The sequence below is a fragment of the Scophthalmus maximus genome, chromosome 12 (genome assembly GCF_022379125.1).
Source record: "Scophthalmus maximus strain ysfricsl-2021 chromosome 12, ASM2237912v1, whole genome shotgun sequence".
Classification (NCBI taxonomy): Eukaryota; Metazoa; Chordata; class Actinopteri; order Pleuronectiformes; family Scophthalmidae; genus Scophthalmus; species Scophthalmus maximus.
Genome location: NC_061526.1, coordinates 6,640,149 through 6,712,237, shown reverse-complemented (window position 1 = coordinate 6,712,237; position 72,089 = coordinate 6,640,149). Strand labels below are relative to the sequence as shown.

Here is a 72,089-nt window from a genome sequence, read left to right as displayed (position 1 = left end):
GATGAGCTTATTATAAAACATATATAAGTTTATTATACAGACGTTACAAAAACACGTCATGAATGTGTCTTTAAGCTCAGCCTGCGCCGAAGATTACTTGATCAGATTTCAGGTAAAAAAAATTAAAAAAGATCACCAGACACATTGACTCATCTTTTTCATGTTTTTGTTCCACTTCATTTGATATGATTTACACCTTTGTTTCCGTAAATACTATTCATTTGACATGTGTTACGTCTTTGTGTTGATTTGAATGTTGTAATTTTGAGTTACTCTGTTTTATTCTCTCTGTTGTTTGGGCGGTTGACCGAACGACGAGTGTGTGTTTCAGGATTGTGTTGGGCATCATCACAAAGAAGAATATATTAGAGCATCTGGAGGAGCTCAAGCAGCACACGGAGCCCCTGGTGACTAGCCCCACCCCCTTTTTCGCCCCCCACATGTGACCCCTCCTCCACTCTCACACCTGTCTCTTAGGCTCCGCCTGGTGTGAAAGGCTGGTGACAGTTCCTGGCTGAACGTTTGAAAAGCCCTCCCACTCCTCTTCCTTTCCTCTTGTTGTTCGTGGGTTGGGTAGAAAAGTGCTCTACTGTAGATCTGTACTGACGACCCTTACTGTGGCCGCGTCATGCTAGCAGCTTCAGAAGATGTTTTTATGTTCTTAATTTTCTCCTCTATAATAACTTAAACCCTAACTTTATTTGTCTTCCGGTAGAAGCGCTCTGATTAAATACTGTGTTTAACCAATCACACGTTAGTCCAGTAATAGATATACAGTAGTTTGTCTCGATGCCTGTTGTTTGTTTCCCCTCATCTTCCTGTCTTCACAACATTATGAAAATATTCACTCGTGCTCGGTTATGTTTTCATTAACGACTTGCTTTTTCCTCTTTTTTTTTTTAAACCCCTCCCACTCTCGGCCCCCTGGGGGTCTCCACAGACTGACGGCATGTGATCCCCCCCGTCGCCGTAACAACCACTTTGGCGAGTAGCTACTAGCCTGCTCTTGGGAGAGCGGACCACCGTTGTTTGTGATATTTTGAAAGGGGGGGTGGACTGTAGTGGATGTGTAGTGATCCCGATTCATCCCCCTTGTTTCCCCCCCTGGTTGTGTAGTGGCGGCGTGACGCTGTTGTGTTGATCAGTAGTGATGTGGTGAGATGACGTGACCTCGACGAAGTAGCTACTAACCCCCCTGATTTCACCTGTCGGTGTTTCCTCCGAGCCGGCGGTGTCGTGTCCAGTTTCAAAAGAGTGAGAAGAGATTTATGTATCTTTGTGTTACAACAGCCAAGGAACTGGTTCTGGGGTCAGGAAAACCTTCGCAGGGCGGGATTATCGTGACCGACAAGACAAACCAAAACTTTGCTGTGACTGCCATTTTTTGCAACCTGTTGTCTGCAGACAAGATTGAGAACCAAGGTCCGGGATGAGCCAGAGGGAGCTTCAAGGGCAACGTCTGCGTTCGAGCACCTGCGACAAGAGAGGGTGACGGCAGGACACGACGGGACTTGATAAGATAATAAACAAACTGAAAAAGGAGAATAGGGCTATGACAAAGGACCTTGTCCGCCGTTGCTGATGTTGCGATGGGAAGTGTTGCTAGGAAATACAAGACATAGGCTCTAAGGCGTCTCTGGCCCGGGGGGAAGAAAACTGCTTCTGGAAAAAGTTTTCAAGTTGAACCAACCTCCGAACCTTCACTTTAGCAGAAAAGGTGTTGGAAAAGACGACGGTTCTCTTCGGAGTCGAGGGCTCATGTTCCACTGGAGACAGGGAGGTTATTAGAGCAAAGCAATTGGCCGTAGGAAATGACGAGAAAGACGTTTTATCGTACGTTGTACCTTCGCAACTTTAAACTGTCAAAGGTTAAGTTTGTATTGGGAAACTGGTTTTAAATGTAGGTGTACAGTCGTTGACATTTAAAGAGGCTAGAGAACTAATTCAACGTTAAACTGGACCGGACGCCGCTGACTCGCGGGGAAACGCCGCCTTCAAGCTCCCCTGACCCCTTCATCTCCTGGCGCCCGCTGAGCCGCACCCCGGTGTCCCAAGTGACTGCGTTGGTTCGACTCGTCAGAAAAACGAGCCAGACGGTCGGCAGTTCTTGGGGAACCCGAGTCCGATCCGTCTCACCGCTGTTTTCATGCGTCCTCCTGCTGCTGCTCAGTAGCTGTAGCTCTAATCTCCCCCCCACCCCCCCCCCCCCAGAGGTGTCTGCTCAACTCCTCTCCCTCAGAACCTGTTTCCACTCATCTCTGCGCCAACCGACGGTTTTTAAAGACGTAACCGTTTGGACCCAGCTCTGCTCTCGACTCTCGTAGCTCTCTAGCAGCTGGACGCCTCCTTCCTCTTCTCGCTGCTTTCAGCTGTTGTTTTAAAAAAAGTCTTCACAGGCGTCTCTTCAGCCAACGTCAGGCTACGTTCACGAGAACCAGAACATTTGTGACGTATCAAAGCGGCGTCTGAGACGTGCTCCTGGATCAGACCCAGACTTAGTTTGTGTTCTTCAAAACATGAAGGAGAAGAGGAGGAAGCGGCTCCGTCCCTCGAGTCACAGCGCCCTCTGCTGGTCTTACGCTGTCAATAAGTTAGTTGGGTTTTTTTCCCTTTAATTTCGTACGTGAAACAAATTCACATCGGTTATTAAAACGTATGCCAAATATTTTCCTGTCGATAGATGAATTGATGAACCAATCGATGCTGACAAAACAGCCCCTGTGTATTAAGTTGAAAGACAAAATGTCTTTATGTCCTGGAAACCGACTCCTGTGACAGCGTCACGTCTCCTCCTCCTCTTCTAACTTCTCATCACGTCCTCTCCAGGATTCCTCGTCTTCCTCGTAGGGGTCCAGTTGTTTTTTCCCCTTTCTCTCTCCAGATTCTCTTTTTGTGGACTGATAACATTTGTTTAAAAACCCAATTACAAGACACCCTGGTCGTTGGGTGCCGTTTCCGACCTGCTGTCATCTCTCTCTCTCTCTCTCTCTCTCTCTCTCTCTCTCTCTCTCTCTCTCTCTCTCTCTCTCTCTCTCTCTCTCTGGCTTCCTCAGGGACTCGTGTTTTTGTTGGCGCCCAGACCTCGATTCACTAACTTGTATCCAGTAAAAACACAAATCAAAATTAAAGATCACGCCCCCATCTCCATTTGTTCCGGTCTGCCAACAAAAACATGAGGTTGTGTTTTCTCTCTCGCTCATTTCAAACCACCAGCTCCTCCTCACTGTTTCTCCTCTTCCCCTCCTCTCCCCTCTGCAGGCGGCTGCTTGGTATCGTCACAAAAAAAGACATCCTTCGTCACATGGCTCAAATGGCAAACCTGGATCCCGAGTCCATTATGTTCAACTGATCTGCTCCTTCCAGGGAGGCTTCGTGAACGACGACGGCGAAGACGAGGAGGAGGAGCAGCGTCTCCTGGACGACTGCGACCTCTGACATTTGCATCCTGTTTTTGTTTTTGTTGTTGTTCTTGTTTTTTTGAGCTCTGAACCTCGTGGCCCCCAGTGACTGACCAGAAAGACAATGATGAGAGAAGAGAAAAAAGACTTGTTATCGCTGCGGCTGCTGAGGTCACATGGAGGTCACAGATTGAAAGTGCGCATACACAACACACACACACACACACACACACACACACACGAAGAATGCACTTTTTTACACTCACACACATAAAAAAAACACACACTCTTGCACTTGCAGTCACCTCAAACATGCATGCTCTCTCTCCACACACTCCCTAACCTGTAAACAGATCACCCAGTTGCCCTCGTCGTGTGCCTCACCCTTGTCCCCGTCTCTGCTGAGGGGCGACGCCTGGCTGGGGTCAGAGGTCAGAATGAACCGCCGATTTGGGGGGGGGGGACGACGCGATGAGCGACCTTGAACAAACCTCCAGGCTTAAAAAAAAATCGCTATCCTCTCCTCACCCGTCCGTCCTCCAGAAAAAATAAATTGTTTACCTGTGAATTAAGTGTGTGTGAAAATATGTGTCCACTACATTCCAGTCAGGTTAAGGTGGTAGCTGAGATGAGGCTTTAATGAGCGTGAGTGTGAGTGTGAGGTAGATGGCTACTGTATTTGTGAGTGTTTTCATTTCTGAGCCAGCTTGAACTGTGTGTGTGTGTGTGTGTGTGTGTGTGTGTGTGTGTGTGTGTGTGTGTGTGTGTGTGTGTGTGTGTGTGTGTGTGTGTGTGTGTGTGTGTGTGTGTGTGTGTGTGTGTGTGTGTGTGTGGACAAGCGCGCGCTTGTCCCGTCCATTCATTCAAAGCGAGGCGGGGGGAGAAACATTGTCCAGGTTGGGTCGAGTTCTGGACTCTTGTAACAGGAATAAAAATACAAAAAGCAAAATTCCTTTCTTCGTCTCTCAGTATTTACTCTTGCTACGACTTTTAAACTATTGATCTATAATCAATTAACTTTCTATGACTTGAAGCAACAGTTCCACGTCTCGACTCCTTGTCCTTTTGTTTTGCTTTCCAGTTAGCGTTCGGTCGATATCATCGTCTCCTCTGAACGAGAGCCGGGCGTCTTCCCTTGGAGTGTGAGTTGAACTTCATGTGACAAAAACGAATAACCGCTTGCTTTAGCACACGTTGAAAGTCCACCTCACATTCTTCTCAATATTTGTCCACGAGGGAGGAAACGTGACCTCCTTTTCGGTTCGCGACGTTTTGAGTGTGTGCCGTGTCCACTTGATGACTTCAGATTTCCCTCACCGCAGGTTACATAGGAGTTGCGTTTCACTGCACCTCATGGACAAAGAGGGTAATATTACAAGCTCCGACGAGGGCGGAGAGTTGAAACGAACCTCTTTCCTGGTCAAAAGCTCTGGAATCTGTGAGGAAGTGGACCTTTATTCCAGATTTGGCTTTTTTGTCAGCTGCTGTTTCTGAGGTCAAGGACACGATTTGCTACGTTTGTAGTTTTAGTAATAGGATTTTCTCCGTCTCATCCTTTTAAAGATCAAACGAAAGCATCTGGCTGCTTTTGTGCCGCGGCAGGATGTGCTGAAGTCTCGCTCGTCCAAACGTCTGGCTGCATCTGGCTCCTCGCACCCGTCTCTTGTCCTGAAAGCTCAGAGGGAACGCCTGCTGCTCCCGCTGACCCCCCCCCCCCCGGTTTCCTCGGAGCATGCTGTGTGACCCTTACGAGGTGGCACCTTACCTGTAGAGTGGACGCGGTTGTGTGTGAAGTGTTGGTCTTTTCCGTTGCAGTGGCTGCTGTCCTGCTGACAGCAGAGCATCGTCCTTCTGCACCAGTGGTGATGCCTAGCACTGAATTTCACACTGATCTCGATGTTTTTTTTTTATTTATATGGGTGGTGTCGATGGAGTTGTGCATTATTATGAAGACTTTCAAGTATGATTACGTTGGTCGTTTGATTGTACATTGGAAAGAAAATATGTAAAGATTCAAATTTGTTTTAAATTAAAAGGAAAAACAAAGTGGTTCATGTTGTTTGGACTTGCGTGCGTCGTCCTTCGTGAAGTGTCTTTACACTCTGACTTCACACGTTTTCTTTATAACCTAAAAAGTTTTGGTTTTTTTCAACAAGTAACGACATAGTATGGCAAAAAAATGTGAAAAAGCGGCATAGTATATTATGGCATAAAAGCAGCATAAAATGACAGAGTATAGCAAGGCATGAGACGGCATAGTGTAGTAAGGCCTCAAAATAGAATAAAACGGCAAAGTATAGTGTGGCATGAAAAATGAAAGAAGCAGCACTGTTTATTATAGAATAAAAGCAGCATAAGACGACATGAGACGGCATAGTGTAGTAAGGCCTAGAACAGCATAAAACAAAGTATAGTATGGCAAGAAATAATTTATTATGGCATAAAAGCAACATAAAACGGCATAGTATGGTATGGCAAAAAATGTGAAGAAAAAAAACTTTATGCTGTATATAAATACAGCATAAAACGACACAATATAGCAAGGCATGGGACGGCATAGTGTAGTAAGGTCTAAAAACAGCATGAAACGGCATATTTTAGTATGGCATGTAAACTAAAAAAAACGGCATAGTATGTATGGCAAAAAAATTGAAAAAACCGCATAGTATATTATGGCACAAAAGCAGCATTATACGACATAGTATAGCAAGGCATGAGACAGCATAGTGTAGTAAGGCCTAAAAACAGCATGTATCGTTGGGCAAGACACTTAACCCTAACCTGCCTCTGATGGCTCTTCCGACAGTGTATGAATGTGACCAAAAAATGTGCGGTAAATAGCAGCGCTGTATGAATGTGTGTGAATGGGTGAATGTGACTTTCAGGTAAGGCCTGTAAAGCGCTTTGAGTGGTCGATATGACTAGAAAAGCGCTATATAAATAGTCCATTTACCATAGTATAGTATGGCATAAAAACTGCATAAAACGACATAGTATAGCATGGCATTAGACTGCATAGTGTATGTAGTAAGGCAGAAAAAATTGATATCTGAAATGAGGAGAGCAGGTGCAAATTATAGATAATAGGATGGATAGGAATGAAGGAGTGAAGGAAAGGAAGGGGGGCAGGTAGCGGAGGATGCAGAGAGAGTAGGGTGAGGATAGTAGGCAGTTGGGGAGAGAGTAGGGGGAAGTGGGGATGGGGTGTGTATATATCTATGTTTCCAACAAAAAACGGCATATTATAGTATGGCATGAAAACTAAAAAAAACAGCATAGTATAGTATGGCAAAAAATTTGAAAAAACTGCATAGTATATTATGGCATAAAATTTTCATCAAACGACATAGTATAGCAGGGCTACAGACGGCATAGTGTAGTAAGGCCTAAAACAGCATAAAATGGCATAGTATAGTATGGCATGAAAACTGAAAAAAACGACATAGTATTGTGTGGGAAAAGAGTGAAAAAACAGTATTGTATATTATGGCATAAAAGCAGCATAAAACGACATAGTATACAAGGCATGGGACGGCATAGTGTAGTAAGCTCTAAAACAGCATAAAACGACATGGTATAGTATGGCAAAAAATGTGAAAAAATGGCATTGTATATTATGGCATAAAAGCTTCATCAAACGACATAGTATAGCAAGGCATGAGACGACATAGTGTAGTAAGGCCAAAAAAAGCATAAAACGACATAGTATAGTATGGCAAAAAATGTGAAAAATCGGCATTGTATTTTATGGCATAAAAGCAGCATAAAATGACATAGTATAGCAAGGCATGAGACGGCATAGTGTAGTAAGGCAAAAAAAAGCATAAAACGACATAGTATAGTATGGCAAAAAGAGTGAAAAAACAGCATTGTATATTATGGCATAAAAGCAGCATAAAACAACATAGTATAGCAAGGCTACAGACGGCATAGTGTAGTAAGGCCTAAAACAGCATAAAACGACATAGTATAGTATGGCATGAAAATTGAAAGAAACGACATAGTATAGCAAGGCTACAGACGGCATAGTTTAGTAAGGCCTAAGACAGCATAAAACAACATAGTATAGTATGGCAAAAAATGTGAAAAAATGGCATTGTATATTATGGCATGAAAGCTTCATCAAACGACATAGTATAGCAAGGCATGAGACGGCATAGTGTAGTAAGGCCAAAAAAAGCATAAAACGACATAGTATAGTATGGCAAAAAATGTGAAAAATCGCCATTGTATATTATGGCATAAAAGCAGCATAAAACGACATAGTATAGCATGGCTACAGACGGCATAGTGTAGTAAGGCCTAAAACAGCATAAAACGACATAGTATAGTATGGCGAAAAATGTGAAAAAATGGCATTGTATATTATGGCATAAAAGCTTCATCAAACGACATAGTATAGCAGGGCTACAGACGGCATAGTGTAGTAAGGCCTAAAACAGCATAAAATGGCATAGTATAGTATGGCATGAAAACTGAAAAAAACGACATAGTATTGTATGGCAAAAAGAGTGAAAAAACAGCATTGTATATTATGGCATAAAAGCAGCAAAAAACGACATAGTATAGCAAGGCATGAGACGGCATAGTGTAGTAAGGCCAAAAAAAGCATAAAACGACATAGTATAGTATGGCATGAAAATTGAAAAAAACGACATAGTATTGTATGGCAAAAGAGTGAAAAAACAGCATTGTATATTATGGCATAAAAGCAGCATAAAACAACATTATATAGCAAGGCTACAGACGACATAGTGTAGGTAGGCCTTAAACAGCAAAAAACGACATAGTATAGTATGGCATGAAAATTGAAAAAAACGACATAGTATTGTATGGCAAAAGAGTGAAAAGACAGCATTGTATATTATGGCATAAAAGCAGCATAAAACGACATAGTATAGCAAGGCATGAGACGGCATAATGTAGTAAGGCCAAAAAAAGCATAAAACGACATAGTATAGTATGGCAAAAAATGTGAAAAATTGCCATTGTATATTATGGCATAAAAGCAGCATAAAACGACATAGTATAGCAAGGCATGAGACGGCATAGTATAGTATGGCATCAAAATTGAAAAAAACGACAGTATAGTATGGCAAAAAATTTGAAAAAATGGCATTCTATATTATGGCATAAAAGCAGCATAAAACGACATAGTATAGCATGGCTACAGACGGCATAGTGTAGTAAGGCCTAAAACAGCATAAAACAACATAGTATAGTATGGCATGAAAGCTGAAAAAAAACGACATAGAATAGTATGGCAAAAAATCGTTTACTATGGCATAAAAACAGCAGAGAATGACATAGTATACAAGGCATGGGACGGCATAGTGTAGTAAGGCCTAAAACAACATAAAACGACATAGTATAGTATGGCATGAAAATTGAAAAAAACGACATAGTATTGTATGGGAAAAGAGTGAAAAAACAGTATTGTATATTATGGCATATAAGCAGCATAAATCGACATAGTATACAAGGCATGGGACGGCATAGTGTAGTAAGGCCTTAAACAGCATAAACCGACATAGTATAGTATGGCATGAAAACTGAAAAAAACGACATAGTATAGTATGGCAAAAAATGTGAAAAAATGGCATTGTATATTATGGCATAAAAGCTTCATCAAACGACATAGTATAGCAAGGCATGAGACGGCATAATGTAGTAAGGCCAAAAAAAGCATAAAACGACATAGTATAGTATGGCAAAAAATGTGAAAAATTGCCATTGTATATTATGGCATAAAAGCAGCATAAAACGACATAGTATAGCAGGGCTAAAGACGGAATAGTGTAGTAAGGCCTAAAACAGCATAAAATGGCATAGTATAGTATGGCATGAAAACTGAAAAAAACGACATAGTATTGTATGACAAAAAGAGTGAAAACACAGCATTGTATATTATGGCATAAAAGCAGCATAAAACGACATAGTATAGCAAGGCTACAGACGGCATAGTGTAGGTAGGCCTTAAACAGCATAAAACGACATAGTATATATAGCAAGGCATGAGTAGGCATAGTATAGTATGGCATGAAAATTGAAAAAAACGACATAGTATAGTATGGCAAAAAATCGTTTATTATGGCATAAAAACAGCAGAGAATGACATAGTATACAAGGCATGGGACGGCATAGTGTAGTAAGGCCTAAAACAGCATAAAACAACATAGTATAGTATGGCAAAAAATGTGAAAAAATGGCATTCTATATTATGGCATAAATGCTTCATCAAACGACATAGTATAGCAAGGCTACAGACGGCATAGTGTAGTAAGGCCTAAAACAGCATAAAATGGCATAGTATAGTATGGCATGAAAATTGAAAAAAACGACATAGTATTGTATGGGAAAAGAGTGAAAAAACAGTATTGTATATTATGGCATAAAAGCAGCATAAAACGACATAGTATACAAGGCATGGGACGGCATAGTGTAGTAAGGCCTAAAACAGCATAAAACGACATAGTATAGTATGGCATGAAAACTGAAAAAAACGACATAGTATTGTATGGCAAAAAGAGTGAAAAAACAGCATTGTATATTATGGCATAAAAGCCGCATAAAGGGACATAGTATAGCAGGGCTACAGACTGCATAGTGTAGTAAGGCCTGAAACAGCATAAAACGACATAGTATAGTATGGCATGAAAACTGAAAAAAACGACATAGTATTGTATGGCAAAAAGAGTGAAAAAACAGCATTGTATATTATGGCATAAAAGCAGCATAAAACGACATAGTATAGCAAGGCATGAGACGGCATAGTGTAGTAAGGCCAAAAAAAGCATAAAACGACATAGTATAGTATGGCATGAAAATTGAAAAAAAACGACATAGTATTGTATGGCAAAAGAGTGAAAAAACAGCATTGTAAATTATGGCATAAAAGCAGCATAAAACGACATAGTATAGCAAGGCATGACACGGCATAGTGTAGTAAGGCCAAAAAAAGCATAAAACGACATAGTATAGGATGGCAAAAAATGTGAAAAAATGGCATTGTATATTATGGCATAAAAGCAGCATAAAACAACATAGTATACAAGGCATGGGCCGGCATAGTGTAGTAAGGCCTAAAACAGCATAAAATGGCATAGTATAGTATGGCATGAAAACTGAAAAAAACGACACTGTATTGTATGGCAAAAAGAGTGAAAAAACAGCATTGTATATTATGGCATAAAAGCAGCATAAAACGACATAGTATAGCAAGGCATGAGACCGCATTGTGTAGTCAGGCCAAAAAAAGCATAAAACGACATAGTAGTATGGAAAAAAATTTGAAAAATCGCCATTGTATATTATGGCATAAAAGCAGCATAAAACGACACAGTATAGCATGGCTACAGACGGCATAGTGTAGTTAGGCCTTAAACAGCATAAAACGACATAGTATAGTATGGCATGAAAATTGAAAAAAACGACATAATATTGTATGGCAAAAGAGTGAAAAAACAGCATTGTATATTATGGCATAAAAGCAGCATAAAACGACATAGTATAGCAAGGCATGAGAGGGCATAGTATAGTATGGCATGAAAATTGAAAAAAACGACATAGTATTGTGTGGCAAAACAGTGAAAAAACAGCATTGTATATTATGGCATAAAAGCAGCATAAAACGACATAGTATAGCATGGCTACAGACGGCATAGTGTAGTTAGGCCTTAAACAGCATAAAACGACATAGTATAGTATGGCATGAAAATTGAAAAAATCGACATAGTATTGTATGGCAAAAGAGTGAAAAAACAGCATTGTATATTATGGCATAAAAGCAGCATAAAACGACATAGTATAGCATGGCTACAGACGGCATAGTGTAGTAAGGCCTAAAACAGCATAAAACGACATAGTATAGTATGGCAAAAAATCGTTTATTATGGCATAAAAACAGGAGAGAATGACATAGTATACAAGGCATGGGACGGCATAGTGTAGTAAGGCCTAAAACAGCATAAAAAAACATAGTATAGTATGGCATGAAAACTGAAAAAAACGACATAGTATTGTATGGCAAAAGAGTGAAAAAACAGTATTGTATATTATGGCATAAAAGCAGCATAAAACGACATAGTATACAAGGCATGGGACGGCATAGTGTAGTAAGGCCTAAAACAGCATAAAACGACGTGGTATAGTATGGCATGAAAACTGAAAAAAACGACATAGTATTGTATGGCAAAAGAGTGAAAAAACAGCATTGTATATTATGGCCTAAAAGCAGCATAAAACAACATAGTATAGCAAGGCTACAGACGGCATAGTGTAGTAAGGCCTAAAACAGCATAAAACGACATAGTATAGTATGGTATGAAAACTGAAAAAAAACGACATAGTATAGTATGGCAAAAAATCGTTTATTATGGCATAAAAACAGCAGAGAATGACATAGTATACAAGGCATGGGACGGCATAGTGTAGTAAGGCCTAAAACAGCATAAAACGACATAGTATAGTATGGAAAAAATGTGAAAAATCGCCATTGTATATTATGGCATAAAAGCAGCATAAAACGACATAGTATAGCATGGCTACAGACGGCATAGTGTAGTTAGGCCTTAAACAGCATAAAACGACATAGTATAGTATGGCATGAAAATTGAAAAAAACGACATAGTATTGTATGGCAAAAGAGTGAAAAAACAGCATTGTATATTATGGCATAAAAGCCGCATAAAGGGACATAGTATAGCAGGGCTACAGACTGCATAGTGTAGTAAGGCCTAAAACAGCATAAAATGGCATAGTATAGTATGGCATGAAAATTGAAAAAAACGACATAGTATTGTATGGGAAAAGAGTGAAAAAACAGTATTGTATATTATGGCATAAAAGCAGCATAAAACGACATAGTATACAAGGCATGGGACGGCATAGTGTAGTAAGGCCTAAAACAGCATAAAACGACATAGTATAGTATGGCATGAAAACTGAAAAAAACGACATAGTATTGTATGGCAAAAAGAGTGAAAAAACAGCATTGTATATTATGGCATAAAAGCAGCATAAAACGACATAGTATAGCAAGGCATGAGACGGCATAGTGTAGTAAGGCCAAAAAAAGCATAAAACGACATAGTATAGTATGGCATGAAAATTGAAAAAAAACGACATAGTATTGTATGGCAAAAGAGTGAAAAAACAGCATTGTATATTATGGCATAAAAGCAGCATAAAACAACATAGTATAGAAAGGCTACAGACGGCATAGTGTAGTAAGGCCTAAAACAGCATAAAACGACATAGTATAGTATGGCATGAAAACTGAAAAAAACGACATAGTATTGTATGGCAAAAAGAGTGAAAAAACAGCATTGTATATTATGGCATAAAAGCCGCATAAAGGGACATAGTATAGCAGGGCTACAGACTGCATAGTGTAGTAAGGCCTGAAACAGCATAAAACGACATAGTATAGTATGGCATGAAAACTGAAAAAAACGACATAGTATTGTATGGCAAAAAGAGTGAAAAAACAGCATTGTATATTATGGCAAAAAAGCAGCATAAAACGACATAGTATAGCAAGGCATGAGACGGCATAGTGTAGTAAGGCCAAAAAAAGCATAAAACGACATAGTATAGTATGGCAAAAAATGTGAAAAAATGGCATTGTATATTATGGCATAAAAGCTTCATCAAACGACATAGTATAGCAAGACATGAGACGGCATAGTGTAGTAAGGCCAAAAAAAGCATAAAACGACATGGTATAGTATGGCAAAAAATGTGAAAAATCGCCATTGTATATTATGGCATAAAAGCAGCATAAAACGACATAGTATAGCATGGCTACAGACGGCATAGTGTAGTAAGGCCTAAAACAGCATAAAACGACATAGTATAGTATGGCATGAAAGCTGAAAAAAAACGACATAGTATAGTATGGCAAAAAATCGTTTATTATGGCATAAATACAGCATAAAACGACATAGTATACAAGGCATGGGACGACATAGTATAGTATGGCATGAAAACTGAAAAAAAACGACATAGTATTGTATGGCAAAAGAGTGAAAAAACAGCATTGTATATTATGGCATAAAAGCAGCATAAAACGACATAGTATAGCAAGGCATGACACGGCATAGTGTAGTAAGGCCAAAAGCAGCATAAAACGACATAGTATAGTATGGCAAAAAATCGTTTATTATGGCATAAAAACAGCAGAGAATGACATAGTATACAAGGCATGGGACGGCATAGTGTAGTAAGGCCTAAAACAGCATAAAACGACATATGGCGAAAAATGTGAAAAAATTGCATCGTATATTATGGCATAAAAGCTTCATCAAACGACATAGTATAGCAGGGCTACAGACGGCATAGTGTAGTAAGGCCTAAAACAGCATAAAATGGCATAGTATAGTATGGCATGAAAACTGAAAAAAACGACATAGTATTGTATGGCAAAAAGAGTGAAAAAACAGCATTGTATATTATGGCATAAAAGCAGCAAAAAACGACATAGTATAGCAAGGCATGAGACGGCATAGTGTAGTAAGGCCAAAAAAAGCATAAAACGACATAGTATAGTATGGCATGAAAATTGAAAAAAAACGACATAGTATTGTATGGCAAAAGAGTGAAAAAACAGCATTGTATATTATGGCATAAAAGCAGCATAAAACAACATAGTATAGAAAGGCTACAGACGGCATAGTGTAGTAAGGCCTAAAACAGCATAAAACGACATAGTATAGTATGGCATGAAAACTGAAAAAAACGACATAGTATTGTATGGCAAAAAGAGTGAAAAAACAGCATTGTATATTATGGCATAAAAGCCGCATAAAGGGACATAGTATAGCAGGGCTACAGACTGCATAGTGTAGTAAGGCCTGAAACAGCATAAAACGACATAGTATAGTATGGCATTAAAACTGAAAAAAACGACATAGTATTGTATGGCAAAAAGAGTGAAAAAACAGCATTGTATATTATGGCATAAAAGCAGCATAAAACGACATAGTATAGCAAGGCATGAGACGGCATAGTGTAGTAAGGCCAAAAAAAGCATAAAACGACATAGTATAGTATGGCATGAAAATTGAAAAAAAACGACATAGTATTGTATGGCAAAAGAGTGAAAAAACAGCATTGTAAATTATGGCATAAAAGCAGCATAAAACGACATAGTATAGCAAGGCATGACACGGCATAGTGTAGTAAGGCCAAAAAAAGCATAAAACGACATAGTATAGGATGGCAAAAAATGTGAAAAAATGGCATTGTATATTATGGCATAAAAGCAGCATAAAACGACATAGTATAGCAAGGCATGAGACGGCATAGTGTAGTAAGGCCTAAAACAGCATAAAATGGCATAGTATAGTATGGCATGAAAACTGAAAAAAACGACACTGTATTGTATGGCAAAAAGAGTGAAAAAACAGCATTGTATATTATGGCATAAAAGCAGCATAAAACGACATAGTATAGCAAGGCATGAGACGGCATTGTGTAGTCAGGCCAAAAAAAGCATAAAACGACATAGTAGTATGGAAAAAAATTTGAAAAATCGCCATTGTATATTATGGCATAAAAGCAGCATAAAACGACACAGTATAGCATGGCTACAGACGGCATAGTGTAGTTAGGCCTTAAACAGCATAAAACGACATAGTATAGTATGGCATGAAAATTGAAAAAAACGACATAGTATTGTATGGCAAAAGAGTGAAAAAACAGCATTGTATATTATGGCATAAAAGCAGCATAAAACGACATAGTATAGCAAGGCATGAGAGGGCATAGTATAGTATGGCATGAAAATTGAAAAAAACGACATAGTATTGTGTGGCAAAACAGTGAAAAAACAGCATTGTATATTATGGCATAAAAGCAGCATAAAACGACATAGTATAGCATGGCTACAGACGGCATAGTGTAGTTAGGCCTTAAACAGCATAAAACGACATAGTATAGTATGGCATGAAAATTGAAAAAATCGACATAGTATTGTATGGCAAAAGAGTGAAAAAACAGCATTGTATATTATGGCATAAAAGCAGCATAAAACGACATAGTATAGCAAGGCATGACACGGCATAGTGTAGTAAGACCAAAAAAAGCATAAAACGACATAGTATAGTATGGCAAAAAATGTGAAAAATCGCCATTGTATATTATGGCATAAAAGCAGCATAAAACGACATAGTATAGCATGGCTACAGACGGCATAGTGTAGTAAGGCCTAAAACAGCATAAAACGACATAGTATAGTATGGCAAAAAATCGTTTATTATGGCATAAAAACAGGAGAGAATGACATAGTATACAAGGCATGGGACGGCATAGTGTAGTAAGGCCTAAAACAGTATAAAAAAACATAGTATAGTATGGCATGAAAACTGAAAAAAACGACATAGTATTGTATGGCAAAAGAGTGAAAAAACAGTATTGTATATTATGGCATAAAAGCAGCATAAAACGACATAGTATACAAGGCATGGGACGGCATAGTGTAGTAAGGCCTAAAACAGCATAAAACGACGTGGTATAGTATGGCATGAAAACTGAAAAAAACGACATAGTATTGTATGGCAAAAGAGTGAAAAAACAGCATTGTATATTATGGCCTAAAAGCAGCATAAAACAACATAGTATAGCAAGGCTACAGACGGCATAGTGTAGTAAGGCCTAAAACAGCATAAAACGACATAGTATAGTATGGTATGAAAACTGAAAAAAAACGACATAGTATAGTATGGCAAAAAATCGTTTATTATGGCATAAAAACAGCAGAGAATGACATAGTATACAAGGCATGGGACGGCATAGTGTAGTAAGGCCTAAAACAGCATAAAACGACATAGTATAGTATGGAAAAAATGTGAAAAATCGCCATTGTATATTATGGCATAAAAGCAGCATAAAACGACATAGTATAGCATGGCTACAGACGGCATAGTGTAGTTAGGCCTTAAACAGCATAAAACGACATAGTATAGTATGGCATGAAAATTGAAAAAAACGACATAGTATTGTATGGCAAAAGAGTGAAAAAACAGCATTGTATATTATGGCATAAAAGCCGCATAAAGGGACATAGTATAGCAGGGCTACAGACTGCATAGTGTAGTAAGGCCTAAAACAGCATAAAATGGCATAGTATAGTATGGCATGAAAATTGAAAAAAACGACATAGTATTGTATGGGAAAAGAGTGAAAAAACAGTATTGTATATTATGGCATAAAAGCAGCATAAAACGACATAGTATACAAGGCATGGGACGGCATAGTGTAGTAAGGCCTAAAACAGCATAAAACGACATAGTATAGTATGGCATGAAAACTGAAAAAAACGACATAGTATTGTATGGCAAAAAGAGTGAAAAAACAGAATTGTATATTATGGCATAAAAGCCGCATAAAGGGACATAGTATAGCAGGGCTACAGACTGCATAGTGTAGTAAGGCCTGAAACAGCATAAAACGACATAGTATAGTATGGCATGAAAACTGAAAAAAACGACATAGTATTGTATGGCAAAAAGAGTGAAAAAACAGCATTGTATATTATGGCATAAAAGCAGCATAAAACGACATAGTATAGCAAGGCATGAGACGGCATAGTGTAGTAAGGCCAAAAAAAGCATAAAACGACATAGTATAGTATGGCATGAAAATTGAAAAAAAACGACATAGTATTGTATGGCAAAAGAGTGAAAAAACAGCATTGTATATTATGGCATAAAAGCAGCATAAAACAACATAGTATAGAAAGGCTACAGACGGCATAGTGTAGTAAGGCCTAAAACAGCATAAAACGACATAGTATAGTATGGCATGAAAACTGAAAAAAACGACATAGTATTGTATGGCAAAAAGAGTGAAAAAACAGCATTGTATATTATGGCATAAAAGCCGCATAAAGGGACATAGTATAGCAGGGCTACAGACTGCATAGTGTAGTAAGGCCTGAAACAGCATAAAACGACATAGTATAGTATGGCATGAAAACTGAAAAAAACGACATAGTATTGTATGGCAAAAAGAGTGAAAAAACAGCATTGTATATTATGGCATAAAAGCAGCATAAAACGACATAGTATAGCAAGGCATGAGACGGCATAGTGTAGTAAGGCCAAAAAAAGCATAAAACGACATAGTATAGTATGGCAAAAAATGTGAAAAAATGGCATTGTATATTATGGCATAAAAGCTTCATCAAACGACATAGTATAGCAAGACATGAGACGGCATAGTGTAGTAAGGCCAAAAAAAGCATAAAACGACATGGTATAGTATGGCAAAAAATGTGAAAAATCGCCATTGTATATTATGGCATAAAAGCAGCATAAAACGACATAGTATAGCATGGCTACAGACGGCATAGTGTAGTAAGGCCTAAAACAGCATAAAACGACATAGTATAGTATGGCATGAAAGCTGAAAAAAAACGACATAGTATAGTATGGCAAAAAATCGTTTATTATGGCATAAATACAGCATAAAACGACATAGTATACAGGGCATGGGACGACATAGTATAGTATGGCATGAAAACTGAAAAAAAACGACATAGTATTGTATGGCAAAAGAGTGAAAAAACAGCATTGTATATTATGGCATAAAAGCAGCATAAAACGACATAGTATAGCAAGGCATGACACGGCATAGTGTAGTAAGGCCAAAAAAAGCATAAAACGACATAGTATAGTATGGCAAAAAATGTGAAAAATTGCCATTGTATATTATGGCATAAAAGCAGCATAAAACGACATAGTATAGCATGGCTATAGACGGCATAGTGTAGTAAGGCCTAAAACAGCATAAAATTGCATAGTATAGTATGGCATGAAAAACTGAAAAAAACGACATAGTATTGTATGGCAAAAAGAGTGAAAAAACAGCATTGTATATTATGGCCTAAAAGCAGCATAAAACAACATAGTATAGCAAGGCTACAGACGGCATAGTGTAGTAAGGCCTAAAACAGCATAAAACGACATAGTATAGTATGGTATGAAAACTGAAAAAAAACGACATAGTATAGTATGGCAAAAAATCGTTTATTATGGCATAAAAACAGCAGAGAATGACATAGTATACAAGGCATGGGACGGCATAGTGTAGTAAGGCCTAAAACAGCATAAAACGACATATGGCGAAAAATGTGAAAAAATTGCATCGTATATTATGGCATAAAAGCTTCATCAAACGACATAGTATAGCAGGGCTACAGACGGCATAGTGTAGTAAGGCCTAAAACAGCATAAAATGGCATAGTATAGTATGGCATGAAAACTGAAAAAAACGACATAGTATTGTATGGCAAAAAGAGTGAAAAAACAGCATTGTATATTATGGCATAAAAGCAGCATAAAACGACATAGTATAGCATGGCTACAGACGGCATAGTGTAGTAAGGCCTAAAACAGCATAAAACGACATAGTATAGTATGGCATGAAAGCTGAAAAAAAACGACATAGTATAGTATGGCAAAAAATCGTTTATTATGGCATAAATACAGCATAAAACGACATAGTATACAAGGCATGGGACGACATAGTATAGTATGGCATGAAAACTGAAAAAAAACGACATAGTATTGTATGGCAAAAGAGTGAAAAAACAGCATTGTATATTATGGCATAAAAGCCGCATAAAACGACATAGTATAGCAAGGCATGACACGGCATAGTGTAGTAAGGCCAAAAAAAGCATAAAACGACATAGTATAGTATGGCAAAAAATGTGAAAAATTGCCATTGTATATTATGGCATAAAAGCAGCATAAAACGACATAGTATAGCATGGCTATAGACGGCATAGTGTAGTAAGGCCTAAAACAGCATAAAATTGCATAGTATAGTATGGCATGAAAAACTGAAAAAAACGACATAGTATTGTATGGCAAAAAGAGTGAAAAAACAGCATTGTATATTATGGCCTAAAAGCAGCATAAAACAACATAGTATAGCAAGGCTACAGACGGCATAGTGTAGTAAGGCCTAAAACAGCATAAAACGACATAGTATAGTATGGTATGAAAACTGAAAAAAAACGACATAGTATAGTATGGCAAAAAATCGTTTATTATGGCATAAAAACAGCAGAGAATGACATAGTATACAAGGCATGGGACGGCATAGTGTAGTAAGGCCTAAAACAGCATAAAACGACATATGGCGAAAAATGTGAAAAAATTGCATCGTATATTATGGCATAAAAGCTTCATCAAACGACATAGTATAGCAGGGCTACAGACGGCATAGTGTAGTAAGGCCTAAAACAGCATAAAATGGCATAGTATAGTATGGCATGAAAACTGAAAAAAACGACATAGTATTGTATGGCAAAAAGAGTGAAAAAACAGCATTGTATATTATGGCATAAAAGCAGCAAAAAACGACATAGTATAGCAAGGCATGAGACGGCATAGTGTAGTAAGGCCAAAAAAAGCATAAAACGACATAGTATAGTATGGCATGAAAATTGAAAAAAACGACATAGTATTGTATGGCAAAAGAGTGAAAAAACAGCATTGTATATTATGGCATAAAAGCAGCATAAAACAACATTATATAGCAAGGCTACAGACGACATAGTGTAGGTAGGCCTTAAACAGCAAAAAACGACATAGTATAGTATGGCATGAAAATTGAAAAAAACGACATAGTATTGTATGGCAAAAGAGTGAAAAGACAGCATTGTATATTATGGCATAAAAGCAGCATAAAACGACATAGTATAGCAAGGCATGAGACGGCATAATGTAGTAAGGCCAAAAAAAGCATAAAACGACATAGTATAGTATGGCAAAAAATGTGAAAAATTGCCATTGTATATTATGGCATAAAAGCAGCATAAAACGACATAGTATAGCAAGGCATGAGACGGCATAGTATAGTATGGCATCAAAATTGAAAAAAACGACAGTATAGTATGGCAAAAAATTTGAAAAAATGGCATTCTATATTATGGCATAAAAGCAGCATAAAACGACATAGTATAGCATGGCTACAGACGGCATAGTGTAGTAAGGCCTAAAACAGCATAAAACAACATAGTATAGTATGGCATGAAAGCTGAAAAAAAACGACATAGAATAGTATGGCAAAAAATCGTTTACTATGGCATAAAAACAGCAGAGAATGACATAGTATACAAGGCATGGGACGGCATAGTGTAGTAAGGCCTAAAACAACATAAAACGACATAGTATAGTATGGCATGAAAATTGAAAAAAACGACATAGTATTGTATGGGAAAAGAGTGAAAAAACAGTATTGTATATTATGGCATATAAGCAGCATAAATCGACATAGTATACAAGGCATGGGACGGCATAGTGTAGTAAGGCCTAAAACAGCATAAACCGACATAGTATAGTATGGCATGAAAACTGAAAAAAACGACATAGTATAATATGGCAAAAAATGTGAAAAAATGGCATTGTATATTATGGCATAAAAGCTTCATCAAACGACATAGTATAGCAAGGCATGAGACGGCATAATGTAGTAAGGCCAAAAAAAGCATAAAACGACATAGTATAGTATGGCAAAAAATGTGAAAAATTGCCATTGTATATTATGGCATAAAAGCATCATAAAACGACATAGTATAGCAGGGCTAAAGACGGAATAGTGTAGTAAGGCCTAAAACAGCATAAAATGGCATAGTATAGTATGGCATGAAAACTGAAAAAAACGACATAGTATTGTATGGCAAAAAGAGTGAAAACACAGCATTGTATATTATGGCATAAAAGCAGCATAAAACGACATAGTATACAAGGCATGGGACGGCATAGTGTAGTAAGGCCTAAAACAGCATAAAACGACATAGTATAGTATGGCATGAAAACTGAAAAAAACGACATAGTATTGTATGGCAAAAGAGTGAAAAAACAGCATTGTATATTATGGCATAAAAGCAGCATAAAACGACATAGTATAGCAAGGCATGACACGGCATAGTGTAGTAAGGCCAAAAAAAGCATAAAACGACATAGTATAGTATGGCAAAAAATGTGAAAAATCGCCATTGTATATTATGGCATAAAAGCAGCATAAAACGACATAGTATAGCATGGCTACAGACGGCATAGTGTAGTAAGGCCTAAAACAGCATAAAACGACAAAGTATAGTATGGTATGAAAACTGAAAAAAAACAACATAGTATAGTATGGCAAAAAAATCGTTTATTATGGCATAAAAACAGCAGAGAACGACATAGTATACAAGGCATGGGACGGCATAGTGTAGTAAGGCCAAAAAAAGCATAAAACGACATATTATAGTATGGCAAATATGTGAAAAATCGCCATTGTATATTATGGCATAAAAGCTTCATCAAACGACTTAGTATAGCAGGGCTACAGACGGCATAGTGTAGTAAGGCCTAAAACAGCATAAATGGCATAGTATAGTATGGCATGAAAACTGAAAAAAACGACATAGTATTGTATGGCAAAAAGAGTGAAAAAACAGCATTGTATATTATGGCATAAAAGCAGCAGAGAATGACATAGTATACAAGGCATGGGACGGCATAGTGTAGTAAGGCCTAAAACAACATAAAACGACATAGTATAGTATGGCATGAAAATTGAAAAAAACGACAAAGTATTGTATGGGAAAAGAGTGAAAAAACAGTATTGTATATTATGGCATAAAAGCAGCATAAAACGACATAGTATACAAGGCATGGGACGGCATAGTGTAGTAAGGCCTAAAACAGCATAAAACGACATAGTATAGTATGGCATGAAAACTGAAAAAAACGACATAGTATTGTATGGCAAAAGAGTGAAAAAACAGCATTGTATATTATGGCATAAAAGCAGCATAAAACGACATAGTATAGCAAGGCATGACACGGCATAGTGTAGTAAGGCCAAAAAAAGCATAAAACGACATAGTATAGTATGGCAAAAAATGTGAAAAATCGCCATTGTATATTATGGCATAAAAGCAGCATAAAACGACATAGTATAGCATGGCTACAGACGGCATAGTGTAGTAAGGCCTAAAACAGCATAAAACGACATAGTATAGTATGGTATGAAAACTGAAAAAAAACAACATAGTATAGTATGGCAAAAAAATCTTTTATTTTGGCATAAAAACAGCAGAGAACGACATAGTATACAAGGCATGGGACGGCATAGTGTAGTAAGGCCTAAAACAGCATAAAATGGCATAGTATAGTATGGCATGAAAACTGAAAAAAACGACATAGTATTGTATGGCAAAAAGAGTGAAAAAACAGCATTATGTATTATGGCATAAAAGCAGCATAAAACGACATAGTATAGCAAGGCATGAGACGGCATAGTGTAGTAAGGCCAAAAAAAGCATAAAACGACATAGTATAGTATGGCAAAAAATGTGAAAAAATGGCATTGTATATTATGGCATAGAAGCAGCATAAAACGACATAGTATAGTATGGCATGAAAACTGAAAAAAACAACATAGTATTGTATGGCAAAAGAGTGAAAAAACAGCATTGTATATTATGGCATAAAAGCAGCATAAAACGACACAGTATAGCAGGGCTACAGACGGCATAGTGTAGTTAGGCCTAAAAGAGCATAAAACGACATAGTATAGTATGGCATGAAAGCTGAAAAAAACGACATAGTATTGTATGGCAAAAAGAGTGAAAAAACAGAATTGTATATTATGGCATAAAAGCCGCATAAAGGGTCATAGTATAGCAGGGCTACAGACTGCATAGTGTAGTAAGGCCTGAAACAGCATAAAACGACATAGTATAGTATGGCATGAAAACTGAAAAAAACGACATAGTATTGTATGGCAAAAAGAGTGAAAAAACAGCATTGTATATTATGGCATAAAAGCAGCATAAAACGACATAGTATAGCAAGGCATGAGACGGCATAGTGTAGTAAGGCCAAAAAAAGCATAAAACGACATAGTATAGTATGGCATGAAAATTGAAAAAAAACGACATAGTATTGTATGGCAAAAGAGTGAAAAAACAGCATTGTATATTATGGCATAAAAGCAGCATAAAACAACATAGTATAGAAAGGCTACAGACGGCATAGTGTAGTAAGGCCTAAAACAGCATAAAACGACATAGTATAGTATGGCATGAAAACTGAAAAAAACGACATAGTATTGTATGGCAAAAAGAGTGAAAAAACAGCATTGTATATTATGGCATAAAAGCCGCATAAAGGGACATAGTATAGCAGGGCTACAGACTGCATAGTGTAGTAAGGCCTGAAACAGCATAAAACAACATAGTATAGTATGGCATGAAAACTGAAAAAAACGACATAGTATTGTATGGCAAAAAGAGTGAAAAAACAGCATTGTATATTATGGCATAAAAGCAGCATAAAACGACATAGTATAGCAAGGCATGAGACGGCATAGTGTAGTAAGGCCAAAAAAAGCATAAAACGACATAGTATAGTATGGCAAAAAATGTGAAAAAATGGCATTGTATATTATGGCATAAAAGCTTCATCAAACGACATAGTATAGCAAGAAATGAGACGGCATAGTGTAGTAAGGCCAAAAAAAGCATAAAACGACATGGTATAGTATGGCAAAAAATGTGAAAAATCGCCATTGTATATTATGGCATAAAAGCAGCATAAAACGACATAGTATAGCATGGCTACAGACGGCATAGTGTAGTAAGGCCTAAAACAGCATAAAACGACATAGTATAGTATGGCATGAAAGCTGAAAAAAAACGACATAGTATAGTATGGCAAAAAATCGTTTATTATGGCATAAATACAGCATAAAACGACATAGTATACAAGGCATGGGACGACATAGTATAGTATGGCATGAAAACTGAAAAAAAACGACATAGTATTGTATGGCAAAAGAGTGAAAAAACAGCATTGTATATTATGGCATAAAAGCAGCATAAAACGACATAGTATAGCAAGGCATGACACGGCATAGTGTAGTAAGGCCAAAAAAAGCATAAAACGACATAGTATAGTATGGCAAAAAATGTGAAAAATTGCCATTGTATTTTATGGCATAAAAGCAGCATAAAACGACATAGTATAGCATGGCTATAGACGGCATAGTGTAGTAAGGCCTAAAACAGCATAAAATTGCATAGTATAGTATGGCATGAAAAACTGAAAAAAACGACATAGTATTGTATGGCAAAAAGAGTGAAAAAACAGTATTGTATATTATGGCCTAAAAGCAGCATAAAACAACATAGTATAGCAAGGCTACAGACGGCATAGTGTAGTAAGGCCTAAAACAGCATAAAACGACATAGTATAGTATGGTATGAAAACTGAAAAAAAACGACATAGTATAGTATGGCAAAAAATCGTTTATTATGGCATAAAAACAGCAGAGAATGACATAGTATACAAGGCATGGGACGGCATAGTGTAGTAAGGCCTAAAACAGCATAAAACGACATATGGCGAAAAATGTGAAAAAATTGCATCGTATATTATGGCATAAAAGCTTCATCAAACGACATAGTATAGCAGGGCTACAGACGGCATAGTGTAGTAAGGCCTAAAACAGCATAAAATGGCATAGTATAGTATGGCATGAAAACTGAAAAAAACGACATAGTATTGTATGGCAAAAAGAGTGAAAAAACAGCATTGTATATTATGGCATAAAAGCAGCAAAAAACGACATAGTATAGCAAGGCATGAGACGGCATAGTGTAGTAAGGCCAAAAAAAGCATAAAACGACATAGTATAGTATGGCATGAAAATTGAAAAAAACGACATAGTATTGTATGGCAAAAGAGTGAAAAAACAGCATTGTATATTATGGCATAAAAGCAGCATAAAACAACATTATATAGCAAGGCTACAGACGACATAGTGTAGGTAGGCCTTAAACAGCAAAAAACGACATAGTATAGTATGGCATGAAAATTGAAAAAAACGACATAGTATTGTATGGCAAAAGAGTGAAAAGACAGCATTGTATATTATGGCATAAAAGCAGCATAAAACGACATAGTATAGCAAGGCATGAGACGGCATAATGTAGTAAGGCCAAAAAAAGCATAAAACGACATAGTATAGTATGGCAAAAAATGTGAAAAATTGCCATTGTATATTATGGCATAAAAGCAGCATAAAACGACATAGTATAGCAAGGCATGAGACGGCATAGTATAGTATGGCATCAAAATTGAAATAAACGACAGTATAGTATGGCAAAAAATTTGAAAAAATGGCATTCTATATTATGGCATAAAAGCAGCATAAAACGACATAGTATAGCATGGCTACAGACGGCATAGTGTAGTAAGGCCTAAAACAGCATAAAACAACATAGTATAGTATGGCATGAAAGCTGAAAAAAAACGACATAGAATAGTATGGCAAAAAATCGTTTACTATGGCATAAAAACAGCAGAGAATGACATAGTATACAAGGCATGGGACGGCATAGTGTAGTAAGGCCTAAAACAACATAAAACGACATAGTATAGTATGGCATGAAAACTGAAAAAAACGACATAGTATAATATGGCAAAAAATGTGAAAAAATGGCATTGTATATTATGGCATAAAAGCTTCATCAAACGACATAGTATAGCAAGGCATGAGACGGCATAATGTAGTAAGGCCAAAAAAAGCATAAAACGACATAGTATAGTATGGCAAAAAATGTGAAAAATTGCCATTGTATATTATGGCATAAAAGCAGCATAAAACGACATAGTATAGCAGGGCTAAAGACGGAATAGTGTAGTAAGGCCTAAAACAGCATAAAATGGCATAGTATAGTATGGCATGAAAACTGAAAAAAACGACATAGTATTGTATGGCAAAAAGAGTGAAAACACAGCATTGTATATTATGGCATAAAAGCAGCATAAAACGACATAGTATACAAGGCATGGGACGGCATAGTGTAGTAAGGCCTAAAACAGCATAAAACGACATAGTATAGTATGGCATGAAAACTGAAAAAAACGACATAGTATTGTATGGCAAAAGAGTGAAAAAACAGCATTGTATATTATGGCATAAAAGCAGCATAAAACGACATAGTATAGCAAGGCATGACACGGCATAGTGTAGTAAGGCCAAAAAAAGCATAAAACGACATAGTATAGTATGGCAAAAAATGTGAAAAATCGCCATTGTATATTATGGCATAAAAGCAGCATAAAACGACATAGTATAGCATGGCTACAGACGGCATAGTGTAGTAAGGCCTAAAACAGCATAAATGGCATAGTATAGTATGGCATGAAAACTGAAAAAAACGACATAGTATTGTATGGCAAAAAGAGTGAAAAAACAGCATTGTATATTATGGCATAAAAGCAGCAGAGAATGACATAGTATACAAGGCATGGGACGGCATAGTGTAGTAAGGCCTAAAACAACATAAAACGACATAGTATAGTATGGCATGAAAACTGAAAAAAACGACATAGTATTGTATGGCAAAAGAGTGAAAAAACAGCATTGTATATTATGGCATAAAAGCAGCATAAAACGACATAGTATAGCAAGGCATGACACGGCATAGTGTAGTAAGGCCAAAAAAAGCATAAAACGACATAGTATAGTATGGTGAAAAATCGCCATTGTATATTATGGCATAAAAGCAGCATAAAACGACATAGTATAGCATGGCTACAGACGGCATAGTGTAGTAAGGCCTAAAACAGCATAAAACGACATAGTATAGTATGGTATGAAAACTGAAAAAAAACAACATAGTATAGTATGGCAAAAAAATCTTTTATTTTGGCATAAAAACAGCAGAGAACGACATAGTATACAAGGCATGGGACGGCATAGTGTAGTAAGGCCTAAAACAGCATAAAATGGCATAGTATAGTATGGCATGAAAACTGAAAAAAACGACATAGTATTGTATGGCAAAAAGAGTGAAAAAACAGCATTATGTATTATGGCATAAAAGCAGCATAAAACGACATAGTATAGCAAGGCATGAGACGGCATAGTGTAGTAAGGCCAAAAAAAGCATAAAACGACATAGTATAGTATGGCAAAAAATGTGAAAAAATGGCATTGTATATTATGGCATAGAAGCAGCATAAAACGACATAGTATAGTATGGCATGAAAACTGAAAAAAACAACATAGTATTGTATGGCAAAAGAGTGAAAAAACAGCATTGTATATTATGGCATAAAAGCAGCATAAAACGACACAGTATAGCAGGGCTACAGACGGCATAGTGTAGTTAGGCCTAAAAGAGCATAAAACGACATAGTATAGTATGGCATGAAAGCTGAAAAAAACGACATAGTATTGTATGGCAAAAAGAGTGAAAAAACAGAATTGTATATTATGGCATAAAAGCCGCATAAAGGGTCATAGTATAGCAGGGCTACAGACTGCATAGTGTAGTAAGGCCTGAAACAGCATAAAACGACATAGTATAGTATGGCATGAAAACTGAAAAAAACGACATAGTATTGTATGGCAAAAAGAGTGAAAAAACAGCATTGTATATTATGGCATAAAAGCAGCATAAAACGACATAGTATAGCAAGGCATGAGACGGCATAGTGTAGTAAGGCCAAAAAAAGCATAAAACGACATAGTATAGTATGGCATGAAAATTGAAAAAAAACGACATAGTATTGTATGGCAAAAGAGTGAAAAAACAGCATTGTATATTATGGCATAAAAGCAGCATAAAACAACATAGTATAGAAAGGCTACAGACGGCATAGTGTAGTAAGGCCTAAAACAGCATAAAACGACATAGTATAGTATGGCATGAAAACTGAAAAAAACGACATAGTATTGTATGGCAAAAAGAGTGAAAAAACAGCATTGTATATTATGGCATAAAAGCCGCATAAAGGGACATAGTATAGCAGGGCTACAGACTGCATAGTGTAGTAAGGCCTGAAACAGCATAAAACAACATAGTATAGTATGGCATGAAAACTGAAAAAAACGACATAGTATTGTATGGCAAAAAGAGTGAAAAAACAGCATTGTATATTATGGCATAAAAGCAGCATAAAACGACATAGTATAGCAAGGCATGAGACGGCATAGTGTAGTAAGGCCAAAAAAAGCATAAAACGACATAGTATAGTATGGCAAAAAATGTGAAAAAATGGCATTGTATATTATGGCATAAAAGCTTCATCAAACGACATAGTATAGCAAGAAATGAGACGGCATAGTGTAGTAAGGCCAAAAAAAGCATAAAACGACATGGTATAGTATGGCAAAAAATGTGAAAAATCGCCATTGTATATTATGGCATAAAAGCAGCATAAAACGACATAGTATAGCATGGCTACAGACGGCATAGTGTAGTAAGGCCTAAAACAGCATAAAACGACATAGTATAGTATGGCATGAAAGCTGAAAAAAAACGACATAGTATAGTATGGCAAAAAATCGTTTATTATGGCATAAATACAGCATAAAACGACATAGTATACAAGGCATGGGACGACATAGTATAGTATGGCATGAAAACTGAAAAAAAACGACATAGTATTGTATGGCAAAAGAGTGAAAAAACAGCATTGTATATTATGGCATAAAAGCAGCATAAAACGACATAGTATAGCAAGGCATGACACGGCATAGTGTAGTAAGGCCAAAAAAAGCATAAAACGACATAGTATAGTATGGCAAAAAATGTGAAAAATTGCCATTGTATATTATGGCATAAAAGCAGCATAAAACGACATAGTATAGCATGGCTATAGACGGCATAGTGTAGTAAGGCCTAAAACAGCATAAAATTGCATAGTATAGTATGGCATGAAAAACTGAAAAAAACGACATAGTATTGTATGGCAAAAAGAGTGAAAAAACAGTATTGTATATTATGGCCTAAAAGCAGCATAAAACAACATAGTATAGCAAGGCTACAGACGGCATAGTGTAGTAAGGCCTAAAACAGCATAAAACGACATAGTATAGTATGGTATGAAAACTGAAAAAAAACGACATAGTATAGTATGGCAAAAAATCGTTTATTATGGCATAAAAACAGCAGAGAATGACATAGTATACAAGGCATGGGACGGCATAGTGTAGTAAGGCCTAAAACAGCATAAAACGACATATGGCGAAAAATGTGAAAAAATTGCATCGTATATTATGGCATAAAAGCTTCATCAAACGACATAGTATAGCAGGGCTACAGACGGCATAGTGTAGTAAGGCCTAAAACAGCATAAAATGGCATAGTATAGTATGGCATGAAAACTGAAAAAAACGACATAGTATTGTATGGCAAAAAGAGTGAAAAAACAGCATTGTATATTATGGCATAAAAGCAGCAAAAAACGACATAGTATAGCAAGGCATGAGACGGCATAGTGTAGTAAGGCCAAAAAAAGCATAAAACGACATAGTATAGTATGGCATGAAAATTGAAAAAAACGACATAGTATTGTATGGCAAAAGAGTGAAAAAACAGCATTGTATATTATGGCATAAAAGCAGCATAAAACAACATTATATAGCAAGGCTACAGACGACATAGTGTAGGTAGGCCTTAAACAGCAAAAAACGACATAGTATAGTATGGCATGAAAATTGAAAAAAACGACATAGTATTGTATGGCAAAAGAGTGAAAAGACAGCATTGTATATTATGGCATAAAAGCAGCATAAAACGACATAGTATAGCAAGGCATGAGACGGCATAATGTAGTAAGGCCAAAAAAAGCATAAAACGACATAGTATAGTATGGCAAAAAATGTGAAAAATTGCCATTGTATATTATGGCATAAAAGCAGCATAAAACGACATAGTATAGCAAGGCATGAGACGGCATAGTATAGTATGGCATCAAAATTGAAAAAAACGACAGTATAGTATGGCAAAAAATTTGAAAAAATGGCATTCTATATTATGGCATAAAAGCAGCATAAAACGACATAGTATAGCATGGCTACAGACGGCATAGTGTAGTAAGGCCTAAAACAGCATAAAACAACATAGTATAGTATGGCATGAAAGCTGAAAAAAAACGACATAGAATAGTATGGCAAAAAATCGTTTACTATGGCATAAAAACAGCAGAGAATGACATAGTATACAAGGCATGGGACGGCATAGTGTAGTAAGGCCTAAAACAACATAAAACGACATAGTATAGTATGGCATGAAAATTGAAAAAAACGACATAGTATTGTATGGGAAAAGAGTGAAAAAACAGTATTGTATATTATGGCATATAAGCAGCATAAATCGACATAGTATACAAGGCATGGGACGGCATAGTGTAGTAAGGCCTAAAACAGCATAAACCGACATAGTATAGTATGGCATGAAAACTGAAAAAAACGACATAGTATAATATGGCAAAAAATGTGAAAAAATGGCATTGTATATTATGGCATAAAAGCTTCATCAAACGACATAGTATAGCAAGGCATGAGACGGCATAATGTAGTAAGGCCAAAAAAAGCATAAAACGACATAGTATAGTATGGCAAAAAATGTGAAAAATTGCCATTGTATATTATGGCATAAAAGCAGCATAAAACGACATAGTATAGCAGGGCTAAAGACGGAATAGTGTAGTAAGGCCTAAAACAGCATAAAATGGCATAGTATAGTATGGCATGAAAACTGAAAAAAACGACATAGTATTGTATGGCAAAAAGAGTGAAAACACAGCATTGTATATTATGGCATAAAAGCAGCATAAAACGACATAGTATACAAGGCATGGGACGGCATAGTGTAGTAAGGCCTAAAACAGCATAAAACGACATAGTATAGTATGGCATGAAAACTGAAAAAAACGACATAGTATTGTATGGCAAAAGAGTGAAAAAACAGCATTGTATATTATGGCATAAAAGCAGCATAAAACGACATAGTATAGCAAGGCATGACACGGCATAGTGTAGTAAGGCCAAAAAAAGCATAAAACGACATAGTATAGTATGGCAAAAAATGTGAAAAATCGCCATTGTATATTATGGCATAAAAGCAGCATAAAACGACATAGTATAGCATGGCTACAGACGGCATAGTGTAGTAAGGCCTAAAACAGCATAAAACGACAAAGTATAGTATGGTATGAAAACTGAAAAAAAACAACATAGTATAGTATGGCAAAAAAATCGTTTATTATGGCATAAAAACAGCAGAGAACGACATAGTATACAAGGCATGGGACGGCATAGTGTAGTAAGGCCAAAAAAAGCATAAAACGACATATTATAGTATGGCAAATATGTGAAAAATCGCCATTGTATATTATGGCATAAAAGCTTCATCAAACGACTTAGTATAGCAGGGCTACAGACGGCATAGTGTAGTAAGGCCTAAAACAGCATAAATGGCATAGTATAGTATGGCATGAAAACTGAAAAAAACGACATAGTATTGTATGGCAAAAAGAGTGAAAAAACAGCATTGTATATTATGGCATAAAAGCAGCAGAGAATGACATAGTATACAAGGCATGGGACGGCATAGTGTAGTAAGGCCTAAAACAACATAAAACGACATAGTATAGTATGGCATGAAAATTGAAAAAAACGACAAAGTATTGTATGGGAAAAGAGTGAAAAAACAGTATTGTATATTATGGCATAAAAGCAGCATAAAACGACATAGTATACAAGGCATGGGACGGCATAGTGTAGTAAGGCCTAAAACAGCATAAAACGACATAGTATAGTATGGCATGAAAACTGAAAAAAACGACATAGTATTGTATGGCAAAAGAGTGAAAAAACAGCATTGTATATTATGGCATAAAAGCAGCATAAAACGACATAGTATAGCAAGGCATGACACGGCATAGTGTAGTAAGGCCAAAAAAAGCATAAAACGACATAGTATAGTATGGCAAAAAATGTGAAAAATCGCCATTGTATATTATGGCATAAAAGCAGCATAAAACGACATAGTATAGCATGGCTACAGACGGCATAGTGTAGTAAGGCCTAAAACAGCATAAAACGACATAGTATAGTATGGTATGAAAACTGAAAAAAAACAACATAGTATAGTATGGCAAAAAAATCTTTTATTTTGGCATAAAAACAGCAGAGAACGACATAGTATACAAGGCATGGGACGGCATAGTGTAGTAAGGCCTAAAACAGCATAAAATGGCATAGTATAGTATGGCATGAAAACTGAAAAAAACGACATAGTATTGTATGGCAAAAAGAGTGAAAAAACAGCATTATGTATTATGGCATAAAAGCAGCATAAAACGACATAGTATAGCAAGGCATGAGACGGCATAGTGTAGTAAGGCCAAAAAAAGCATAAAACGACATAGTATAGTATGGCAAAAAATGTGAAAAAATGGCATTGTATATTATGGCATAGAAGCAGCATAAAACGACATAGTATAGTATGGCATGAAAACTGAAAAAAACAACATAGTATTGTATGGCAAAAGAGTGAAAAAACAGCATTGTATATTATGGCATAAAAGCAGCATAAAACGACACAGTATAGCAGGGCTACAGACGGCATAGTGTAGTTAGGCCTAAAAGAGCATAAAACGACATAGTATAGTATGGCATGAAAGCTGAAAAAAACGACATAGTATAGCATGGCAAAAAATCGTTTATTATGGCATAAAAACAGCAGAGAATGACATAGTATACAAGGCATGAGACGGCATAGTGTAGTAAGGCCAAAAAAAGCATAAAACGACATAGTATAGTATGGCATGAAAATTGAAAAAAACGACATAGTATTGTATGGCAAAAGAGTGAAAAAACAGCATTGTATATTATGGCATAAAAGCAGCATAAAATGGCATAGTATAGTATGGCATGAAAACTGAAAAAAACGACATAGTATAGTATGGCAAAAAATGTGAAAAAATGGCATTGTATATTATGGCATAGAAGCTTCATCAAACGACATAGTATACAAGGCATGAGACGGCATAGTGTAGTAAGGCCAAAAAAAGCATAAAACGACATAGTATAGTCTGGAAAAAAATGTGAAAAATCGCCATTGTATATTATGGCATAAAAGCAGCATAAAACGACATAGTATGGCATGGCTACAGACGGCATAGTGTAGTAAGGCCTAAAACAGCATAAAACGACATAGTATAGTATGGCATGAAAGCTGAAAAAAAACGACATAGTATAGTTTGGCAAAAAATCGTTTATTATGGCATAAAAACAGCAGAGAATGACATAGTATACAAGGCATGGGACGGCATAGTGTAGTAAGGCCTAAAACAACATAAAACGACATAGTATAGTATGGCATGAAAATTGAAAAAAACGACATAGTATTGTATGGCAAAAGAGTGAAAAAACAGCATTGTATATTATGGCATAAAAGCAGCATAAAACGACATAGTATAGCAGGGCTACAGACGGCATAGTGTAGTAAGGCCTAAAACAGCATAAAATGGCATAGTATAGTATGGCATGAAAACTGAAAAAAACGACATAGTATTGTATGGCAAAAAGAGTGAAAAAACAGCATTGTATATTATGGCATAAAAGCAGCATAAAACGACATAGTATAGCAAGGCATGAGACGGCATAGTGTAGTACGGCCAAAAAAATAATAAAACGACATAGTATAGTATGGCAAAAAATGTGAAAAATCGCCATTGTATATTATGGCACAAAAGCAGCATAAAACGACATAGTATAGCATGGCTACAGACGGCATAGTGTAGTAAGGCCTAAAACAGCATAAAAGGACATAGTATAGTATGGCAAAAAATGTGAAAAAATTGCATTGTATATTATGGCATAAAAGCAGCATAAAACGACATAGTATAAAAGGCATGGGACGGCATAGTGTAGTAAGGCCTAAACAGCATAAAACGACATAGTATAGTATGGCATGAAAACTGAAAAAAACAACATAGTATTGTATGGCAAAAGAGTGAAAAAACAGCATTGTATATTATGGCATAAAAGCAGCATAAAACGACATAGTATAGCAAGGCATGACACGGCATAGTGTAGTAAGGCCAAAAAAAGCATAAAACGACATAGTATTGTATGGCAAAAAGAGTGAAAAAACAGCATTGTATATTATGGCATAAAAGCAGCATAAAACGACATAGTATAGCATGGCTACAGACGGCATAGTGTAGTAAGGCCTAAAACAGCATAAAACGACATAGTATAGTATGGCAAAAAATGTGAAAAAATGGCATTGTATATTATGGCATAAAAGCAGCATAAAACGACATAGTATACAAGGCATGGGCCGGCATAGTGTAGTAAGGCCTAAACAGCATAAAACGACATAGTATAGTATGGCATGAAAACTGAAAAAAACAACATAGTATTGTATGGCAAAAGAGTGAAAAAACAGCATTGTATATTATGGCATAAAAGCAGCATAAAACGACATAGTATAGCAAGGCATGACACGGCATAGTGTAGTAAGGCCAAAAAAAGCATAAAACGACATAGTATTGTATGGCAAAAAGAGTGAAAAAACAGCATTGTATATTATGGCATAAAAGCAGCATAAAACGACATAGTATAGCATGGCTACAGACGGCATAGTGTAGTAAGGCCTAAAACAGCATAAAACGACATAGTATAGTATGGCAAAAAATGTGAAAAAATGGCATTGTATATTATGGCATAAAAGCTTCATCAAACGACATAGTATAGCAGGGCTACAGACGGCATAGTGTAGTAAGGCCTAAAACAGCATAAAATGGCATAGTATAGTATGGCATGAAAACTGAAAAAAACGACATAGTATTGTATGGCAAAAAGAGTGAAAAAACAGCATTGTATATTATGGCATAAAAGCTTCATCAAACGACATAGTATAGCAGGGCTACAGACGGCATAGTGTAGTAAGGCCTAAAACAGCATAAAACGACATAGTATAGTATGGCAAAAAAATCGTTTATTTTGGCATAAAAACAGCAGAGAACGACATAGTATACAAGGCATGGGACGGCATAGTGTAGTAAGGCCTAAAACAGCATAAAAGGACATAGTATATTATGGCATAAAAGCAGCATAAAACGACATAGTATACAAGGCATGGGACGGCATACTGTAGTAAGGCCTAAACAGCATAAAACGACATAGTATAGTATGGCATGAAAACTGAAAAAAACAACATAGTATTGTATGGCAAAAGAGTGAAAAAACAGCATTGTATATTATGGCATAAAAGCAGCATAAAACGACATAGTATAGCAAGGCATGACACGGCATAGTGTAGTAAGGCCAAAAAAAGCATAAAACGACATAGTATTGTATGGCAAAAAGAGTTAAAAAACAGCATTGTATATTATGGCATAAAAGCAGCATAAAACGACATAGTATAGCATGGCTACAGACGGCATAGTGTAGTAAGGCCTAAAACAGCATAAAACGACATAGTATAGTATGGCAAAAAATGTGAAAAAATGGCATTGTATATTATGGCATAAAAGCAGCATAAAACGACATAGTATACAAGGCATGGGCCGGCATAGTGTAGTAAGGCCTAAAACAGCATAAAATGGCATAGTATAGTATGGCATGAAAACTGAAAAAAACGACATAGTATTGTATGGCAAAAAGAGTGAAAAAACAGCATTGTATATTATGGCATAAAAGCAGCATAAAACGACATAGTATAGCAAGGCATGAGACGGCATAGTGTAGTAAGGCCAAAAAAAGCATAAAACGACATAGTATAGTATGGCATGAAAATTGAAAAAAAACGACATAGTATTGTATGGCAAAAGAGTGAAAAAACAGCATTGTATATTATGGCATAAAAGCAGCATAAAACGACATAGTATAGCAAGGCATGACACGGCATAGTGTAGTAAGGCCAAAAAAAGCATAAAACTACATAGTATAGTATGGCATGAAAATTGAAAAAAAACGACATAGTATTGTATGGCAAAAGAGTGAAAAAACAGCATTGTATATTATGGCATAAAAGCAGCATAAAACGACATAGTATAGCAAGGCATGACACGGCATAGTGTAGTAAGGCCAAAAAAAGCATAAAACTACATAGTATAGTATGGCAAAAAATGTGAAAAATCGCCATTGTATATTATGGCACAAAAGCAGCATAAAACGACATAGTATAGCATGGCTACAGACGGCATAGTGTAGTAAGGCCTAAAACAGCATAAAACGACATAGTATAGTATGGCAAAAAATGTGAAAAAATGGCATTGTATATTATGGCATAAAATTTTCATCAAACGACATAGTATAGCAGGGCTACAGACGGCATAGTGTAGTAAGGCCTAAAACAGCATAAAATGGCATAGTATAGTATGGCATGAAAACTGAAAAAAACGACATAGTATTGTATGGCAAAAAGAGTGAAAAAACAGCATTGTATATTATGGCATAAAAGCAGCATAAAACGACATAGTATAGCAAGGCATGAGACGGCATAGTGTAGTAAGGCCAAAAAAAGCATAAAACGACATAGTATAGTATGGCAAATATGTGAAAAATCGCCATTGTATATTATGGCATAAAAGCAGCATAAAGCGACATAGTATAGCATGGCTACAGACGGCATAGTGTAGTAAGGCCTAAAACAGCATAAAACGACATAGTATAGTATGGCAAAAAATGTGAAAAAATGGCATTGTATATTATGGCATAAAAGCTTCATCAAACGACATAGTATAGCAGGGCTACAGACGGCATAGTGTAGTAAGGCCTAAAACAGCATAAAACGACATAGTATAGTATGGCAAAAAAATCGTTTATTATGGCATAAAAACAGCAGAGAACGACATAGTATAGTATGGCAAAAAATGTGAAAAAATTGCATTGTATATTATGGCATAAAAGCAGCATAAAACGACATAGTATACAAGGCATGGGACGGCATAGTGTAGTAAGGCCTAAACACATAAAACGACATAGTATAGTATGGCATGAAAACTGAAAAAAACAACATAGTATGGTATGGCAAAAAGAGTGAAAAAACAGCATTGTATATTATGGCATAAAAGCAGCATAAAACGACATAGTATAGCATGGCTACAGACGGCATAGTGTAGTAAGGCCTAAAACAGCATAAAACGACATAGTATAGTATGGCAAAAAATGTGAAAAAATGGCATTGTATATTATGGCATAAAAGCTTCATCAAACGACATAGTATAGCAGGGCTACAGACGGCATAGTGTAGTAAGGCCTAAAACAGCATAAAATGGCATAGTATAGTATGGCATGAAAACTGAAAAAAACGACATAGTATTGTATGGCAAAAAGAGTGAAAAAACAGCATTGTATATTATGGCATAAAAGCAGCATAAAACGACATAGTATAGCAGGGCTACAGACGGCATAGTGTAGTAAGGCCAAAAAAAGCATAAAACGACATAGTATAGTATGGCAAATATGTGAAAAATCGCCATTGTATATTATGGCATAAAAGCAGCATAAAGCGACATAGTATAGCATGGCTACAGACGGCATAGTGTAGTAAGGCCTAAAACAGCATAAAACGACATAGTATAGTATGGCAAAAAATGTGAAAAAATGGCATTGTATATTATGGCATAAAAGCTTCATCAAACGACATAGTATAGCAGGGCTACAGACGGCATAGTGTAGTAAGGCCTAAAACAGCATAAAACGACATAGTATAGTATGGCAAAAAAATCGTTTATTATGGCATAAAAACAGCAGAGAACGACATAGTATACAAGGCATGGGACGGCATAGTGTAGTAAGGCCTAAAACAGCATAAAAGGACATAGTATAGTATGGCAAAAAATGTGAAAAAATTGCATTGTATATTATGGCATAAAAGCAGCATAAAACGACATAGTATACAAGGCATGGGACGGCATAGTGTAGTAAGGCCTAAACAGCATAAAACGACATAGTATAGTATGGCATGAAAACTGAAAAAAACAACATAGTATTGTATGGCAAAAGAGTGAAAAAACAGCATTGTATATTATGGCATAAAAGCAGCATAAAACGACATAGTATAGCAAGGCATGACACGGCATAGTGTAGTAAGGCCAAAAAAAGCATAAAACGACATAGTATTGTATGGCAAAAAGAGTGAAAAAACAGCATTGTATATTATGGCATAAAAGCAGCATAAAACGACATAGTATAGCAAGGCATGAGACGGCATAGTGTAGTAAGGCCAAAAACAGCATAAAACGACATAGTATAGTATGGCAAAAAATGTGAAAAAATGGCATTGTATATTATGGCATAAAAGCAGCATAAAACGACATAGTATACAAGGCATGGGCCGGCATAGTGTAGTAAGGCCTAAAACAGCATAAAATGGCATAGTATAGTATGGCATGAAAACTGAAAAAAACGACATAGTATTGTATGGCAAAAAGAGTGAAAAAACAGCATTGTATATTATGGCATAAAAGCAGCATAAAACGACATAGTATAGCAAGGCATGAGACGGCATAGTGTAGTAAGGCCAAAAAAAGCATAAAACGACATAGTATAGTATGGCATGAAAATTGAAAAAAAACGACATAGTATTGTATGGCAAAAGAGTGAAAAAACAGCATTGTATATTATGGCATAAAAGCAGCATAAAACGACATAGTATAGCAAGGCATGACACGGCATAGTGTAGTAAGGCCAAAAAAAGCATAAAACTACATAGTATAGTATGGCAAAAAATGTGAAAAATCGCCATTGTATATTATGGCATAAAAGCAGCATAAAACGACATAGTATAGCATGGCTACAGACGGCATAGTGTAGTAAGGCCTAAAACAGCATAAAACGACATAGTATAGTATGGCAAAAAATGTGAAAAAATGGCATTGTATATTATGGCATAAAAGCTTCATCAAACGACATAGTATAGCAGGGCTACAGACGGCATAGTGTAGTAAGGCCTAAAACAGCATAAAATGGCATAGTATAGTATGGCATGAAAACTGAAAAAAACGACATAGTATTGTATGGCAAAAAGAGTGAAAAAACAGCATTGTATATTATGGCATAAAAGCAGCATAAAACGACATAGTATAGTATGGCTAGAGACAGCATAGTGTAGTAAGGACTTAAAACAGCATAACACCCCACAATGTTGTGTGGTCTATATGACTAGAAAAGCGCTATATAAATACAGTCCATTTGCCATAGTATAGTATGGCATAAAAACTACATAAAATGACATAGTACAGCATGGCATGAGATGGCATAGTGTAGTAAGGCATACAAAATCATATCTGAAATGAGTAGAGCAGGTGCAAATGATAGAGATAGGATGGATAGGAATGAGGGAGTGAAGGAAAGGAAGGGGGGCAGGTAGCGGAGGATGCAGAGAGAGTAGGGTGATGATAGTAAGCAGAGGGGGTGACAGACAGGGAGAGAGTAGGAGGGAGTGTGTATATCTCTGTATGTTTCCCCTCAGTGTTCAATAGATTATCATGTCAAAGTTGCTGTTTTTTCTCTCAATCAGTGAATCCAGTAGTTGTTTCCTCCCTGTGACGATGACGTCATCCTTTAACGGGACAAAGTGGTGGAATCCGCCTTTAATTGATTGGCAGCTTGTGGCTGCTGATTAGAGTTGGTTCCACCTGGGCAGACTCGGGCAGCCAATCAGCTGTCACCCTGCGCACTGATAAAGAGACGTCAGTGACCCGGCGCGAGCGACGAAACAAGATCACGGTGTCTGAACCTGGCGACGGGACGAGTCGTGAACCAGTTGTGAACCTGGCGACGGGACGAGTCGTGAACCAGTCGTGAACCTGGCGACGGGACGAGTCGTGAACCTGACGACGGGACGAGTCGTGAACCAGTCGTGAACCTGGCGACGGGACGAGTTGTGAGTTACAACGAACGTTGGATCCGTTTGTGTGACGTCGAACTCACCTGCGGCTCCAGGTACTTTACGACTCCGAGCCAACTGGTCGGGGTCGAACAGTAACTTTGTCGTTTGTGTTTGTGTTTGTGTGTGAACTGGAATCGACGTTGGTTAAAAGTCTGACGACGCCACGAACAAACATTTGAGATGAGCAGGTGAACCACGTGGTCCTGACGAGGAGCCTCGCGGGGACGCGCACAGCTGAAGAGCGCAGAGGCAAAACTTCACCGCCAGAGATATTCAGGTGAAGTTTGGATCTTAAACGATGTGTTATTAAAAAAAAAAGATTCACATGATGATTGACATAAAAACAATGAAGCGTGAACTTGATTTCTTAAATTTAAAAGTAGCAATTTGTATATAATTATGAACACTTTACTTCCTGAGGCCATTGCAATAAATCCGATGATTTCCCCTCATTTTAAGACCATAATTCTGTCGTAGGATCTTCATTTAATTTCCACTATCATATGTTTAGTGTTCAAAGAAATGAGGTTAATCTTCATGAGGGCAGCAGAGAGGCAACTGTCCACTGCCGGAGACGTCTTCTTACTACTGCTGCTGATTATTAAAGATGTCGGTGTTTCGGTTGGTCCGAGGTCGGTTTGTTTGTCTGTTGGTCCGAGGTCGGTCGGTTGGTCGGTCGGTTGGTCTGTCTGTTGGTTGGTCGGTCGGTTTGTTTGTCTGTTGGTCCGAGGTCGGTTTGTTTGTCTGTTGGTCGGTTGGTCGGTCGGTTGGTCTGTCTGTTGGTCGGTCGGTTTGTTTGTCTGTTGGTCCGAGGTCGGTTAGTTGGTCGGTCGGTTTGTTTGTCTGTTGGTCCGAGGTCGGTTGGTTGGTTGGTTTGTCGGTCGGTCGGACATCGGCCTCTCTGCTGCCCTTATATAAAATATTAATGAAATGTATATAAAATGAAAATCATAATACAGAATCATGGTCATTAAAATCCTGCTGACAAACAGCTGTCCTCATTTTTAACTTGACGGGTAGTGTCCACCAGAGGGCACTGAGGAGTTGGTCTGAAGCTCTCCGGTCTTTGTAAAGCACATTAGATGATTCAACAGTCCAGTGACGTGTCTGTCTTCAGAGTCTTTCTAATCCAGTGGAGACGATCGTGTTGCATAGAACATAAATTAATGGGACTGAAGGAAAGGTTGACCTTCTCTGTACATGTTACCTACTGGAGGACATTTTTATTTGTTACTTTTCTACCTGTGCATCTCAATAACTTGTCCTTCTCTCTTCCATCGAGGTGGAAGTGGATGGACGACGTGACACGGACTTGGCGACTGCCTGGATCTTCACCTGGACGTCTTGATGGACGGTCCCCTGCCTGCTTCCTGTCTGTGCTCATTCTGTAATCTGACTAGAGTAAAGTAGAGAGGAAGTGACATCATCGATCTAAACGAATCCCATTTGTCTCTGTGATCATCAGGTGTTGATGTGGATCCCTGCTGAGAACCTGTCACAGCTCAAGAAGAGAATACGTCACTGCAAGAAATATTAAGGAAGAATTTAATCATAAACAGACAGTTTGTATGAAAATCACAATACAGTTATGGTGTTAAATATTTATCTTTGTCTGTCAGCAGGATGAAAAGCTCCTGATCTGGAGAAAGGGGCGGAGCCAGGGATGTTAAGTTTCTTTCTTTAACATTTTTTAACATGATTTTTCACAGAATAATTCATGGATCTAGATGAATGAGACAGAACAATAAAACATGGTCAAAGAATTAAGAAAAATAGTTTTGTTCATTTCAAAGTTAAATCATCAATGTGGTGAACTTTAGCAGGCTCGATCTATAGTTGGTAAAGATATGAATGATGATTACCACTGTTAATATCATAACATCCAGCGTGTTGTATGGACAAAAAGGAGCTCCTTAAGAAAATATCATTCTTAACATAAAAACAATAACAGTCCATTTCTCTTCATTGTAGTTTAAATGTTCTGTCAGTCAGTGTGTTGGTTGGTCTGTAGGTGGGTGAGTCTGTTGGTCGATACGTTAATCTGTCTGTAAGTTGATCCGTTGGTCGATACGTCGGTCTGTTGGTTGATACGTCTATCTGTCGGTCAGTTGATCTGTTGGTTGATACGTCTGTCGGTCAGTTGGTCTGTTGATCCGTCGGTCTGTTGGTTGATACGTTTCTGTCGGTCGGTCTGTTGGTCGATACGTTGGTCTGTTGGTCGATACGTTTGTCGGTCGGTCTGTTGATCCGGCGGTTGCTTGGTTGGTCTGTTGGTTGATACGTTTATCTGTCGGTCAGTTGATCCGTCGGTCTGTTGGTTGATACGTTTATCTGTCGGTCAGTTGATCTGTTGGTCGATACGTTTCTGTCTGTTGGTCGATACGTCGGTCGGTCTGTTGGTCTGTTGATCCGTCGGTTGCTTGGTTGGTCTGTTTTGTTGATCGGTCTTGTCGGAGTTCATGTAGTTTCTGGACTGGAGGTTTCTCCTCCTGCAGTTAAACCATCACACTGACACAGATTTATTGATTTTAAGTGAGTTGGATCAAACCAGAAAAAAAATCTCCAAAGAATTAAATCACTGAACATAAATTACATCCACAGTCTGACCCATAACAAAATGAGATTACAGTGCGACTGAAGGAAAGGTTGACCTCTGTTACCTACATTTTTATTAGTTACTTCTCTACCTGTGCATCTCAATAACTCGTTCTTCTCTCTTCCTTCGAGGTAAATGGTGAACTGTGTGGACGACGTGACACGGACGGTCCCCTGCCTTCTGTCTGTACTTTACTCTGGTTAGATTACAGAATGAGCACAGAGGAAGTGACATCAATCTTTCGCTAAAGGAATCCCATTTGTCTCTGTGATCATCAGGTGTTGATGTGGATCCCTGCTGAGAACCTGTCACAGCTCAAGAAGAGAATATTTCACTGTAAGAAATATTAAGGTAAAGAATTTAATCATAAACACAGTTTGTATGAAAATCACAATACAGAGTTATGGTGTTAAAGATTTGATCTTGTCTGTCAGCAGGATGAAAAGTTCGTGAACATAGATCTGGACAAAGGGGCGGAGCCAGGGATGGCTTGTGGTGGCTGCAGAGTCACTACATCCCCTCCCACATGTTAGACATCAAGTTACTGTGCATTATATATGTTTACCTACTGCGGGAGATGGTTACTACATTTTAACACAGCAGGGAATTGATGATAATTTTGATCTGTTATTTCTCAATAACTTGTCTTTTTCCTCTTCCTATGAAACTAAAGTGGATGTGACACTGACTCACCTGGACCTTTGCCGGGGCCTGGAGACATGCTTCCTGTCTGTGATCATTCTGTAATCTGACATCATCGAGCTAAAGGAATCCCATTTGTCTCTGTGATCATCAGGTGTTGATGTGGATCCCTGCTGAGAACCTGTCACAGCTCAAGAAGAGAATACTTCACTGCAAGAAATATTAAGGCAAAGTATTTAATCATAAACAGACAGTTTGTATGGAAATCGCAATACAGATTTGTCTTTGTCTGTCAGCAGGATGAAAAGCTCCTGAACGAGGATCTGGACAAAGGGGCGGAGCCAGGGATCGGTAGTTTCGTTTTTTAACATGTTGACGACTCACAGAATAATTCATGGATCTAGATGAATGATACCAAACAATACATTGAAATGGGAAAAAAAAATAATAATCTTAACTCTTTGACAAAGTTAAATCCATCAATGTGGTGAACTTTAGGAGGCTCGATCTATAGTTTGTAAGATATGAATGATGATATCCTAACATCCAGTGTGTTGTATGGACAAATGGAGGAAAGTAGCTTCTTAGGAAAATATCGTTCTTAACATTGACAAAAACAATAACAGACCTTTTCTGTTCATTGTAGTTTAAATGTTCTGTTGGTCTGTCGGTTTGTTTCCATTGGTCTGTCGGTGTGTTGGTCTGTCGGTTTGTTTCCATTGGTCTGTTGGTTTGTTTATCCGTCGGTCTGTTGGATGGTCGGTTGGTTTGTTTATCCGTCGGTCTGTTGGTCGGTCGGTTGGTTTGTTTATCCGTCGGTCTGTTGGACGGTCGGTCTGTTTGTTTATCCGTCGGTCTGTTTGTTTATCCGTCGGTCTGTTTGTTTATCCGTCGGTCGGTTGGACGGTCGGTCGGTTGGTTTATCCGTTGGTTGGTTGGTCGGACGGTCGGTTGGTTTGTTTATCCGTCGGTCTGTTGGACGGTCGGTCGGTTCGTTTATCCGTCGGTCTGTTGGATGGTTGGTCCGTTTGTCTGTTGGTGTGTTGTCGGAGTTCCTGTAGTTCCTGGACTGGAGGCTTCTCCTGCAGTTAAACCATCACACTGACACAGATTTAGTGAGTTGGATCAAACCAGAAAAAAAATAATCTCCAAAGAATTGAATCATAGAACTCAAATCCATAGTGTGGTTGAGCTAGAGTTAATTACAGTAACACAATGGATGTAAGGATATTAATGGTTTTGATAAACATTCATATCGTATGACCTATTTAATAATGGTTACTGCATTGTAACAGGAGTAACATCATTTTTCCTCCTCCTCAATAACTTGTATTTTCGGTCTTCTATCGATGAAACTGTTGAAGTGGATGATTGGTCTCGGTGATGTCGACCTGCCTGGACCGGTTCTTTATGATCATCAGGCGTTTATGTGGATCCCCGATGAAGAGTTGTCAAGGGGACGCACACAGCTGAAGAAGAGAATACTTCACTGCAAAATATATGTACATCTCAATAAGTCTTCTCTCTTCCATTGAGGTACTTCACCTTGACAAAGACATGATGTGGGACGTGTTTGTGCTTATTCTTGTAACTCTAATAAAGATGAGAGGAAGCAGTAGAGATGAACTGTGAGACCGTGTAAGTCGACTGTAGATTGTCCCTTATACAAACATGTATGGAATGTATTTGTTACTCCTGTTGAGACATTCCACTAAAGTGACAATTCTAATGTCATTTCATTAAATCAATGTTGTCATTGTGTCATTTCATAACACGTATGAATAGTTTATCAAACGATGCTGCAGTTATGTTAAAGGTTCCCGAGAGTCGCTGTGTTCTCGGAGTGGAACCAACCAACCAGCAGGTCACTGAAGAGCCCCAGGTTCTGTGTGGAGAAGGACGAGCAGTTGGTCTGGTTTCCTTCAGTTGTGAAGATGCTCTGACAGGAAGGTCAGAAATATGAATTTATCAACATGTGTAACATGTTTAGTTTTCAAGGAGTTTATATTACATATATTATGACATGTTTAGTTTTCAAGGAGTTTATAATACATATCTTACATTATTAAAGTGCTTTGTTCTGCAGAATCAGGAGCATGTATTGCTATAAATTATTGTTCCTTTCTGATCAGTGGGGGTCCAGTAATTAAAAATGTATGTACGATTATTGTTACTATGACAGTGTCTGAGCTGCAGGAGATTATGAATTACATTCACAGAAAGTCACATGATCCAACAGCCGAGATCCAATGACAGAGATTATAAGCAGCAGGAGACTCACTGTGATTGGACGTCGCAGGTGCAAGTTGTATGAGACTCGTTGAATTCATCATGCGTCCGCGCGAAGGAGAACCCGCCCGGCGCTGGATTTGAACCAGCGTCTCCCAATCTGATTTGAACTCTCCAGCTACAGACTCAGCCATTACGCCACCGACAGAAGTGACAGGGAGACCTGAGTTGGAAGATTTGACTTTTACCTCATTCCACTCGCCTGATGAAGTCCATCAGAAAGAGCGTAGAGTGTGTGGGAGACTCGCTGGAGTGGAGGCTCAGTATGCGGCTGATGGGTCGAGTGTTGCGGGAAATGCTGGTTCAAGCAAAGGACTGAGGCCCAGGAGAGGTCACAATGTGATGGCGTACACTGTGAATGTGGTAGAGTGCAAGGGGTTATGGCAAAAAGAAGGAAAAGTGAACCCCAACAGGACCCAAGCAAAGCACCACCAGACAGTAAGACTACTGTTGTTTTTCAAATTTGATGCCATACAATGTTATGCAGTTTTTATACTCTACTACTAATCTGAACTTGTTTCAGTTTCAAATCTTATGAGACTCAGAGAATTAAGTCCGAGAGCAGCTCAGTGTCACAGGCTCGGCTCGGTGGGGTGGAGGTGAAGCGTGCGGCTGGAGCGTCAAATAGTCTTGGAGACGCCGGTTCAAACTCGGCACCGGACGGAAAGAAGCAACATTGGAGGTCAAAGAGTTCACTCTTACCGCACTCAGTGAATTTATCAAGTCCCACAGACGGAGAGAAGAGAGAACTCCTACGAGAGCAGCTGAACGCAAAGGACGGTCGGTGCCGTGGAGGATAAGTGTGCGGCTGCGGAGTCTAGTAGTCGGGGAGACGCCGGTTCAAACCCTGCACCGGACGGATAGAAGTTACACTGGAGACTTGACTCTTACGACACCACGTGAATTTATCAAGTCCCACAGATGGAGAGAAGAGAGAATAGCTACGAGACCAGTTGGATGTGAAGGACGGTCGGTGGCGAGGAGGATAAGTGTGCGGCGGCGTAGTCGGGGAGACGCCGGTTCAAACTCAGCACCGGACGACTTCTTATCAGACGTGGTGAATTTATTAAGTCCAAAACCCAAAGTGAAGACTCAAAAACGCCAGGAGAGAAGACCTGGATACGAAGGGTGCTCGGTGGCGAAGTGGGTTTGTCTGCGACTGAAAAGTCGGCCAGTCCAGGAGCGGCTGGTTCAAATCCACCTCAGATATAGTACCTTGAACATAAAGTCCAACCTCAATAGGGGGAGTAGGATAGATAGATAGATAAATAGATAGAATAGAATAGGAAGAGAGAAAATAGGATAGATAGCTAGAAGGGATAGGAAGAAGAGAGAGAATAGAAGGGATAGGTAGGATAGAATAGAGTAGGATAGATAGGAAATAGAAAAAGTGAGATTAGGAAGAGATAGAATAGGATAGAGGTAGTAGGAGGAGGGGGGATAGGGAGAGTGTAGGAGGAGGAGGAGGGGGGATAGGGAGAGAGTAGGAGGAGGAGGATAGGGAGAGAGTAGGAGGAGGAGGATAGGGAGAGAGTAGGAGGAGGAGAGAGTAGGAGGAGAGGGGATAGGGAGAGAGTAGGAGGAGGGGGGATAGGGAGAGAGTAGGTAGGAAGAGAGAGTAGGAGGAGGGGGGATAGGGAGGGAGGAGGAGAGAGTAGGAGGAGGGGGGATAGGGAGGGAGGAGGAGAGAGTAGGAGGAGGGGGGATAGGGAGGGAGGAGGAGAGAGTAGGAGGAGGGGGGGATAGGGAGAGAGGAAGAGAGAGTAGGAGGAGGGGGGATAGGGAGGGAGGAGGAGAGAGTAGGAGGAGGGGGGGATAGGGAGAGAGTAGGAGGAGGAGGATAGGGAGAGAGTAGGAGGAGGAGAGAGTAGGAGGAGAGGGGATAGGGAGAGAGTAGGAGGAGGGGGGATAGGGAGAGAGTAGGTAGGAAGAGAGAGTAGGAGGAGGGGGGATAGGGAGGGAGGAGGAGAGAGTAGGAGGAGGGGGGATAGGGAGGGAGGAGGAGAGAGTAGGAGGAGGGGGGGATAGGGAGAGAGGAAGAGAGAGTAGGAGGAGGGGGGATAGGGAGGGAGGAGGAGAGAGTAGGAGGAGGGGGGGATAGGGAGAGAGTAGGAGGAGGAGGGGGGATAGGGAGATAGGGAGAGAGTAGGAGGAGGGGGGATAGGGAGAGAGTAGGAGGAGGAGAGAGTAGGAGGAGGAGAGAGGATAGGGAGAGAGTAGGAGGAGGAGGAGGGGGGATAGGGAGAGAGTAGGAGGAGGGGGGATAGGGAGAGAGTAGGAGGAGGAGAGAGTAGGAGGAGGAGAGAGGATAGGGAGAGAGTAGGAGGAGGAGGAGGGGGGATAGGGAGAGAGTAGGAGGAGGGGGGATAGGGAGAGAGGAGGAGGAGGATAGAGTAGGAGGAGGAGAGAGTAGGAGGAGGGGGGATAGGGAGAGAGGAGGAGGAGGATAGAGTAGGAGGAGGAGAGAGTAGGAGGAGGGGGGATAGGGAGAGAGGAGGAGGAGGATAGAGTAGGAGGAGGGGGGATAGGGAGAGAGGAGGAGGAGGATAGAGTAGGAGGAGGGGGGATAGGGAGAGAGGAGGAGAGAGGAGGAGAGAGGAGGAGAGAGTAGGAGGAGGAGGAGAGAGTAGGTAGAGGGAGAGGGGGGTAGGGAGAAATTTCTTATTTTTTACAAATGCCTTAAAAAGGGATAGCCTACTCTCTCCCTCTCCTCCTACCCCCCTCCTCCTAATCTCTCCCCTCCTCCTAATCTCTCTCCTCCTCCTACTCTCTCCTCCTCCTCCTACTCTCTCCTCCTCCTCTCTCCTTCTCCTCCTACTCTCTCCTCCTCCTCTCTCCTCCTCCTCTCTCCTTCTCCTCCTACTCCTACTCTCTCCCTATCCCCCCTCCTACTCTCCCCTCCTCCTACTCTCTCCCTATCCCCCCTCTCCTCCTACTCTCTCCCTATTCCCTCCTCCTACTCTCTCCCTATCCCCCCTCCTCCTCCTACCTCCTCCTCCCTCCCTATCCCCCCTCCTCCTACTCTCTCTTCCTACCTACTCTCTCCCTATCCCCCCTCCTCCTACTCTCTCCCTATCCCCCCTCCTCCTACTCTCTCCTCCTCCTACTCTCTCCTCCTCCTCCTACTCTCTCCCTATCCTCCTCCTCCTACTCTCTCCCTATCCCCCCTCCTCCTACTCTCTCCCTATCCCCCCTCCTCCTACTCTCTCCCTATCCCCCCTCCTCCTACTCTCTCCTCCTCCTACTCTCTCCCTATCCTCCTACTCTCTCCCTATCCTCCTCCTCCTACTCTCTCCCTATCCCCCCTCCTCCTCCTACACTCTCCCTATCCCCCCTCCTCCTACTACCTCTATCCTATTCTATCTCTTCCTAATCTCACTTTTTCTATTTCCTATCTATCCTACTCTATTCTATCCTACCTATCCCTTCTATTCTCTCTCTTCTTCCTATCCCTTCTAGCTATCTATCCTATTTTCTCTCTTCCTATTCTATTCTATCTATTTATCTATCTATCTATCCTACTCCCCCTATTGAGGTTGGACTTTATGTTCAAGGTACTATATCTGAGGTGGATTTGAACCAGCCGCTCCTGGACTGGCCGACTTTTCAGTCGCAGACAAACCCACTTCGCCACCGAGCACCCTTCGTATCCAGGTCTTCTCTCCTGGCGTTTTTGAGTCTTCACTTTGGGTTTTGGACTTAATAAATTCACCACGTCTGATAAGAAGTCGTCCGGTGCTGAGTTTGAACCGGCGTCTCCCCGACTACGCCGCCGCACACTTATCCTCCTCGCCACCGACCGTCCTTCACATCCAACTGGTCTCGTAGCTATTCTCTCTTCTCTCCATCTGTGGGACTTGATAAATTCACGTGGTGTCGTAAGAGTCAAGTCTCCAGTGTAACTTCTATCCGTCCGGTGCAGGGTTTGAACCGGCGTCTCCCCGACTACTAGACTCCGCAGCCGCACACTTATCCTCCACGGCACCGACCGTCCTTTGCGTTCAGCTGCTCTCGTAGGAGTTCTCTCTTCTCTCCGTCTGTGGGACTTGATAAATTCACTGAGTGCGGTAAGAGTGAACTCTTTGACCTCCAATGTTGCTTCTTTCCGTCCGGTGCCGAGTTTGAACCGGCGTCTCCAAGACTATTTGACGCTCCAGCCGCACGCTTCACCTCCACCCCACCGAGCCGAGCCTGTGACACTGAGCTGCTCTCGGACTTAATTCTCTGAGTCTCATAAGATTTGAAACTGAAACAAGTTCAGATTAGTAGTAGAGTATAAAAACTGCATAACATTGTATGGCATCAAATTTGAAAAACAACAGTAGTCTTACTGTCTGGTGGTGCTTTGCTTGGGTCCTGTTGGGGTTCACTTTTCCTTCTTTTTGCCATAACCCCTTGCACTCTACCACATTCACAGTGTACGCCATCACATTGTGACCTCTCCTGGGCCTCAGTCCTTTGCTTGAACCAGCATTTCCCGCAACACTCGACCCATCAGCCGCATACTGAGCCTCCACTCCAGCGAGTCTCCCACACACTCTACGCTCTTTCTGATGGACTTCATCAGGCGAGTGGAATGAGGTAAAAGTCAAATCTTCCAACTCAGGTCTCCCTGTCACTTCTGTCGGTGGCGTAATGGCTGAGTCTGTAGCTGGAGAGTTCAAATCAGATTGGGAGACGCTGGTTCAAATCCAGCGCCGGGCGGGTTCTCCTTCGCGCGGACGCATGATGAATTCAACGAGTCTCATACAACTTGCACCTGCGACGTCCAATCACAGTGAGTCTCCTGCTGCTTATAATCTCTGTCATTGGATCTCGGCTGTTGGATCATGTGACTTTCTGTGAATGTAATTCATAATCTCCTGCAGCTCAGACACTGTCATAGTAACAATAATCGTACATACATTTTTAATTACTGGACCCCCACTGATCAGAAAGGAACAATAATTTATAGCAATACATGCTCCTGATTCTGCAGAACAAAGCACTTTAATAATGTAAGATATGTATTATAAACTCCTTGAAAACTAAACATGTCATAATATATGTAATATAAACTCCTTGAAAACTAAACATGTTACACATGTTGATAAATTCATATTTCTGACCTTCCTGTCAGAGCATCTTCACAACTGAAGGAAACCAGACCAACTGCTCGTCCTTCTCCACACAGAACCTGGGGCTCTTCAGTGACCTGCTGGTTGGTTGGTTCCACTCCGAGAACACAGCGACTCTCGGGAACCTTTAACATAACTGCAGCATCGTTTGATAAACTATTCATACGTGTTATGAAATGACACAATGACAACATTGATTTAATGAAATGACATTAGAATTGTCACTTTAGTGGAATGTCTCAACAGGAGTAACAAATACATTCCATACATGTTTGTATAAGGGACAATCTACAGTCGACTTACACGGTCTCACAGTTCATCTCTACTGCTTCCTCTCATCTTTATTAGAGTTACAAGAATAAGCACAAACACGTCCCACATCATGTCTTTGTCAAGGTGAAGTACCTCAATGGAAGAGAGAAGACTTATTGAGATGTACATATATTTTGCAGTGAAGTATTCTCTTCTTCAGCTGTGTGCGTCCCCTTGACAACTCTTCATCGGGGATCCACATAAACGCCTGATGATCATAAAGAACCGGTCCAGGCAGGTCGACATCACCGAGACCAATCATCCACTTCAACAGTTTCATCGATAGAAGACCGAAAATACAAGTTATTGAGGAGGAGGAAAAATGATGTTACTCCTGTTACAATGCAGTAACCATTATTAAATAGGTCATACGATATGAATGTTTATCAAAACCATTAATATCCTTACATCCATTGTGTTACTGTAATTAACTCTAGCTCAACCACACTATGGATTTGAGTTCTATGATTCAATTCTTTGGAGATTATTTTTTTTCTGGTTTGATCCAACTCACTAAATCTGTGTCAGTGTGATGGTTTAACTGCAGGAGAAGCCTCCAGTCCAGGAACTCCGACAACACACCAACAGACAAACGGACCAACCGACCGTCCAACAGACAAACGGACCAACCGACCAACAGACAAACGGACCAACCGACCAACAGACAAACGGACCAACCGACCGTCCAACAGACAAACGGACCAACCGACCGTCCAACCGACCGACCGACGGATAAACAAACCAACCGACCGACGGATAAACAAACCAACCGACCGTCCAACCGACCGACGGATAAACAAACCAACCGACCGTCCAACGGATAAACAAACCAACCGACCGTCCAACCGACCGACGGATAAACAAACCAACCGACCGTCCGACCGACGGATAAACAAACAGACCGACGGATAAACAAACAGACCGACCGTCCAACAGACCGACGGATAAACAAACAGACCGACCGTCCAACAGACCGACCGACCGACCAACAGACCGACGGATAAACAAACCAACCGACCACCCAACAGACCGACGGATAAACAAACCAACAGACCAATGGAAACAAACCGACAGACCAACACACCGACAGACCAATGGAAACAAACCGACAGACCAACAGAACATTTAAACTACAATGAACAGAAAAGGTCTGTTATTGTTTTTGTCAATGTTAAGAACGATATTTTCCTAAGAAGCTACTTTCCTCCATTTGTCCATACAACACACTGGATGTTAGGATATCATCATTTATATCTTACAAACTATAGATCGAGCCTCCTAAAGTTCACTACATTGATGGATTTAACTTTGTCAAAGAGTTAAGATTATTATTTTTCCCATTTCAATGTATTGTTTGGTATCATTCATCTAGATCCATGAATTATTCTGTGAGTCGTCAACATGTTAAAAAACGAAACTACCGATCCCTGGCTCCGCCCCTTTGTCCAGATCCTCGTTCAGGAGCTTTTCATCCTGCTGACAGACAAAGACAAATCTGTATTGCGATTTCCATACAAACTGTCTGTTTATGATTAAATACTTTGCCTTAATATTTCTTGCAGTGAAGTATTCTCTTCTTGAGCTGTGACTGGTTCTCAGCAGGGATCCACATCAACACCTGATGATCACAGAGACAAATGGGATTCCTTTAGCTCGATGATGTCAGATTACAGAATGATCACAGACAGGAAGCATGTCTCCAGGCCCCGGCAAAGGTCCAGGTGAGTCAGTGTCACATCCACTTTAGTTTCATAGGAAGAGGAAAAAGACAAGTTATTGAGAAATAACAGATCAAAATTATTATCAATTCCCTGCTGTGTTAAAATGTAGTAACCATCTCCCGCAGTAGGTAAACATATATAATGCACAGTAACTTGATGTCTAACATGTGGGAGGGGATGTAGTGACTCTGCAGCCACCACAAGCCATCCCTGGCTCCGCCCCTTTGTCCAGATCTATGTTCACGAACTTTTCATCCTGCTGACAGACAAGATCAAATCTTTAACACCATAACTCTGTATTGTGATTTTCATACAAACTGTGTTTATGATTAAATTCTTTACCTTAATATTTCTTACAGTGAAGTATTCTCTTCTTGAGCTGTGACAGGTTCTCAGCAGGGATCCACATCAACACCTGATGATCACAGAGACAAATGGGATTCCTTTAGCGAAAGATTGATGTCACTTCCTGTGCTCATTCTGTAATCTAACCAGAGTAAAGTACAGACAGAAGGCAGGGGACCGTCCGTGTCACGTCGTCCACACAGTTCACCATTTACCTCGAAGGAAGAGAGAAGAACGAGTTATTGAGATGCACAGGTAGAGAAGTAACTAATAAAAATGTAGGTAACAGAGGTCAACCTTTCCTTCAGTCGCACTGTAATCTCATTTTGTTATGGGTCAGACTGTGGATGTAATTTATGTTCAGTGATTTAATTCTTTGGAGATTTTTTTTCTGGTTTGATCCAACTCACTTAAAATCAATAAATCTGTGTCAGTGTGATGGTTTAACTGCAGGAGGAGAAACCTCCAGTCCAGAAACTACATGAACTCCGACAAGACCGATCAACAAAACAGACCAACCAAGCAACCGACGGATCAACAGACCAACAGACCGACCGACGTATCGACCAACAGACAGAAACGTATCAACCAACAGACCGACGGATCAACTGACCGACAGATAAACGTATCAACCAACAGACCGACGGATCAACTGACCGACAGATAAACGTATCAACCAACAGACCAACCAAGCAACCGCCGGATCAACAGACCGACCGACAAACGTATCGACCAACAGACCAACGTATCGACCAACAGACCGACCGACAGAAACGTATCAACCAACAGACCGACGGATCAACAGACCAACTGACCGACGTATCAACCAACAGATCAACTGACCGACAGATAGACGTATCGACCAACGGATCAACTTACAGACAGATTAACGTATCGACCAACAGACTCACCCACCTACAGACCAACCAACACACCGACTGACAGAACATTTAAACTACAATGAAGAGAAATGGACTGTTATTGTTTTTATGTTAAGAATGATATTTTCTTAAGGAGCTCCTTTTTGTCCATACAACACGCTGGATGTTATGATATTAACAGTGGTAATCATCATTCATATCTTTACCAACTATAGATCGAGCCTCCTAAAGTTCACCACATTGATGATTTAACTTTGAAATGAACAAAACTATTTTTCTTAATTCTTTGACCATGTTTTATTGTTCTGTCTCATTCATCTAGATCCATGAATTATTCTGTGAAAAATCATGTTAAAAAATGTTAAAGAAAGAAACTTAACATCCCTGGCTCCGCCCCTTTCTCCAGATCAGGAGCTTTTCATCCTGCTGACAGACAAAGATAAATATTTAACACCATAACTGTATTGTGATTTTCATACAAACTGTCTGTTTATGATTAAATTCTTCCTTAATATTTCTTGCAGTGACGTATTCTCTTCTTGAGCTGTGACAGGTTCTCAGCAGGGATCCACATCAACACCTGATGATCACAGAGACAAATGGGATTCGTTTAGATCGATGATGTCACTTCCTCTCTACTTTACTCTAGTCAGATTACAGAATGAGCACAGACAGGAAGCAGGCAGGGGACCGTCCATCAAGACGTCCAGGTGAAGATCCAGGCAGTCGCCAAGTCCGTGTCATGTCGTCCATCCACTTCCACCTCGATGGAAGAGAGAAGGACAAGTTATTGAGATGCACAGGTAGAAAAGTAACAAATAAAAATGTCCTCCAGTAGGTAACATGTACAGAGAAGGTCAACCTTTCCTTCAGTCCCATTAATTTATGTTCTATGCAACACGATCGTCTCCACTGGATTAGAAAGACTCTGAAGACAGACACGTCACTGGACTGTTGAATCATCTAATGTGCTTTACAAAGACCGGAGAGCTTCAGACCAACTCCTCAGTGCCCTCTGGTGGACACTACCCGTCAAGTTAAAAATGAGGACAGCTGTTTGTCAGCAGGATTTTAATGACCATGATTCTGTATTATGATTTTCATTTTATATACATTTCATAAATATTTTATATATATTTATATAAGGGCAGCAGAGAGGCCGATGTCCGACCGACCGACAAACCAACCAACCAACCGACCTCGGACCAACAGACAAACAAACCGACCGACCAACTAACCGACCTCCGACCAACAGACAAACAAACCGACCGACCAACTAACAGACCAACAGACAGACCAACCGACCAACAGACAGACCAACCAACCGACCGACCGACAAACCGACCTCGGACCAACAGACAAACAAACCGACCGACCAACTAACAGACCAACAGACAGACCAACCGACCGACCAACTAACCGACCTCGGACCAACAGACAAACAAACCGACCTCGGACCAACCGAAACACCGACATCTTTAATAATCAGCAGCAGTCGTAAGAAGACGTCTCCGGCAGTGGACAGTTGCCTCTCTGCTGCCCTCATGAAGATTAACCTCATTTCTTTGAACACTAAACATATGATAGTGGAAATTAAATGAAGATCCTACGACAGAATTATGGTCTTAAAATGAGGGGAAATCATCGGATTTATTGCAATGGCCCCAGGAAGTAAAATGTTCATAATTATATACAAATTGCTACTTTTAAATTTAAGAAATCAAGTTCACGCTTCATTGTTTTTATGTCAATCATCATGTGAATCTTTTTTTTTAATAACACATCGTTTAAGATCCAAACTTCACCTGAATATCTCTGGCGGTGAAGTTTTGCCTCTGCGCTCTTCAGCTGTGCGCGTCCCCGCGAGGCTCCTCGTCAGGACCACGTGGTTCACCTGCTCATCTCAAATGTTTGTTCGTGGCGTCGTCAGACTTTTAACCAACGTCGATTCCAGTTCACACACAAACACAAACACAAACGACAAAGTTACTGTTCGACCCCGACCAGTTGGCTCGGAGTCGTAAAGTACCTGGAGCCGCAGGTGAGTTCGACGTCACACAAACGGATCCAACGTTCGTTGTAACTCACAACTCGTCCCGTCGCCAGGTTCACAACTGGTTCACGACTCGTCCCGTCGCCAGGTTCACGACTGGTTCACGACTCGTCCCGTCGCCAGGTTCACGACTGGTTCACGACTGGTTCACGACTCGTCACGTCGCCAGGTTCAGACACCGTGATCTTGTTTCGTCGCTCGCGCCGGGTCACTGACGTCTCTTTATCAGTGCGCAGGGTGACAGCTGATTGGGTGACCGCTGATTGGCTGCCCGAGTCTGCCCAGGTGGAACCAACTCTAATCAGCTACCACAAGCTGCCAATCAATTAAAGGCGGATTCCACCACTTTGTCCCGTTAAAGGATGACGTCATCGTCACAGGGCGGAAACAACTACTGGATTCACTGATTGAGAGAAAAAACAACAGCAACTAGTAATTTAAATAAGTTCAAGTAAGTGTAGAGCAAAAAACAAAGAAGGAAGATAAATATTCATTGCAACACTGATCTCAAGCTCAGATTGTCGTTGGGTCTCCACAGGTACAATGTGTATTCTTTATTTGATGGTTTCACATGAACTATTGAAACAGAGATATACACACCCCATCCCCACTTCCCCCTACTCTCCCCCCAACTGCCTACTATCCTCACCCTACTCTCTCTACATCCTCCGCTACCTGCCCCCCTACCTGTCCTTCACTCCCCTCCCTGATGCCTATCTATCCTATTCTCTACTCCTTGCACCTACTCTCCTCATTTCAGGTTGGACTTTATGTTCAAGGTTCTATATCTGAGGTGGATTTGAACCAGCCAACTCCCACTCCGCCACCGAGCAACCTTCGTATCCAGCTCTTCTCTCCTGGCGTTTTTAAGTCTTCACTTTGGGTTTGAACCGGCGTCTCCCCGACTATTTGACGCTCCAGCCTCCAGCCGCAGACACAACCTCTGCGCCGCCGAGTCTCCGTCACACCAAGATGCTCTCGTAGGTTTTCGACTCTTCACTCGGTCTAATGAGTCAAAACGGCACAGCATAGTAAGTGTTGAGGAATTTTGTTCTATCCTCACTGAGACATTGTTACGATGAGTCTTCTCGGGCACCAAGCGAGGTCATCGCATCGCATGGCACTAAAACAATCAGCTGAGCAGCTGATGTCTCACTCAAGGTGTCAGTCGCGGGGAGATGACATTACTCTTAACTAAATAGACCGTGTGACGCCGAACACTGTGAACCTGTTGATCTGTGTAGCAAACCGTTTAAATTAATTCTTTTGCAGTATGCAAATGTTCACAGTGTTGATGTATGAGCAGATATGGATCAAAGATGTTTAAAAACAAAACATGCCTTAGCGTTTGTCCTTTAAAAGCCTCGGACACACGTGGCAGAGGCCACATCATCACAGGACAGTACAGACAAATGTAGTCAGCAGTCAACTCTGGGTAGTACAAAGACAAATAAATGACATTGCTGCAACGGTCTTACCTTCCTGGCATCTCAACCCACACAAAGAATGAATCGCACACAGTTTGACCAAAATCTGTCAGAGTTTTTAGACATAAGGTGTTTCAAGACAAAACATGGAAATGGTACGTTGTGTGGCTATAGGATGCAGTTTGTCAAGTCATGAGGAAGAGCTAGATCACAGGGGAAACGACTGGTGTGGGATAAGTATGCATATTCAACAAAGCATCCTCAGTTCATAGGGGGACCCCCACCAATCTAAATCTAGAACTTGACAATGCAAAAACAGAGTGTACATATTATGGATGTATATGTTTTGAGATAATCATAAACGGTGACGGTAGGGAGAGGAGGTGGCGTGGAGTCCCTGAGACTGTGGCTGGTGGAGGTGGGTGTGCACGCGGGAAGCCCCGGAACTTGGTTGAGCAGCAGCAGCTCCTCGCGGAAGATCTTGCGGTAAGGGGTCTCCGATCCCGGCGTGCCAGGGGCTGTCGCGGCTGCTTCCGTCCCATGGACGAGTTGACAGAGTCTGTGTCGGAGCCGCCCAACCTGAGCCAGTTCCCCGAGAGAGAGACACACCGACAATGTATCTTGTTAAAACAAGATTTAAATAAAGAATATATTGTTCATTGGTATAAAAAAAAAATCTATTTACAAACTTCTCCGGACCTGTGAACACGATGTCATCACTGCAGGTTTTTGGGTTTGGAGATGTCGCCGTCTGGATAACGCTCCTTGAACCGAGCCACGACCTCGGGATCCAACAGATGGATGCCGTCAAGCTGGTTTCCAAGAGTTACCCTGGAAGGGATACAAAGTTAAAGAATTAGTACAAACGCATATAACACGTGGAAGAGTAACGTTTTTCTTTACATGAGAGAACGACGGCACGTTACCAGTTGGGCTGGACGTTGTGGGGTCGACCGAACAGCTCGATCTTCCTGGTGCCGGGCGACAGTCTCTCGATCATGCCGTAGATTTCGTCCGGCTTGTGACTGGTGGAGCGGACCTGCGGACACAGAGAGAGCCGAGTTCAGTGAAGCTTGTTTCAGGATGAAGGAGCAACGTGGGGTCAAACTGCAGCGCGTCGGACCGAAGAAACAAGTTTGTGCACCTCGGCCACGATGACGTCGCAGTCCAGACCTCTGTTGAATCCCTGCGGGTTTCCCTTCACGCCCACCTGTAGAGAAACACATGCTTGATGAGATTGCAGCAGCAAAAATGAAAATTCAAGAGGTAAGATTCCTCGAGCTTGGAGCCGAGTAGATTCGTGCACGTGACAGAGACCGATTCAAACGCAGCACGTGAGATGATTAACATGTGAACATACCAGACAGTGTTCCTTCCCGTGATTCAGCCAATGACCCGTCCTCCCGGTGCGGATGATCCTCTGGAGCTGGTTGGTTTTCACCCATATGATTTCATCCACGCGATCGTAACTTGGAGAGGAAAACAATACAGAGACAAAATGAGAAAATGTATAAAACCGATGACTTGTTGGTGGGATATGCACAGAAGGGAAAGACTCACCCCCAAAGACTGAGGCACTCTCTGCCCAACTCCATCGCCCTGCACAAAGAGACGAGCAGAGGAGATGATGAGTTTGATCGAACAAAACTTGATCTGGACGTGCAGGAACACGACCCTTCAGTTACCTGCCGGTGACCCAGAGGAAGAGGAAGCCGTCGTCCTGCAGGATGGGGATGTTGAGTCTCCTCATCTCGTCGTCGGTCAGCGTGCCGTAGGGCAGCTCCATGTGGATGTCCCAGGGGGGGTCGGCCATCACCACGGCAAACTTACCCAGGACGGAAACGTCCAAGATGCGGATATCACAGCAGATCCACTGGGAGTTAAAATCACAAGAAAGAAATATCAGTAGCTTTTCCGACGCCATCTTCGTTGCTCGCCTCTCCACGCTCTTCCTCACCTGCGAGGGGAACAGCTTGTCCACGTTGCTGTCCGCGTCCTCGGCGTGGAGGCCGAGCTCCGTGGTGCCCGCCTGGGGCCCCAGCAGGCTCCCCTCCGCCTCCGGGGGGCTGTCGATCTCGTAGTGGACGTACTTGCACGTGTCCATGTGGAAACATGTGTTGAGGAAGGAGCAGTCGCCGAGGCTCTCGTCCGTGTGCTTGTTGATGATGCGACTGGGGGAGGAAATGGCATTTATTTTAACAACTTCAGGTTTGAATGCAAATTCATGAAATATTGAATCTCCAGTATTTTATTTAAAAAGTTAAGATGCATTTACTTAAACATTAATTATACTCTCAGATTGGTGACTTTAAATAATTTTTTAGAAGCTCGATGGAATAACATCATCCAGTATTTTACAAGAAAACAATGACTTTGAAAACAAAAAGTTGTGGAGCAGAATATGTTTAATATGTCGTAATCGATCTTACAACATATTAAAACTTCAGGGGGAGAGCCGCCTCAGAAAAATTAATTTTGTATGAGGAGAAAAAATGCACATCAAATATTTTCAGACAGATACATCGTCCTTCTTTGACCTTTACTACAGCGCCCTCCTCAGGCCAAACCAGGCATTTCTCCAACATTGACGATCAATTCAAGTTCATAATTTTTCCAAATTAAGTGTGATACTTGGAATCTGTTACAGCTTTTAAAAAACTGGTGGAGAGATTTTTTTTCCATGAAATAAATAATATGAACAATAAATAATCTGTCAACTTTCTATATTAATTAATGTTTGATTTAAAGGTTTTTCTCTGGTGAACACATTTTCTCCTGAACAACTTGTACAGCTGTAACTCTGTGACGGATTGAACATATATTTCCATAATGTACAAACTTCTATATCTTTTAATAAATGTATTTTAATATATCTAATTCTATTGTATAGTTTTTCACTTATTGGTCTGATACTTTAGGTTACTATCTTTATCTTTCTCCCTGTACTTGCACCAAAACACCAAAAGCTCTGTATGTGAAAACCTCTTTGGCAACCCCTTTAGCAAAGATGGTGGTTGTATGACACATTTCCCAACTAGAAGCATGAACTGTACCGAAAACAAAAAAAGCATTTTAAACTTTTCTTTCAAGCGCGAGTAGAACCAAACTAAGAAAACTGCTCTGAAGTTTCTGATAAAAGGATTTCATCGCGTCAGGTGATATGAACACAAGATGGAGGGAGTTCGGAGAGTGACGCTGAGGATCCCTTACCGGAAGTGTAACTTGGTGCATGGCTTGGGCGTGTCCCTGGAGCGCAGGCAATCCTCTTTGGTCCCGTGGTCGCAGAACTCCTGGACCTGAGCTCGGCCGCGAGACCGAAACTTCTCCACGATGGACTGCTCCTTGGCCGTGCTGGTGTTGAGCAGCTCCAGAATCTCTCTGCTCATCTGAAAACAAATAACATTCACATGATTGTGACGACAGCGATCGCACCTCCACACTCTGAACCGGACATGATAGTCATCCCTCTTACCTTCTTGCTCTGCTGCTCTTTTGTGGACTGTTGGTTCAGGAGGCTCTCAATCTCCATGTCCATATGAGAGGACTGGCCTTTGTTGCTCCTGCCCTTCTTGTCGGCGCCGCTCCCCGACGCCGAAGGCCCTGCCATCTGTGAGGAGGAGGCCGGGGTCAGGGAGATGGAGGACATGCGTGGCGGGGAAGCAGACCGCTGCAGCGAGGGCAAGAAGCCTGCAGTTCTCTTGCTGTGGGTTTGCTCTTCTGCTTTTCTCTTGACTCCAGTCGGTCGGGCTCCGACCCCGGAGCCGATCATGGGCCATAGTTTTGTGTGATCCACGGCGACGATGACCGTGGGGAAGGAGGCTGACGAGGAACAGGCCGAGGTGGACTGACGGACCTCGATGAGCTCCTGAGCTGAGAACTTGAGCAGCAGACTCTGGATGCATCCGTGAGTGACAGCAGGTTCAGACTGCGAGCAACAATCAAAGAGAACATGACGGATTAAAAAGACAGAAAAATGAATTTGTCAATGAGAGACAGCCAAGACGGCCATAACACTTTTCAATATAAAACTCTCACAGAAAGACTCACACTGTTGAGGTCATTTGTGATGGCGAGAGAGTCTGTGGGGAGTGACAGACTCAGGTCAGACAGATATCCCAGCAGCCTCTTCTCCAGCTCAGGGTCCAGCGGTTTCTCCGCCTCCTCCTGAGAGGTGGGCGGAACCGACGGAGCCGGGCTGTCGCTCCTGGCCGCAGGAGCCTCTGTGCTGCTTCCACCATCTACACGACGTAGATGGGACGACAAAACGTTAAGGAAAAAACTATGTTTTTAAACATACGTGATTTATTTTTAGGTTTCAAATTCCAAAGACTCAAAAGTGCCAGTTGAAAGTTTTCAGAATTTTCTTTTATGACAGGGTCAAGTCAAAAATGTATTGAATTTTTTTTGTTAAGCCTACGGTTGTGAGGTTTTGCTTTTCACTTCACTTGCATGTTAATGTTTACATTTTTCCACACACCACTGCAACAAAAGAAATCCTACAAAAAGCCAAATGGATGAATCAGTTATACTTCACTAATGATAATTTTGATTCATTTATTACTTTATCAAGCAAAGAAGGAAAAGTTTTTTTTTTTTTTTTAAACTGTACAACTAGGACTGCACCTGGGGCTCTGGGAACTTGTGGAGGGCATTTTTATATTATTATATTTATGTATATAAATTAGACTGAATGGTAAACGAATTAATTGAAAACATAAATTGTGAAATTGGGTGGGGGGTATTTCACTTAATAGAGCCAAGTATAAGTTCAAATAATTTGTTATGAATTACTACTTCAAAGGGCGGTTCAATGGGACAAAAACGAACTAATGTCATCTTGACTTAATCACGCATGATCGACCTCAGGACTGTGGAAGACGCCAGTTCCCCCGATCCACCACAATGTATGTCAACAACACACCCCCCGCTCGTACCGGCGGACAGTTGCGCGGGGTCCTTCCGCCGCCGCTGCAGCCTCTCCCGCAGAGAGTCCAGCTGCTTCTTGTGCGCCTGGATGTTGCTCCACGTGTCCGACATGGCGAGCTGCGTTCAACGGCCACAAAAACACACCAACACCCGGCGGAGCACAGAGGAGATGAACGCCGACCGCCGAGCAGCCATGTACGGTGCACCGCGAGAAAGTGTCGGAAACAGCAACTTCACTCAAAGGTTCCGAGTGACCGCGTCGCATTAGTGGTTATTTTATCTATATTAAATCAATATATCATGCTTTCGTGGACAGATGTTTGAAGCGTGTATTTTAGGACATTTAAAATACACGGGATAATAAAAGTTTTTAAGGAGTCCCATAGTCGGAATCATCCAGAGCGGAACATTCCAACTTCCGGCGTTACTAAAAAATAAAAGCCTCGTGTTAATCTGCTCGTTTGTAGAATAATTGAAGAGAAGTTTTTTTTCTCCCAACATATTTATAGCAGAGCTATAGAGTTAATACTTGTTTAAATTGTTGAATGTTCAATGTAATCACTGAGGGTTACTATGTTACTGTCTTAACGTTGCACTGTGCAGATGTGGTTCTACCACTGTCATCATTTCAATATCATCTTATGTACTTAAAATATATTCCACAACAATTGTACTTTTTTTTAATCGTCCTGTGCAATATATTTATATATAAATGCATATTTATTACATTTTTCTAAACTTCAAATCCAAATCACTGCACATTTTAGCTTCTTTCACAGAGCAATATTTGCACTCTGTTTAAAACGTATAGTTTGTTTTTTTCAAGTTTTTTAAAATAAGTTTGTCTTCTATTTTTTCTTTTATATTTTGTAATATTTTCAACCTCTTCCCTGTTACCTTGACTCTTGCTGCTGCTGTAAGATGTGGGACTAATAAAGTATTATCTTATCATATTAAGGCTCAAGGTAAATGTGATAGCACATAATTTTCTGCTCGGCCATGTTTTGCATGTGACGGGTAAGTGTGAAGAATTAGACACAAAGTTGGCTGCTGTTACGCTTCTCTGTGTCTTGTCCTCGTGTCCCGTTACAGCACATCTATCATTCATGGCTCCGTCAGTCGCCAACCTGAGACTTTTCTTTCACCTGCTCACTTCGTTGAGCCTCCTTGGGAGAAAAAACAATCAGGATTTGTTAGTTGCAGTGACGAGGGAGAAAAAAAGTGTGTAACAACTAAAGCTAGACTCTCAAATAACTAGTCATGACATTTTTCTATGAACCTATATTGGAACAGGAATACATTTCTGTAACTCTAAAACAACTAGCTGGATTTGAGCAACTAAACTCCAAATGTAGTCAGGCTCCACTCACATCATCAAATGTGTGAATCTGTGTTTGTGGCCCATGTGCTCATCACACACACCACAACACTGCACTTCTGAGGTAATACCACAGGCAGCTTCCTTTAAATCAAAGTTACATTGCATTACATTGAAGACAAAAATCACCAACATGCAAATTTTCCTTGATGCTACAACGGGACATTAAAAAGATAATGTTGTTCACTGTTGATTGGTTTGTCGTAAAGTTGAACCATTGTGCAAAAGGCACCTGTTGGTTGGACAAAATAGAAAAAGAATAGTTAGATATTTATTTTGTCCAACCAACAGTTCCGACCAGATGTTCAATGTACAGCGGAAACTTCACATCTGAGAAGCTTCTCAACAACTCAAAGAAATAATTTCAGATGGATGAGCAAAATAACCAATTTACTGTATGTGAATAAATCTGATATTCATGGTCAATTCCAAAAAGTATGATATGAAAAGATTGATGAAAGAATAAAAAACCAACACATCTACACAAACAATGGAAACTTTTTTTTTTTTTTTTTTTTTTTTTTTACACAGCACTGCCATTTTATTCCACTACAAAAAAAAGGCATCTCGCGAACACCGGTAAAGGAACAAGAGTCCAGCTCATCTCCGCCACGGACTGGACCGTCAGCCAAGCAAAAGGAAGAAGAAACAAGTCCTTTTTTTATTTTTAACCCCAGACAAAGATGTCTAACATCTCCACCGTCCTCTTTTCCCATGCAGCAGAAATGCGACCGTACTGAAGAGCCTCTGCAGAAGCCATACGTTGCCGAGATCAGGCGAGGAAGTGAAATCGGAAAAAAATATATCTAAATACAGCACGTGACGGAGCGGAGCGACCCTACTCTACCGACGAGAGAGAAAAGACAAAAGACTTATTTTCATTTTTTAAACCACTTAAACTAGCTGAGAAACAAAACAAAAACTTATCACACCACAATGGGTAATAATATAATAACACTTTTTAAAATAGATTTCAAAGGAAACGTATAAACTCTAAACGGAGGTGTGTGAACCAGGAAATGCACTGTACACTCGAGGAGGTTTAACCTGGCTTACTTGTTGCTTATTGAAATACAGTAGGCCGGACAATCATGAAATTGTGACCACACTTATTTTTTGTTCCAGTCCAGCATGCATTTTCTAGGTAAGCGGGACATTGTACAATAACGGCGGAGTCGGCGGTGACGGCGGCTGGATGTGAATTATTGACCGAATGAGGGAAGCTTAGTTTCATGGTTTCGGGGGGGGAGGGGGCTGTGTAACGGCATGAAGAGCATCTTGAGGCAGATTCCTGTAGTTAGTCATAAAAACCCTAGCACTGTAAGAAAACGGAAAAAAATAAATCAACCCTCCCCCGAAACTTAAGAACCCCAACCCCTAAGACGTTAAATAATAGTCGGAGCTATGAAAATCTCAACGCAGGAAATGTTCCTTTACAATTCGCCGCTTATTACATTAATACTAACATTGATTCCCCCGCCTCCCTCCCCCACGTACATTCAAGCATGAAAAGACCAGAGTGAGAAAAAGATGTCTAAAGTGTCTAAAAACCCCGTTCTCAGTCGTATCAGCCTACGAAGGTTTAAAGAGACGTGTGATCGTGATCGTTGTCCCGAAAAAATGTGAAATGAGAAATGTTTTGTGGACCTTTTCTTGTCTACAAGTGAAAATGCATAGCAGGATAAGTCATCGGGGGGTTCGGCCTGGTTTCGTCACACACGGCTCTCGTAGAACACCTGGCAGGGAGGCGTCTCGCCCGCCGCCGGTTCAGGCGCCGCTGGTTCGGGCACAGCCTGTTCGGGAGCCTCCTGTTCGGCGCTCTGCTCCGCCTCGGCCTCAGGCTGCTCTTCCTCCGGCTGAGGGGGAGTGAGCGGCGGGACGGGGGAGGGGGGAGGCGGGGAGGGCGCGGCCTCAGGCTGAGGTGGAGCCTCAATGCTGCAGTAGCCGCCGATGGCGAGCGGCGGGTGTACTGACACCTGGATGGCAATGTGCTGCGGTTGCTCCTGGACCGAGGAGTTGTCCGAGTCGGCGGCGGGGGACTCGCTGCGCTCCCGCTCGCGCTCCTGCTCGCGCTCCTGCTCCCTCTCCTGCAGGATGCTGAAGAGGTCCCTACCCCCGATGGCAGCGACCCGGCCCACCGCCCCGCGCAGCCCCTCGGGTGCCTGACGGACAAACGTGTGCCTCATCTCCTCCACGCCCACCACCTCCAGGATCTCCTCCATGAAAGTGCGGCAGTTCATGATGAGCGGCGGCAGGGGGATGCTGCGCGCCAGCTCCTCGATGTACCGCGCAAACTCCATGGTCTTGAACTGCGTCACCTTGGCCAGCTCCAGCGTCTTGGCCGACGTGATGATGGGGATCCTCTTGGCGATCTCGAACGCCTTCTGCAGCTTCTCGGCGCCCTCGGTGCGGAAGAACTCGTTGATGGCCTTCTCAGTCTTCTTCAGGTGGCTGCTCATCATGCAGAGGCGCGTGATGTTCAGGGCCATGATGATGGTGAAGGTGACCAGACACACCACCATGTAGTACACGCCCATGTCGCCCTTGTTCAGGACCACGCGCAGCGTCACCGTGCAGTTGGAGCTGCCGAGCGAGTTGGACGCCATGCAGGTGTACTTCCCGCGGTCCGCAAACTCGATGCCGGTGATGTTGAGGATGCCATCGTCCAGCAGCCACCACTTCCCACCTGCAGAGACAGAGAGACGAGATGCTATGAAACACTAGAACAACTGCAATCTGGGTTTTAATTTTCAAGGCTCTCTTCTTTTCGCCCTGTACAGGGCTCCTACACTTTTTCCAGACTCAAATTTCTAGACTTCTCTGTGGATTTTTCAGACCATATTTGAAACCCGAGTAAAAAATTTGCTAGATGTTTTTTAAGTAAATTTTATTATATAAATAAATAATTTTAAGTTCTGACTGTGTATGCTTTCAGTCATGGTTTCTCCAGAGAATTTATTGTGATGTTCACATGAAAATATTGATTCTTCCTATTCCGACGTTACCTGTTCCAGGACTGATTCTCAGAGTAAAATACTAATATTTAAATTCAGTCATTTTGTGTTAATGTGTATTTTATCATCAACAGTACAAAGTAACTAACTATCATCAGGAAAATCTAAATAACGCCCGGTTGATAGGGGAAGTACTTTATCCTTCCGCCAGTCACAGTCACACGTGAACTACGACTCTGTAGATACAGTCGTGACAGTGGCAGGTACAGAGAGGGTGTTGCCATGGCGACATTTAACCCACGAGTAATAAAAACTAAAACCCAAGATGTAATGTTTCCTCTTTGAAAATATCTCAAAATCCGTCTGACTGAGCGGTACGAATGCAACGTTGTCAATTCATTAGATTAATGGCACCATGCGGTGAGGAAAAAACCCTGAATGTTTCTGACCTGCTTTTAAACCATGAATATTCACTGCCCACAACGTGACTCACTCGAGAGTAAATCCTCTTAATGCACCAGTTTCTCTGCTGAGCGACGCTGCAGTGTGTGTCTGCGGCTTTTCGAACAGAAACCCTCGCATTTCGCGGATTTTGCTTACGTCGTACTGTTGTTGTGACACTTTTTATGGATCGTGACATCTTAATAACACGCGGTTCAGTAGAAAAAAGTGCCTTTAGGTGAGATTTCGTCATGTGCAGAAAGTCCTTGAAGCAGTATTGTGTACAGTTATCTCAACCTTTGGCTCTGAAATGATAATCATTTTTAGGACTGTGAGGACTGAACATGGTCCTCATACAGTATGTGTTTGTGACTCGAGTCCTGAGAGCAGCAATGACCTTGTTAAGACCTGCCGTGCTTTGCATATGAAACAGGTTGTGGCTGTGTGTGTGAAGGTTTGAGTTGCTGAGAACAAAACAAGAACAATCTCTCTCGCCATTTCATCAAACCTTTGTTTGTTTTTTTTAAGGATTTGTGCCAAATGTGGGGACAAAAATTCAGGCATACATCTTGTTTAGAATCATCAACACGCCCACCGGCTCACTGTAAATCTCGGGAAAACGTTCTGGAAAATGTCCAGTGCAACATCTGCGTTCTCACATACAGCCCCTTCTGGAGATGTTCAGGGCAATGTCCGGACTTCAGAGCACGTCTGAAAGCAGCTTATGGGTCATCCAGATTACAAAACAGTATGTTCTCACTGAGTGGCAAATACATAGTTGTATTCATTGCTACTAACAACACGGGTGCTGAGGAAATCCAGCACAAACAGGGAAATCAATATGAACTCAACATTGTCTGATTGTGGTGTCTTTCGGGACAAATACACAAGAACTCTGAAACTGAGGCTTACAGAGGAAAAGTTAACCAGCAGACCTTCTGTAAAATGTGTCTGAGCAAAAACTCTTGAAGCAACACGCAGTGACTAGTCAGCACGGCAATGCTCATCAGTCAACACCTGGTAAGTAAGATTAAAGCGGTGGCTGTTTGGGTCACGTGTGCATCTATCTATCTGTAGGCTCGTTTAATAGTTTTGGGTGAGGGTCGGAACATATATCGAAGGGTAAATCAAACGCTTTTTTTTTCAGCTCCACGTTTACCACAACGGTCCGGTCCAACACCCTCATCACCGCCGACTCCGAACCAATCCGCCTGTCCCAAGTTGTAAATTATGACTCAAATGGCCGTTAAATTAGTCAAATCTGTCGATACCTTTGGGGTAATCCTGCTAACAAACCACAAAATGTCCTTGGCAGAAGTTATAAATAGTGTTGACACGAGTTCTGTACTTTGTGCTGAACTGGACGTTCATTGACGACTTATCCCCAAGAAACCAAGTTGCAGCTGCAACTCATCTAGACGGCAATTCTAAATCTGTAATTCCTAAGTCTGGACGAGACCATAAAAAATCATTTCTGCAGCCCTCTACTCTGCCCCAAGATCAATTTCATCCGCCGCCAAATCGTGTGACGTGATTGATGTACTGCCCAATACTACGAGCAAGTTAGAAGGAGGGAGGGAAAATACACTCTGAGTCAGAGACGGACATCTCCACTCCCTAATTATATTCCTCAGTGTAACCCAGAGGAAACACCGCTCTGACGGTACAGGCGCTGTTCTTTGTTTGTGGGTCATAATAACAACTCTCTGATGGCAGGTTTCAACAGGTCTGCACAGGACTCCAGCGTCAAAACAGCGAATGCTTCTCCCCTCTGCATTCCTTCAGTCGCAGTATCCAAACAGACGGAGAAATGAAAATCATAAGTAACATATAGAAAGACTTTCCACACGACTTCCTGGATCACCGACATGAAAGGATGAAGAAGTAGTTACTGTGACTCGGCTATAAACCTGCCGTCGCCTCTCTGCGACGTTCCTTCGCTCTTTCGCCAGCTATCGGTGCTGCTGCTCAACCTCTGCTGGCTCATCCTACAACTTCCCTTTCTATCTGCAGGATACAAATCTACACTTACATGGTAAAAAAAGGGAAAAGAAGAAGAAGAGAGGAAAAAGAGCAGAGTTGCAGTTTCCCAAACAAAGTGCCATATATTTAATGAGTTGGGCTTCGGTTTTACTAAACAAACACAGTACTAGAGAAACACTCTAGTATTATGTGTTATTGTTGTTATTGTTATATATGATACTTTCTCTAATAATGAACTTATAAATCAGTGACTGGCAGTGTTGGAGACAAAGAGAACAGGAAACCAGGTCTAAAGGAACAAGTACAATCTCGCCTCACCGATTGTCTCTGTGTCCAGGCGGTTGCCGTGGGAGTTGAACCACTGAACTCGGGGGAACGGCTCTCCAGTGATGTTGCAATCGATCAGGACGCAGTTGCCCTCGCGGGCAATTATCTGGCTCACTTCTGTGAACGCCGTCGGGACGAATCCTCGGTCGGCATCTGTCACATTGCTGGTCTGCGTGCCGTTTGCATCCGTCACATCCAGCGACGAGGCCCCGGCGGCGTGGGAGGCGATAAGGGACGCAAGGAGCGCGAGGACGCATCCACCGGATGAGTGCATTTTCTCCGATTGTTGGCGAGGGGGACGAGACTTGTCATTCCTCCTGGGTCTCCATCCGGCACACTGGCTATCTCTCGGTAGTGGAAGGCAATTTGGCATTCAGCGCTATGGCTTGAAAGATCTCACTAAAAAAGAAAGATGACGATTGGCGTTTATTAATCAGAGACAGCACAGGAACAAAACAACATGTAGGACTTGACCGACGCGGAGGCGGTTGATGTAAGCACCCCTCAAATGACACAGGGCTGCAACTTAAGACTATTTTCATTATTAATGAATTGTTCGGCCGTTTAAAACATCGACAAATAGAAAGAAAGAAAAAAGCCAATCATAATGTCCCAACTTCCAACTTGACGCGTTAAAAATTGCTTGTGCTGTACAATCAAACGTCTGATATGCAAAGATATTAAATTAACACACACTCCTATATATATAGAGCTGCAACAGTTAATCGATTAATCGTTTAGTAATCGATTACTAAATGAATCGCCAACTATTTTGATAATTGATTAATCAGTTCAAGTAGTTTTTATGGGGGGGAAAAAAGTCAAAATTCTCTGATTTCAGCTTCTTAAATGTGAATAATTTCTGGTTTCTTTGCTCCTGTATGGCAGTAAACTGAATATCTTTGGTGTGTTGAAAAAAACTAAAGATCATCTTGGGATTTTGGAAACACGATCGACATTCTGCACCATTTTATGGACCAGACAACTAAATGATTAATGGAGAAAATAATCAACAAGTTAATCGACTATGAAAATAACCGTTAGATGCAGCCCTGCTATATATAAAGCAGCAAATCCTTACATTTGGAACCAGCATATTTGGCAAATTGTCCTTGAAGCATTGCTGAAATGACGTGTTGTCAGAGACTTGCAGAGACTTAACATCTGTACATTTAAACTAACGACCTCAGCTCCAAACGTTTAACTATGAATCAACCCGGGTTGCTGATTTAACTTCAGTCTTAATAGCTGGTCTGCTTATCGTAGTAGTTTTCATTATTATGATACAAAAAAACAAAATTTTTTCTACATTTAATACTGTAAGTCATTTACATATCAGCAATCAGCTGATGGGCTTTAGCTGTTGCTGTCCTGTCACAGACCCACCAAATAAAATAAGCAATGCATTAGTTGCTCGCATTGCGTGGTTGCATTGGGCAACCAGCTGGAGCACAAGTGTTTTATATAATAACACACTGATCATATTCATATTCCCTCATAGTTAGCTGACAGCACTTCAGTCTGATCTGCCACTACACGTCCACAGCTGACGCCAGTTACATCACATGACAAATAGGAACATGTCATACAGTATCGAAGACCGGGCGAGATTGACTGTAACACTGCATGTATGCAGTTGCTTCTCTCCGGCGACGCCAGCAGCTGTCTGGTTTGTTTCCAATGGCAGTGAACGACGCGACGACAACAGTGATAACGGCGGTGTGCAGGAGGGGGTTGGGCTCCGTCTAATCGCTGGATCGCGTCGGGGCCCGCGGGGATAGCGCAGTGAGCTAGCGCGGGCGAGTCACGTAATACTCTCAAAACGATTATACACAGTTACATGTATTATATGTGTCTGCAGGAACTAGTGTGCGTCGCAGGGAAACGGCGCAGTTTAAACGCAACGCACGGTCGCCAGGCGAGGGACGCGGCTACGTGCTGGACTGCGGTCGGTCGATGTCACGGGACCCGTGTGGAAACCGAGTGTAGCGAAGCGTCCTCGACACATTTTAACGGGAAAAGAAAGCTTCGTGTGTCGACGGATTCATTTTGAACAGTCGAGAAGAACACGGGGAACACGTTACCCTCCTCCTCGTCGTCGTCGTCCTCCTCCTCCACAGCGCGAGTCCGGCAACCGGCGTCGACGTTAGCTGCGCAAAAAAAAAACCCACAAAAAAAACCGCGCAACAAATCGCTATTTTAATGAACTTCCGGTTTGCTAACTCACATCATTGTCCGTCGTCGTTCGGACGCGCTTTTGTTCGGTGGTGAATCAGCGGAGCCGATGATGTTTTTGTCGCTTATTTCTTCTCCGGCATCTCCATCATCATCATCAGCAGCAGCAGCATCATCATCCTCCGCTACAATGTCTCAACCATGGAGCTTCCGGTGCGTTGCCCGACCGCTGCGTGGCAACATCGCCCAGTCGCATTGCCGTGACAGGCGGCGAATACATGACAGTGATCAATGCTTTTACAATATTAATGATAATAATAATAATTTTATTTATACAGCACCTTTTAGAAGTAGCTTCACAAAGTGCTTTCACAAAAACATATATCTCAGAAAATTAAAATCATCA

General features: G+C 40.6%; 3 protein-coding genes and 2 long non-coding RNA genes across 17 annotated transcripts in view; 2 read left to right on the top strand and 3 right to left on the bottom strand.

Moving 5' to 3' along the window:
- Positions 1-4,347, top strand: part of clcn3 (chloride channel 3) — a 25,315-nt gene extending 20,968 nt beyond the window's left edge. For 4 of the 7 annotated variants that reach the window (XM_047336238.1, XM_035606256.2, XM_047336239.1 and 1 more), the window contains 2 exons: positions 332-407; positions 3,259-4,347. In XM_047336238.1, coding sequence (XP_047192194.1) covers positions 332-407; positions 3,259-3,435 — 253 coding nt within the window. In that variant the 3' untranslated portion in view covers positions 3,436-4,347. Of the gene's footprint in view, positions 1-331; positions 408-940; positions 985-3,258 lie in introns of all 7 variants that reach the window. The other 3 variants (XM_047336236.1, XM_047336240.1, XM_047336237.1) reach the window with 2 other exon arrangements.
- A 34,935-nt stretch (positions 4,348-39,282) lies between these two features.
- On the top strand, positions 39,283-45,098 carry LOC118285607. 3 transcript variants are annotated; one of them, XR_007031878.1, is made up of 6 exons: positions 39,283-40,110; positions 40,268-40,393; positions 41,399-41,488; positions 41,582-43,063; positions 43,509-43,705; positions 44,719-45,098. It is a non-coding gene; the product is annotated as an uncharacterized LOC118285607 (long non-coding RNA). The 3 variants fall into 3 exon arrangements; XR_007031877.1 differs by lacking the exon at positions 44,719-45,098 and having other exon boundaries at positions 39,293-40,110; positions 43,509-44,249; XR_004785179.2 differs by lacking the exon at positions 44,719-45,098 and having other exon boundaries at positions 39,294-40,110; positions 41,582-42,894; positions 43,509-44,249.
- Positions 45,099-50,957: 5,859 nt separating this feature from the next.
- LOC118285579 lies at positions 50,958-55,195 on the bottom strand. Of its 2 annotated transcripts, none has more exons than XR_007031955.1 (4): positions 53,303-53,953; positions 53,136-53,208; positions 52,494-53,049; positions 50,958-51,337 (listed from the first exon to the last, which is right to left on the bottom strand). It is a non-coding gene; the product is annotated as an uncharacterized LOC118285579 (long non-coding RNA). The 2 variants fall into 2 exon arrangements; XR_007031954.1 differs by lacking the exon at positions 50,958-51,337 and adding an exon at positions 54,693-55,195 and having other exon boundaries at positions 52,404-53,049; positions 53,303-54,599.
- Positions 55,196-57,593: 2,398 nt separating this feature from the next.
- LOC118284182 (N6-adenosine-methyltransferase subunit METTL3-like) lies at positions 57,594-62,651 on the bottom strand. Of its 2 annotated transcripts, none has more exons than XM_035606914.2 (12): positions 62,434-62,651; positions 61,547-61,737; positions 60,972-61,424; positions 60,710-60,885; positions 59,457-59,670; positions 59,185-59,372; positions 59,060-59,098; positions 58,860-58,968; positions 58,644-58,709; positions 58,426-58,538; positions 58,185-58,330; positions 57,594-58,078 (listed from the first exon to the last, which is right to left on the bottom strand). In XM_035606914.2, exons 1-11 carry the CDS (start codon positions 62,534-62,536, stop codon positions 58,216-58,218), a joined length of 1,767 nt encoding a protein of 588 aa, XP_035462807.2. In that variant the 5' UTR covers positions 62,537-62,651; the 3' UTR covers positions 57,594-58,078; positions 58,185-58,215. The 2 variants fall into 2 exon arrangements, with proteins under 2 accessions (XP_035462807.2, XP_035462803.2); XM_035606910.2 differs by having other exon boundaries at positions 58,199-58,330.
- A 1,523-nt stretch (positions 62,652-64,174) lies between these two features.
- Positions 64,175-71,875, bottom strand: mfap3l (microfibril associated protein 3 like). 3 transcript variants are annotated; one of them, XM_035607170.2, is made up of 4 exons: positions 71,593-71,869; positions 69,500-69,907; positions 65,713-66,489; positions 64,175-65,680 (listed from the first exon to the last, which is right to left on the bottom strand). In XM_035607170.2, exons 2-4 carry the CDS (start codon positions 69,879-69,881, stop codon positions 65,640-65,642), a joined length of 1,200 nt encoding a protein of 399 aa, XP_035463063.1. In that variant the 5' UTR covers positions 69,882-69,907; positions 71,593-71,869; the 3' UTR covers positions 64,175-65,639. The 3 variants fall into 3 exon arrangements, with proteins under 3 accessions (XP_035463063.1, XP_035463061.1, XP_035463060.1); XM_035607168.2 differs by having other exon boundaries at positions 64,175-66,489; positions 71,736-71,875; XM_035607167.2 differs by having other exon boundaries at positions 64,175-66,489.
- Positions 71,876-72,089: the final 214 nt, after the last annotated feature.

Coding starts and splice junctions, on each gene's coding strand:
- LOC118284182 (XM_035606914.2), bottom strand. CDS start 62,536: ATGTCGGACACGTGGAGCAACATCCAGGCGCACAAGAAGCAGCTGGAC. Junction 60,886..60,971: donor AAGAGCAGCAGAGCAAGAAG/GTAAGAGGGATG, acceptor ATTTGTTTTCAG/ATGAGCAGAGAGATTCTGGA. Junction 58,710..58,859: donor ACGGGAAGGAACACTGTCTG/GTATGTTCACAT, acceptor GTTTCTCTACAG/GTGGGCGTGAAGGGAAACCC.
- mfap3l (XM_035607168.2), bottom strand. CDS start 69,881: ATGCCAAATTGCCTTCCACTACCGAGAGATAGCCAGTGTGCCGGATGG. Junction 66,490..69,499: donor CCTGGACACAGAGACAATCG/GTGAGGCGAGAT, acceptor CTGTCTCTGCAG/GTGGGAAGTGGTGGCTGCTG.